Consider the following 72,089-nt stretch of genomic DNA (forward strand, 5'->3'; position numbering starts at 1 on the left):
ATACCCTAATGAATATGATCGTTATCTCTCTGAATCAGTTACAATGAGAATAAAGTTCAAGCATTGTCTGTCACCATCCTCATCCTCCCCTCCATTATAATAGTTTTCATGGCTCTTTAGGTGAAATAATGTACTCCATTACATTTCTCCCTTCCCTTTTCTCTCAGTGATATCCTCTTTTTTCACCCCTTGATTTTTTTTGCATATCATATCCTCCTAATCAGCTTATTTCCCCACCCTCTGTCTAAGTATACTCTATCTGCTTTATTATTAAGAATAATGTTTTAAAATTACAGATATCACTTTTTCAGTTAGTAATACATACAGTTTGACCTTATAAAGTCTCTTAAATTTCCTCTTTCTTATTTACCTTTTTAGGTTTCTCTTGGGTCTTGTGTTTGTACTTCAATTTTTCCATTTCATTCTGGTCTTTTCCTTAGGGATGCTTGGGCATCCTCTATTTTATTGAATGGCCATTTTCCCCCCTGAAAGAATATACTCAGTTTTTCTGGATAGTGATTCTGAGTTGTAAGCCTAGATCTTTCACCTTACAGAACATCATATTTCACCTCTTCTAATTCTTTAATGTGAAGGTTGCTAAATCCAGTGTAATCCTGATGGTAGTTCCATGGTATTTGAATAATTTCTTTCTGGATGCTTACAATATTTTCTCCTTAGCTTGGGGGCTTTTGAATTCAGCTATTATGTTCCTGGGAGTTGTCATTTGGGGATTTTTTTTCTGCAGGTGATCTGTGGATTCTTTGAATTTCTATTTTACTCTCCTATTTAAAGAATATCAGGACAATTTTCTTTGATAATTTCCTGTATTATGATGTCCAAGCTTTTTTTTTTTTGGAGAGGGGATAATTTCTTTCAGATAGTCCAATAATTCTTAAATTGTCTCTTCTGGTCCTATTTTCCAGATAAATTGTTTTTTTTTTCAGTTAAATATTTCATGTTTTCTTCCATTTTTTCATTCTTTTGATTTTGTTTTTATTGTTTCTTGATGTCTCATGAAATCATTAGCTTCTAGTTGCCCAAATCTAGTTTTTAAGAAATAATTTTCTTCCAGGAGCTTTTGAAGATCTTGTTTCATTTGGCCCATTTCTTCTTGCATTGTATTTCTCTTCTCCATTCCCCTGCCTCTGTAAGAGATTAATGTTACAGAAAACCTGGAAAAGTAGATTCAATGAATGGAAGCTTGAAGATCTGTCCATTAAAGAAAATTCCAGAGAAGAATGTGACCTAGGAAAGGCAGTTGAACAAGGAGACACAAACTGCTTCTTACTCAGTCTTTTTCCTGGGACTTTAGGAGAAAGAGCTAAAGGAGATTTTCTCTGCCTTTCTGGTTACTGATTTCTCTCTGATAGACCTGGATCTTGGCTCTGAACACCTTTGAAAGCTGTTAATAATATCCCTCTTAAAGGCTATACAACTTTTCTTATTCATCATAAGATTTATGATAGATTAGGGAAATCCTGAACTCCCTCTCTCCTATCCAAATTCCCTTTACCCCTCCTTTCTTAAAATAAATCCCTCTGATATTTTAGAGAGTGAGTTATCTGTTAAAATTTCAGTCAACTTACCCATTCTGATCCCAGATAGATTCCAACTGAAAAAGACACCAGAAATGGGTGGGGGAGGATGAGGGAAAGAATTCTGTCTTCCTATTACCTTATTTCTCAGTGTGTTTTCCTAGCTCCTCTAATTACTATAAACAACCCAGAAAAGAAACAATCTAATACACCTCTCTTAATTGAATTTGAAGTATGTCTGAGCTCTTCCAGAAACTGATGCCAATTCATATTTTCTTTGAAGCTTTGCATGTGTTTGCTTTGTTTTCTTTGTCCCCTTCTGTGTCTGTGCCTTACTCTTTGTCACAATTAAAATTTTCAGTGGTTGGGTGTTTTTTTGATGTTTTCTTATTTTCCTTGCATTTTTCTTGACTTACACTTTTATTTTAAAAGTAGGCACTGTTCTCAGGGAGGACAGAGCACTCTCTTAAGTTTAAATTCTTCCTAAGCTACTCTTAGCTTTATTTCTGAGTTTCTGTAAGTTTCAGTCCTTCTAAGGTGGTATGATGGCTTGTGGGCTGGGAGCTCTGAGAGACATCTCCTACTGCTGGTTCAAATGCCCTTGAGACAGCTGATGGCTCAAATTCTAGCCTCAGGTTTGGGTAGAGGCTTTTGGTCTCACACTGGATTTGATCAGGTCAGGTACACCGTGGACTTCCCTGCTCCATGGCTCTACTTTGAACTTTAGCAAGGGTCAGTTAGTCCCAGGCTCTCATAGGCTAACATCCTTGCTGGAGATTCAGGGGGATAGTTCTGGCTCTATATTGACCTGGAGTGCCACATTGACCACCTCAAACTGGGATTCAGGTCTTTACCTCAAGACTGGACTGGGAATCCTGGCCTCTGGGCCCACATAGATCAGGTGTGCAAACATAGACTGCTCCAGCCTGGGATTCCGGCCCTGTGTGCAGATTTGTGTGAAACTTTATGGAAGGTGGTTTGCAGTGCACTGCTGTTGGCTTAGGCAGGATCTCAGGGTCTGGATGTTGGCTTGGACCCAGGTTCAGAACCTAGAATAGGAGATGTGGGGTGGGCAGAGTTGCTTTTGGCTTGCACCTTACTCCTTGCTATAGTCTCCTACTGACTGAATTCCCCCTCTCACCCCAGTGACCCAGAAACTGTCTGCCTACCTACCTTTCAAGTTGTTCTCTGCATGGAAGTTGCTTTACTCTGTTTCCTTGTTGGTTCTTTCACTACTATACTCATTTTGTGGCATTATTTTAAGATTGATTGGAGATTATTCTTATGGTGGTTTCTTGAGCTTCCCTGCTTCTACTATTTTGGCTCCCCCTCCTTTGTACTTGATCCTCTTATAAAACATAGAATGAGTAACAATTTTACTTCCCATTAATTCATATTTTTCTGTGGTTGACATCTTTCTGTAGTTGACACAGGTCTTTCTGTAACTATTCTCTAAATCGTATTTAATAGTACATTCCATCATATTCATATATCATAACTTATTCAGGCATTTATCAACAGTTGTGTCATCAGTTTCCCTTCTTCTCACTACAAAAAGAGCTAGTATAAATACTTTTGTACAAATGTATTTTTCCTTTTTTCTTTGATCTCATATTTCTGGGTTAAGGGATATTCACAGCCTTCTTGACATAATTCTAAATTGCTCTGCAGAATTGTTGGATTCACAACTTTACCAAGAGTATACTTATTTTTCCACATTCCATTCAGTATTTATAATTTTCTTTTTCTGTAATCCTAGTCAATTTGATAGTCATGAGGTGATATCTCAGAGGTATTTTAATTTTATATTACTCTGGTTATTAGTGACTTTGAGCATTCTTATATTATAATATTCTTATATTATTATATAAATAGCTTGCATTTCCACTGACAATTACCCATTTATATTTATACTATGAACTCTGCCTCATATCTTTTGGTCATTTATTAATTGAGGAATGTATTTTATTTTAATACATTTGGCTCAGTTCCTCATATGTTTAAGAAATGAGGCTTTTATCAGAAAATTTTGTTTTAAATTTTTTTTATCCACCTTCCTATTTTTCTTTTAATTTTGACTACATTGGTTTTGTTTGTGCAAAAACTTTTAAATTCCATTCCCCAATCAACAAATGGTCAAGGGATATGAATAGGCAGTTCTCAGATGAAGAAATCAAAACTATCATTAATCACATGAAAAAGTGTTCTAAATCCCTCCTGATTAGAGAAATGCAACTCTGAGGTACCACCTTACACTTAGCAGATTGGCTAATATGGCAGCAAAAGAAAGTAATAAATGTTGGAGAGGATGTGGCAAAAGTGGGACACTACTACATTGCTGGTGGAGTTGTGAATTAATCCAACCATTCTGGAAGGCAATTTGGAATGCCTGCTCTTTGATCCAGCCATACCACTGTTGGGTTTGCACCTCAAAGTGATAATAAGGAAAAAAGACTTGTACAAAAATATTTATAGCCATGCTCTTTGTGGTAGCAAAAAAAAAAAAAATTGGAAAATGCATGTGCTAAAAGGAATGATGAACTGAAGGATTTCTATGAGAACTGGAAAGACTTCCAAGAATTGATACAGAGCAAAAGGAGCAGGACCAGGAGAACATTGTACTTAGGGACTGATTCATCATGGCACAATCGAATGTAATAGACTTTTCTACTAGTGGCAAGGCAATGATTCAGGACAATCTAGAGGAACCTAAGAGAAAGAACACTATCCACATCCAAAGAAAGAACTGTGGGAACAGAAACACCGAAGAAAAATATATGACTGATCATGAGGTTTGATGGGGATTTGTATGATTGAGGTCTGGGCATTACAAATTACAAATATGAATAATATGGAAATGGGTTTTGAGCATAACTCAGTAGAATTGCTTGTCAGCTCTGGGAGGGGGAAAGGAATAGGGGTGGGAAAAATTAATCAAGTAACCATGGAAAAATATTCTAAATAAATAAATAAATTATTAAAAAACAAAAAACTTCTAAATTTAATTTAATCAAAATTATCTCTGCTACTTCCTGTTATCCTCTCTATATTTTATTTGTCATAAACTGTTTCCTTATCCATAATTAGGGCTTGATGTAACTACATGAGACATCCTACTGTATAGCTCAAATCCCAGGAGTTTTTATGGAGACTTCTGGGAGCACTTCATCCCTAGACTTCAATTAATTTGAGTATCCAAAATCAGTCCTGAACTTCCCCCAAAGGATCCAAAGAAAATCTATTCTCTCAGGAAACCTCAAGGTTCCTCCTTAGACAGCTTTCCCTGGGGTTTCAGTTCCACTTAATTTCTCATCCAGTTGAAATTCAGTTCTTCAGTGCAAATGACAACCAAAATAAACAAATAATTTCCTATTTTTTGTGATAAAATTATAAGGATGATGGATTTGTAATCAGGAGACTAGTTTAGATCCAGGTCTAGACACTTAGTTTTGTGAGGATGGGCAAGTTATTTAGTCTGAGGATCTGGGTTATTATTATTTGTTGCATGCACTGAAACTATATTTAAAACAAATAAAAAAAACTGAGAAATACAGGAAGAGTGATAAACTAAGAAGGAAGGGTTATATAGTAAAAATAATACTGAACTGAAATCAGGAGCATATGTATGTGTTTCAATTTTGGCTAAACTACTCTGTGCTCTTGTATATGACACAGAATATTAAAGCTAGAGGGGCTGTTATATTTACCAGCAGTTACAGGAGAAATTTGGGTAAGATAAGCCTGTGTATTCAGTTCTTAGGTCAGCATTTTGATTTTAGAGAAAATTAAAATGAAGGAGCTAAATGAGTTACCCAAGGTCATTTAGCTCCTCAGTGGAACAGTCCCGTATTAGAACCCATGGATTAACTCAGTGTATCCCAATACTCTATGCTGTGCATTTTTCTTTTGGTACACATTGTCTCTCTTGGTGATCTAGAGACCTTGTTTTAATTGTCATCTCTTAAGAGAAGACACAGATTTCTATATCTAGCCTTAGTCTCCTTCCTAAGCTTCAGTTCCACTTCAGGAGCAATTGGGTGTCTCATAGATATTTCAAACTCAGCATATTCAAGCTTTCCTCAAAACACATTTCTCTACCAAACTTTTCTATTTCTGTTGAGTACATCATCATTTTTTCAGTTAACTAAGTTTGTAAATGTCAGTCTGACTGATGGTGGTTTGACCTGAGAGACAGATGAGACCAGAGTAAGGTAATGGAGCAAAGCTTTAATGTAATGGAGGAGAAGGGGGAACCCTATCAGGGTGGGATAATGGAGGAAATAGGCAGCAAAGGGGAACCTGTTGGAGAGTTCTATGTGGGGGATTGTGAAGGAGCAGCAAGGGGGAGCCTGAAGTCAGTAGAGGAGGCGACCATATGAGTGGTGGAATCATGAAATCTTATCTGTTTGTTTCCTACTACCTAGTTAAATTCTGCTTGTTTCCTATTGCTTAGCTGGGTCTCCAGGTTTTTCAGTAAACTCAGTATTATTTTTGTGTTCTCCATATCTCTTATTCCACTATCCAAATAGTTACCAAATTTTGCCATTTTATCTTATGTCTTGAATATGCAACTCCTTTCACATACACCTACCACATTAGTATAATTTTTGATTTCCTCTGGTCTGATGGTATCCTAATTGATGTCTCCCCATTCTAATCTATCTTCCACTAGTTTTCAAAATTAGTTTCCTTGTGTGTAAACTTAATATAAATTCTAGTGATTCCACATTGTTCCCAGAATAAAAACAATATCTCCTCTGATCTGCCTTTTAAAGTTAATTATGGTCTGTATTTCCAGTGCTATTACATTTTATTTCCCTTCCCATTTTGTACCATAAAACTGGATCCTTACTGTTCCTTAAATGATATTGTATCTCCTTAAGATGAGTCATTGTTTCATTCTTTGTCTTTGTGTGCTGATCACCTACTACAGAAGCTGGTATGTAATAGGCACCATTATTGTTCAATTATGTACGACTCTGATCCATGTGTAATTTGGGGGAGGAGGGGAATCATACTCCTTAGATGGAAAAATGAGGGTTGAAGGCAATGAGGAAATGGTTGATGAAAATGGCTTTCCTCACACTCCCTCCTTGAGTTCCTGAATTACTTGAGGGAGACAAAATGGAGATCTCCCCTCAGTGAAGACTTGCCCCTTGGTGACCATGCTGGCCCTGAAGGGCAGCAGGGAAGTCTTCTCTACAAGGAGAGATATATGGGACCTCAATCCAGATGTGCACTGCTTTGGGATGCTCACAAGCCTCCCCCTTGTGTCTTCTTGAAAACTGGCAACAAGATGGAGTCTGCCAGTGGGCTTTCTTTCTGGATGTAAATAAAAGAGATTGAATTTGCTATCTGACTGTTTGATTTAATTGTTGACTGGGGCAAAGGGTTGAGGTTAGAAGGGTTCTGGCTGCCCTAAATCTCTTTCTAAATAAAACTAATTACTGAAGTACAAGGTTTCTAGTACCCAAGGGAGAGGTAGAAAAAAAAGGAGAGAATACTGCTCACCAATTAGAGTCCAGTATCTCAATAGTTCATGGAAATGAATGTCTTTGAAGAAATTAGATTTCTTGACAGGAACCAGTGATGTTTAAACTGGAACCCTCAATATTAGGATTTCTGTCTGTGATAGAAATTTCCACAGGTGTCTTGAATGGCCCTGAGAAACAGCTCCTCCTTTCACACTCCCTTCAGTGTCTCAGCCCTCAAGACCCTGCTCCTCAGGAGAATTTCCCAGAAGTCCTTGTTCTGTTTCCAACTGTCATCCTTGCCTCATGCAACTGTAGATCCCCAACATTCCATTCACCTCAACGGTTCTCTTTCCTACTCTCCATCATCACACATGGCATGTCAGATCCTTATTTTTCCACTATTTCTTCAAGTCTGCCCAAGTTCATGTTCACTGTTTCCATGACACTATCTATCCATCTCAATTTATGTCATCTCTTTTTCTTTTTGTCTTCCATCTTTCCCTACAACAAGGTCTTTTCCAACGAGTCTTCTCATTATGTGGCCAAAGGTCTTCCAATGAATAGTCTGCACTAATTCTTTTAGGTATTGACTTATTTGATCCCCTTGTTGTCCAAGGGACTCTCAAAAGTCTTCTCAAGCACTACAGTTTGAAAACATTTATTCTGAGATGCTCAGCTTTCCTTGTAGCCCAACTCTTGGTACTGGAAAAACTATAGCTTTGACTTTATGGACCTTTGTCACCAAGGTGTTATTTCTATTTTTCGATATGCTGTCCAGATTTGTAATAGTTTTTCTTCCAAGGAGCAAGTATTTAATTTCATGGCTGCAACTACCATCTGTTGTGATTTTTGACCCTAAGAATATGAAATCTGATATTGATTCCACTTCTCCTTCTGTTTGCCAAGATCTTAGATTTTTTTAATGTTACAATTTAAGCTTTTACTCTCATCAAGAAGCTCCTCAATTCTTAATCACTTTCTGCCATCAGAGTGGCATCACCTGCATATCTGAGATTATTGATATTTTAATGCTTTTGACTGATTGATCTCTTAACAGAAAAATGTTATTTTTTCTGATATTCATCTGAATTTTCTAATCTATCATAATTTTCTATGTCCTGAAACTGTGACCCAATGTGTCAATAATCCTTTATAGCTTGTCATTTGTTAATTTTATTATCATCATATTGATACTTTTATTAAAGACATTGATATGTCATAGAGACAAAGTAGAGATTCCTGGGACATTTCACTGAAGACTTTCTGCTAAGTTAACATTCAATAAGTGATTTTTTGACTCTGGTACTTCAACTACCAATCTATCTAATTGAACTAATGCATATTTGCATATCAAATGGAATAGTATCTAAATTCTTGAAGGAAAAGATGGGTTATAGGGGGAAATAGTTAGAAAAACTATTTTTAATCAGAGAATCATTAAAACCAGGCAGAGCCAAAATTGAGAAAGAAAACTATAGACAAATTTCTCTAATGAATATTGATACACATATAATTAAAAAGTTTTGGCACAAACCAAAAGAGAAAAACTCAATGTGCCCCCATCTAAAATAGATAAATATAATCATAAAATAAATAAGAAAGAAGTTTATGAGATGAATGGAATTTTAGAAAATTTAGGTACTAAATTTCGTTCCTTGTCTTTTAAAAGTAGATCAATTTTTAATTTTGCCTTTGTTTTTTGTTTTTGTTTTTACTTTAATAGATTCTGCTCTAGTCCTTTATTTTTATTCTGTGTGTGTCTCTCTCTTCTTTGAATGTGTTTTTTTTTAATAGACAGCATACTGTGGGATTTTGGTTTTTGATCCTATTTGCTATCCTTTTTTGTTTTATGGATGAGTTCATTCTATTCACATTCACACCTATAATTATACATTTCTCTCCATCTTATTTTCTCCCTGCTTACCCTTCTCTATACGTTAGGCCTTTCTCTGTTCACAAATGTTTTGCTTCTAATCACCATCTCTCCCAATTTGCCATTCTTTTCATCCACTCCCCCATCTCTTACTACCCCTTTCCTCCTACTTCCCTAAAAGGTAAGGTAGATTTATGTCACTGGCTGGGTGAGGGCTTTATTCCTACTTTGAACTAATTTTGATAAGAGTAAGATTCAAGCATTGCCTGCAGCTCTCTTCATCCTTTTCCTACATTTTATTGATTCTTATTCACCTCTTCATGTGAGATAAAATTAACCTTCTGTATCTCTCCTTTTCTTTTCTCCTTATGTGTTCCTCTTTCCCATCCCTTGATTATTATTGCTTTTTTTTCAATCCAGCCTACTCAGCTTACCCTCTTCCTTCTTTCTATGAATACTCCTGCTTACATTAGAGATAAAATTCTTAAATATCTTAAGTAGTTTAGGTATCTTGAGTACTTTAAATATCTTAAGTATCTCATTTATCATAGCTATCTTATGTATCTCAATTATCACCTTCCCAGTTATGAATGTACTCAATTCAACCTTATTGAAACCCTTACATTTTTATTCCTCTGTTAATCTTTTTATGCTTCTCTTGAAGGGTGAATTTGTCCATTGACTTTTCTTTTCAGTTAAGGTCTTTTTGTAAGTAATGCCTTCAAGTCCTCTTTTTCATTAAATATCACTTCTCCCCCTGGAAGATTATGCTCAGTATCATTGGGTATGTGATTCCTGATTATAGACCTATATAATTTGCCTTTTGGAATATTATATGTCATGTCTTCTGGTCCTTTATTGAAGAAGCTTGTGTAATCCTAACTGCGGCTCCATGATATTTGAATTGTTTCCTTGTGGCTACTTGTACTTTTTCCTTGACCTAGGAGTTTTTAAATTTTGCTATAATATTTATTCCTGGGGAGTCTTCCAGGTAAGTATGGCAGCAATCTAAATGCAGGACACTTCCTCTCTCCAGCACACACTGACAAAGACTACCCCAAAAGATCTTTAAAATCATTTGTAGAAGAACAGAGGAACTTTACAGTAGGGCATAGAATTGAAGGTATGTGGGATTGGGGCATTTCCAAACTATAAGAGGGTGAAAAAGCTTCCACCCAAACGCGAGCCAATCCACCCTCCCCCACCCCACCTAGGGAGGAGGAGCCAGAGCCAGTGCACAACAGAACAAGCAAGCGAGCAAGGGGCACCTCTAGAGTGAGCAAGGGGGTACCTCTAGGTCCTTGGGAGCTGATTAGGACTCCCAGGGACCTACCCCCTGAAAGCAGCTAAGCAGGAAACCCTAAGGCACAAGGGAGTGCAGACCTTAGGTGCTCTTGAGCCAGCATAACCGCCAGGACCAGGGAGTGAAGAAGGAGCACCTTTAGAGTAAGAAGGGGGCACTTCTAGGTCCTTGGGAGCTGGCAAGGACCACCAGGGACCTACCCCTGAAAGCAGCTATACTGGAAACCCAGGTGGGCAGGAGAGCACATATCTTGAGCGCCCCTGGGAAGGTAGCACAGAGAAGAGCTGCAAAGGACTAAGGAGATTCGAGAGCTTGCCTCAGGCAAAATCCTTGCTCCTTAACTCCATACACAGAGAACCTGCCCAGTTCACTCAGATTTCTGACTAAAATGGGAAGGAAAAACATCCATGGAAATGGCTAATTGTGCACAGGAGCCTCAAAATCCTTCCAAAAACAAAAACAAAAACAAAAACAAAAAATGTCAGTAACCCTCAAGAATTTTTATGGAGGAAAACCCCAGGCTACAGAGGAAATACTGGACAAAATTCAAACAAAGGCAAAACCTTCTAACCTCCCCACACCCCAAAATTGTACACAAGTCCTGGAAGAATTTCAATTGGAGCTTATCAAAAAGATGGAAACCTTCTGGAATGAGAAGTGGGAAATGGTTAAAAAAAAATGAAGAACTCATGGCTGAATACCAAAAAGTTAAAGCAGAAAACCAGGTCTTAAGGACCAGAATTGAGCAACTAGAAACCAATGATCTTGTAAAACAGCAAGAATTAATAAAGCAAAGTCAAAAGAATGACAAAATAGAAGAAAACATAAATTATCTCACTGACAAGGTGACAGATCAGGAAAACAGAGGAAGGAGAAACAATTTGAGAATTATTGGTCTACCTGAAAAGTCAGAAATAAACAGAAATCTTGACACCATACTACAAGAGATCATCCACAAAAACTGCCCTGAAGTTCTTGAACAAGGGGGCAAAATAGACATTGAAAGAGTTCATAGAACACTCTCTACACTAAACCCCCCCAAAACAACTCCCAGAAATGTAATTGCCAAATTCCAGAGCTTTCAAGCTAAGGAGAAAATTCTACAAGAAGTTAAAAAGAGGTCATTCAGACACCAAGGAGCATCAGTTAGGATCACACAAGACCTGTCAGCTTTCACACTAAAGGACTGCAAGGCCTGGAACATGATATTCAGAAAGGTAAGAGAATTGGGTCTTCAACCAAGAATCACCTATCCATCAAAACTGACTTCTAGGGGAAAGTATGGGCATTCAACAGAAAAGAAGATTTCCAAGTATTTGTAAGGAAAAGACCAGAACTAAATGGAAAGTTTGATATCCAAACACAAAAATCAAGAGAAACATGAAAAGGTAAATATGAAAGAGAGGTAAAAGGAGAAAAATGGTTTTTTTTTTTATTCAAACTCTCTTCTTTAAGGGCTATAATTAGATTAAATTATATATTAATATATGAGGAAAATGTTATTTGTAACTCTCAAAAATGTTTTCATTATTATACTAAATAGAAGAACCATTAATAGGAAAAGATTTGGGCATTCAGGGCTATAAAATAATATACAAAAAAGGGGGGGGGAATCAATGATGGTACCAAGAGATACTTGAAGAAATAAAATAAATAGAATAATCTTTGTTACAAAGATACACATGGGAAGAGGAGGGGAAGAATACTCTTATAAGAGGGAGAGGAAGACAGTGCTAATAGGTAATACTCGATTATCACTCTCAGTGAAATCAATTCTGAGAGGGAAGAGCATCTAGATCCATTGGGATCTTGAAGTCTATCTTATTCTACAGGGTAAGGAAGAAGGAAAAACTAAGGGGGGGTAGGAGGGAGAGAGTTCAAAAAAAGGGAGGGAAGGAGAGGGGGGAGGGAACTTAAAAGACCCTAAAAAAAACAAGAAGGGAACAAAAAGGGAGGGGCCAGAAAGGGAAGCATATCAAGGGAGGGGAATAGGGGAATTGGCTAAAAGTAAATCACTGGGTTAAAAGGATATAGCAAAAGAAGAAAGGACAAAACTAGGAGAGGATATCAAAATGCTAGGGAATTCAAAAGTGACAATCATAACTTTGAATGTGAATGGGGCAAACTCACCCATAAAATGTAGATGAATAGGAGAGTGGATTAGAATCCAGAATCCTACTATATGTTGTCTACAAGAAATACACCTAAGGAGAGTAGATACCCACAAGGTCAGAATTAAAGGTTGGAGTAAGACCTATTGGGCCTCAAATGACAGAAAGAAGGCAGGAGTTGCGATCATGATATCAGACAAAGCCAAAGTAAAAATAGACCTGATTAAAAGGGATAGGGAAGGTAAATACATCCTGATAAAAGGGAGTATAGATAATGAGAAAATATCACTAATCAACATGTATGCACCAAATGGTATAGCACCCAAATTTCTAATGGAGAAACTGGGAGAATTGAAGGAGGAAATAGATAGTAAAACTATACTATTGGGAGACCTGAACCTACCACTATCAAATTTAGATAAATCAAATAAAAAAATAAATAATAAAGAGGTAAGGGATGTGAATGAAATCTTAGAAAAAAAATTAGAGTTAATAGATATATGGAGAAAAAAATAGGGGCAAAAAGGAATACACCTTTTCAGCAGCACATGGTACATTCACAAAGATTTCCCATATACTAGGTCATAAAAACATGGCATACAAATGCAGAAAAGCAGAAATAATAAATGCAACCTTTTTCAGATCATAAGGCAATAAAATAATGATCAGTAAGGGTACATGGAGAGCCAAATAAAAAATTAATTGGAAATTAAATAATATGATTCTCCAAAATCGGCTAGTTATAGAACAAATCATAGAAACAATAATCTTTTCAAACTCTATGGGATGCAGCCAAAGCAGTACTCAGGGGAAAGTTTATATCCTTTTGTTCATATATTAACAAATTAGGGAGGGCAGAGGTCAATGAATTGGACATGCAAATCAAAAAACTTGAAAGTGAAGAAATTAAGCCCTCCCAGAAGAAAACCAAATTAGAGATCCTAAAAATTAAGGGAGAAATTAATAAAACCAAAAGTGATAGAACTATAGATTTAATAAATAAGGCTAGAAGCTGTAGTGAACTTTCCATGAACCCATGAGAAAGAGTTCCTCTTCCCAGGTGTTTATGACATACTATTCCTGTTGAGTACGCAAAAACATAGAATTCTCAGTTCAAGGCTGCATAAACAATTCCAAGAACTCCTGAGAACTGGTCAACTCCCCTGTTCACATTCTGGAGAGGATTGGGGAGGATAGGTTGTTTCTCTCGAGGAGAGATTTAAAACCCGTGTAGCTGCACACCATAAATGTTCATTATCCCTGCTTTGATAATGTTCCAGTCTTTCTTTACTGTGTCTCTGTAGCAGCCCCTGGCAAGTGGCTCCCAAACAGGGACACCCCCCCAGGTCTTTTATTGGAACCCTCCTGGTTCTTCCATGAACCCCCCTTGGTTCTTTTTGGAGAACCCCCAACTTCTCTGGTTCTTCCATAAACCCCTAACTTGTCCAGTTCTTCTGTGAACCCCCAAACCTGTGTGCTGGTCATGCAGAGTTCCAACGGTAGGGAGATTCCCTCGGTGGTGAGTATATGAGATACTCTAAGGGTGAAAGGGAATATCAGTTCTTTTAATTTGTGTTTTAGTAGGAATAGGTCTGGGTCTTTTGCTAGTATTATTTTTTGTTGCTGCTATTCCCCCCACCCCGATAATTTCATTTGTTTGATATAAATAAAATGGGTAATATTCCGGTATTCATCTTAGATGAATATCAGGTTGCAGGAAAGCAACTCAGAACAGTCCTAGGGTTACATGGAGTTAAAGTAAAAAGGAAGCAATTAAAAGATTTTGTCTGGTATGTCCAGAGATTAGCCCCGTGGTTTCTGGATCAAAATGGAGTGACTCCAGAAGATTGGGAACGGATCAGATCCAAATTTAATGGCAATAGAGAACCACAGCCTGAATTTGCGCTAATTTACAATGTTGTTAAGTTATGTTTGGAGGATAAAGAGGCAGAAAAGAAAATTCTGTTGAGTCTTTGCTGTTTTTGTATGACTAGATTAAAGAAAGGAAGAGGCAGAAAGAGTTTAAGATGCATTTTCACAAAAGGGATTTTTTTGTGTGTGTGGTGGCTGTTCCCTGCTCCCTCCACTTACATTCCAACCAGGCAGGCTAGGAAAGAGAGGCTGTGCCTGCTCCAGCAGCAAGCTTCCAAGCAGGAGAGAGAATCTGAATAGGAGAGGATTTAAAAGTTCCTTTCTTGAGAAACCCAGTCAGCCTCATGAACAGCTCACCTCTAACCCCAATTGGGAGCAGAGAGTAGTTTTGTCCAGATACTACAAGAGCATTTTGTTAGAAATCAGTCAAAAGAGAGAAAGTTTAGATAGATCAGCATATAGAGTTCAGGGAAGCTAGGGAAACAGAAAGTCAGCTCAGCCAATCAGATGACTGATCTCAGTAGCTTAGTTCAGCACAGCTTCCTCAGTTAAAGGGGCAGTACATTGAAACTGTTTTAATGATTTTTCTCCCTGCAAATATTTCTTCTTAGGAATGGATCCTAGAACACTGATTTTTTTTTTCTTTCAAAGCATGCTTGTCACAATATTGTATGTTTCTGTTTATTATTGTCTTTGTCACAGTCTCATCTCTATGTATTCTTAAATTGGACACTCACAAAAAGAAAAAAAATTGGGGTAGCTGCAAGATTGAACTTCCCACTGTCCTCAGCAGAGGACAAAAGCAAATACCTGTTCAATGATTTTTTCCCTCTTTCTTCCTTTGGATGGGCCCCAGAAGCAGCGAAAAAGAGAAAAATTCAGAGCAGAAAGGGGAAATTTTTACTCTACATTTAGAGTCTACTTTTCACTTAAGATTAATTCTAAGGTTTGATGTATGCAATTTTGGGAGGATTGCTAATGATTTTGCTATGGTACAAATGTCATTTCCTGTATTGTGGTAACTGTCAGTTAAATGTGAAATGTTAACCAGATTTTATTGAGCACAACAAAACTTATGGTTAGAAGTTTGTTTTGTTAGATCTTGCTATGCATAATGGTTTCAGTGAATTTGAGAATTGTCTAAATGTGATTGATAGCCAGCCTGACACAGAGAGGGAATGTTTTATTCTATAAGGTCAGAAATCATACTGACTACTTTATAGATATAAAAGTCATCCAGAAAAAGTTATGTTGTTGAGAAGAACTTATTCTAGAATTTAAATTTGGGATTTTTTCAAATCAGATGTTATTTTAATGCATGTGCTGTCAAAACTAGTAACAAGAAATCATATGACACACAAGAAGTTTTTAAAGTGGTTAATCTGTGAATGGGATTTAATAATACAAGTACTAGGAATTTGGTATTTTGCAAAGGAGGGAATTTCTAAATGGTGTTGTCTTTGACTAAGGTTATATGAATTGCTTTTAAAAATGTGTACAATGTATAGGAAGGAATATAAGGGCATATGATATGCAAACTGTATATCCTTAACAAGACAAATTTGGCTGGCCCTGAAATCAAGAAGGGCTTGTCATGAGGATTAAATACAATTCAGTATAGTACCTTTCCTCTACTTACAATAATGGTAAAGAGGAGAAGCCAGAAGAAATAAGAGTAATGGATAGAGATACTAACTGATACTATGAATTCTAGTGTGAAATAGATATAACAATTTATAACTTGGAAAACTGTTGATGGAATTAATCAGGTATGTAGCAATGTTTTGAACTAAAAGAAAACTAAACTGGAGGTTCTATTCTGCTTTAGACAGAGGTTTGAGAGGAGTGCAGGTCAATGATTTGAACTTCACTTTAGTTACATACTGAAAAATTGCTAAAGGACTTAAAGTTATTTGAGTGTTGTGGAGTTCAAACTACAATCCACTGAGAGTAAAATTATTATGAAGGGGCTTTGATACATTCAAAATTTTAAATTGTAGTAAGATCACTTCTTAAAGGATGGGACAAGGTTGTCAAGTAATAAAACATAAATTGAGCCAAGGAGCCTTAGGATAAATTGCTCAGAAGCTATTAACCCCTTCCTTGTGCACAGGAAGGAGAAAGAAGTGCTTATAATTGTTCCACACTGATCATTAGGGACTGAAATAGGGACCTCAAAGGGTTGACAACCACTGTGTGATAGAACTTAACGATGAGGACTTCCGGTCAAGATGGCGGTGTAGAAGCAGCGAAAGTTCAGACCTCCGAAACCCTTCCCTACCGATCGCAAACAAAGTGCTCCTAGGCCACCAAAATTCAAGCTGAACAACAGGATAGACCTGGGGAAACCTCCTCCTGGACCTGGATCAAAAGGTACCGCACCCCAAAAGCCAGAACCCTAGATCACTCAGATCTAAGGGGTAGACAGAAAGAAGGTCCCAGGACCCATCCCCCCCCAACCCAGAGTGCTGAGCCCAAGGCAGCAGCGGGAACCTCAGGGCTCTGAGGACTCACCTTGAAAGCAACCCGAGCCAGTCTCCGGAGCGCCCAACACAGACGGCAGGGAAGCATAGAGAGAAGGGGGAAGCCTGTGGCCTCCTGGCTGGGTTCTTCCCTCTGGGTCTCGGGGGAGGTCCCAGCTTCGGGGCACCAGCTGAGCCCAATCCCATCGGGAGCCCTCAGAGCTACTGAAAGGACAGAGGGCTCAGGGCTGGCAAAGGGGTGGCTCCGAAGAGCCTACCTTGAAAGTAAGCCGGGCCAGTTTCTGGGCACTCAACACAGACTGAGGAAGAGGAGGTTGCTGCTTTTCTCTTTCTTCTTTTTTGGCTCTGGGATCATTCGGCCCACACTACCTGAACCTAATCCCATCAGGAGCCATCAGAGTCCAGGCAAGCCACAACCCCTCCCCCCTTAGAGAGCAGGGTCTTCTGAAAGAACCAGTTGAACCTAATCCCATCAGGAGCCCTTAGAGCTGCTGAGAGTATGGAGAACTCAGGGCTGGCAAGGGGGGTGCTCCGGGGAGCTTGCCTTGAAAGTAACCCGGGCCAGTTTCCGGGCATTCAACACAGACTGTGGAAGAGGAGGTTGCTGCTTTTCTCTTTCTTCTTTTTTTTTGGCTCCGGGATCATTTGGCCCACACTACCTGAACCTAATCCCATCAGGAGCCATTAGAGTCCAGGCAAGCCACGACCCCTCCCCCCTTAGAGAGCAGGGTCTTCTGAAAGAACCAGCTGAACCTAATCCCATCAGGAGCCCTCAGAGCTACTGAAAGGACAGAAAACTCAGGGCTGGCAAAGGGGTTGCTCCAAAGAGCTTTCCTTGAAAGTAACTCGGCCAGTCTCTGGGCACTCAACACAGGCTGTGGAAGAGGAGGTGGCTGCTTTTTTTTTTCCCTTCCCTTTTTTGGCTCTGGGATCTTTTGGCCCACACCACCTGAACCTAATCTCATCAGGAGCCCTCAGAGTCCAGGCAAGCCACAACCCCTCCCCCCTTAGAGAGCTGGGTCTTCTGAAAAAACAGAAACCTAGAGGCGAAGTCAAGATGGCAGCCTAGAAGGAGCATAGACCTGGCAGCCTGGCTAGAGCTTTAGAGATCCTCCATATCTGCTCCAGCCATCCAGGAAGTTTAAAACTCAGAATAAACCCATCCCAAATAAGCTGAACTCAATCCCATCAAAAGTCTCCAGAACACAGGGAAGCCCAGGCTCCCCATCCATCCTCACTGACTGCTGAACTTTAAGCCAATAAAAAGCCTCCAGAGGATAGGAAAGCTCAAACCCCCAACAACCCTCCCTCAGAGATTACACCAAGAGACCCTCTGTTAAAGCTCCAAGAGGGGAGACTGATAGAAGTCCCTAAAAAACAAAAAAATGAGAGGAACAAGAGCACAGACAAATACAGGGAGGAAAGAAGGGGTGAATTTGAACAAACAACAGAAACAGAAGAAAGAAACTACAATAGACAGCTACTACTCACCAAATGGAACAGAGGGGGAGAGATCAGCAAACGATAAACCAGAAATCCCAGCGAATTGGATACAGGCTGTGGAAGAACTCAAAACACAGCTAAGAGAGGCTGAAGACAATTGGGAAAAGAACTTAAAAATTAAGATAAGTCATCTGGAAACAGAGGCACTTGAACTAAAACAAGAAAATAGTGTCCTGAAAGCCAAAATCATCCAGCTGGAAAATGAGGCAAAGGAGATGAAAGATGAAGCAAAGGAGATGAAAGACGAGATAAAGAGGATGAAAGACAATCTTCAAAGAAACTCATACCAGAAGGAAAAAGACGACCAAAAAGCCAAAGATGAAATCCAATCTTTAAGAACCCGAGTAAAACAACTAGAATCAAGTGACCTCACAAGGCACCATCCATAAGCAGAGGACAAACTGAGGGAATAGAAACACCGAGGAAAAGCAACTGCCTGACTACAATGGCTGAGGGGACATGACAGAGGAAAGACTTGGAGCGAACACTCTGATGCAAATACTAACAACATGGCAATGGGTTCAAGTCAAGAACACATATGATACCAGTGGAATCACACGTCGGCCACGGGGGGTGGGAGGGAGGAAAAGAAAATGATCTTTGTCTTTAATGAAAAATGCATGGAAATGATCAAATAAAATACTATAAAATTAAAAAAAAATAAATAAAAATAAAATAAAAAAAAGAACTTAACGATGAGTATATTTTAATTGTAAATTTGGAGGTTTTAAGATGCTCAAACAAACGAACTTTGCCAGCCTTATCTGACCAAGTAGCTTGTTTGAAGCTGTGGAATCTTAATGCAAACATTCCATGTCCAGAATGATAATATTATTCAGGGTTTTTATGGGCTTCCTACTTGACGGGAAAAAGACTTCTCATGTTATTAATCACTGCTTAATGACTTTTCAGATGGCTCCCCCCACCCCCAGATATTTAAAACAGATAATGGACCTGCTTACACTTCCAAACAATTTTTTCTTTTTTGTCAAACTTGGGGTATTCAACATCTCACAGGTATCCTGTACAATCCACAAGGATATTGCTGAGCATAGTAACCAAACATTAAAAATGTTTTTTTTTAAACAAAAAGGGGAAGAAAGCACCCTGCATTGACGATTGGCAATAGCTGTATATACTATAAATAATTTGATCTTTACTTCCAATAATATATCCAGAGCTGAAAAATTTTTCTCTGCATTCTCTTATGAATGAAATTCAGGTACCACTACTCCTGTGCTCCCTGCCTCAGAACAAAAATTTGTGATGCGGAAAGATGATAATCAATCTTGGCAAGGACCTCACCCAGTGGTCCTGCAAGGCCAAGGTTTTGTTTGTGTCTCCACAGGTAAAGACAGAGTATGACTCCCTTCCCGCCGAGTTCAAGAAATTGGCCATAAAGAGGACAAGGAGAGGACCCAGGAAGGCTCGCAAGGAGACTTGGCAATGTCTCCATAAGATGCTGAGTCTTTTGCTTCTATTCCAGAATTTAAGTACAGCTACCTTAATAAAGAGATGTTTTTTTAGGGAACAACCACCTTGGGTAGAGTACGTCAGCATGGAACACTTTCTTCCGGAAGTCATCTTATGTACTAAAAACAACTCTGGTATTCCAGGCATTTGTCATTTTGAAGGACCATCTAGGGACAGGAATCAGGCCAATAATTTGTTGGTGTCTTTAAATTGGACTGGACTAGTTGAGATACCCCCAGTGTGCCTCACACAAGACCATCCTGAATGCCTGCCCCTCAAATCTCTGCAGGCACATTATAATGGTCATCCTGACCTGTCAAATTCTTTCTGGATAGGACCTTATTGGGTAGACAAAGGGGTAAAATATGAAGGTTACGGCCAACTGCAATATTTAGGTTGGCTAGGGGAATTGTGTGATAGTACTTGGAGACAAGAAAGATGTATTTTTCCATATGTGATGGAATATGAACAAGGAGACACTGTTAAAATGTTTCCGCCTTTGCTATCATGTAGATATAAAAGGGCATCATGTATTCATTGGAAAAACATGACTTGGGTGTCTTGGCATAACGACACAAGGTGTATAGGATCAAAAATGGATTCATATAAATTTCATGATTGTTTTATTGGAGGATACAGTTTGCCTTTGTGGGTGATGGCCTCCAGGAAAAATTGTTTGCATTCTGCTAATTTCACACAGATTTTGACTGATTAAGGAAAGATAGCCCTGGCATTGAATAAAGTAAATATGTCTCATTATGTTAATGTTACTAATAATGGGAAAGTCCAAAAGCCAGTAAATAGAAGTATTACATTAGACATTTGAGCTTGCCTAACAGGGTAGAATGCTTTCATAACTAAAGTAAAAAATCATCCTGTAGCCTTGAACATTACTGAAATAACAAACAAAAGAGTTATATATTGGAATGTAACCTGTAGCAATTGTAGGGTCAGTTATTGTGTAGGTTCACAAGCAGATGGGCCGGTCTTAATCATGAAGCGACCATGCATGGCCCTTTTTGTCACTGAACATAAAGATTCATGGTATGGTAGGAAAAAATTAAATTACAATTACAGGGATTATGAGACCATGAAAACATCACCAAAGATATTAATGATCTCAGTATATTGATTAAGAATATTGATTCATCCTTACAGGAGGATCTCGAACCACAACATATTGCAGATTCTAGGTTGGATTGAAACAGGAAAAGGATTGTTTTCCTCCTTATTTTATGATATTACTCTTCATGTAGTTGGCACACTTGTGATTTTGTTTATCTGCTTATGCTTGCCTTGTTTACTAAAAGCTTTAATTACTAGTTTTGCTGTATTGCAAAAAACTATTAATGGGATCCTGTACCAAAGGGAATTGGATGTCTTAAACAAAAAGGGGGAATTGTAGTGAACCTTCCATGAATCCATGAGAAAGAGTTCCTCTTCCCAGGTGTTTGTGACATACTATTCCTGCTGCTTTGTCTATTTTGTTTGTTTGTTTGTTTTTTTCAAAATACCAGCTTCTTGCCAGGGACTGCTATGGAGTTGCAGTAAAGAAAGAGTGGAACATTATCAAAGCAGGGATAATGAATGTTTATTGTGTGCAGCTACACAGGTTTTAAAGCTCTCCTCGAGAGAAACAACCTATCCTCCCCAATCCTCCCCAGAATGTGAACAGGGCAGTTGACCAGTTCTCAGGAGTTCTTGGAATTGTTTATTCAAGGCTGCATAAACAATTCCAAGAACTCCTGAGAACTGGTCAACTGCCCTGTTCACATTCTGGGGAGGATTGGGGAGGATAGGTTGTTTCTCTCGAGGAGAGCTTTAAAACCTGTGTAGCTGCACACAATAAACATTCATTATCCCTGCTTTGATAATGTTCCACTCTTTCTTTACTGCAACTCCATAGCAGTCCCTGGCAAGAAGCTGGTATTTTGAAAAAAACAAACAAACAAACAAAATAGACAAAGTATTGGTAAATCTAAAAAAAAGAGGAAAGAATAAAACCAAATTAACAGTATCATGGATGGAAAGAGAGAACTCACCTCCAATGAAGAGAAAATTAAGGCAATCATTAAAAACTATTTTGCCCAATTGTATGGCAATAAATATGACAATCTAGGTGATATGGATGAATACTTACAAAAATATAAATTGCCTAGATTAACAGAAGAAGAAATAGAATTCTTAAATAATTCCATATCAGTAAAAGAAATTGAACAGGCCATCAAAGAACTTCCTAAGAAAAAATCCCCAAGGCCTGATGGATTCACAAGTGAATTCTATCAAACATTCAAAGTACAGCTAATCCCAATACCATAAAAACTATTTGAAATAATAAGCAAAGAGGGAGTTATTCCAAAATCATTTTACAACACAAATATGGTACTGATCTCAAATCCAGGCAGGACAAAAACGGAGAAAGAAAACTACAGACCAATCTCCTTAATGAACATAGATGCAAAAATCTTAAACAGGATACTAGCAAAAAGACTCTAGCAAGTCATCATGAGGGTTATTCATTATGATCAGGTGGGATTTATACCAGCAATGCAAGAATGGTTCAATATCAGGAAAAACATCCACATAATTGACCATATAAACAAGCAAACTAACAAAAATCACATGATTATCTCAATAGATACAGAAAAAGCCTTTGACAAAATACAACACCCATTCCTATTGAAAATACTAGAAAGTATAGGAATAGAAGGGTCTTTCCTAAAAATAATAAACATCTATCTAAAATCTATCTAAAACCATCAGCCAACATCATCTGCAGTGGGGATAAACTAGAAGCCTTCCCAATAAGATCAGGAGTGAAACAAGTGTGCTAATTATCACCACTATTATTTAACATTGTACTAGAAACACTAGCAGTAGCAATTAAAGAAGCAAAAGAAATTGAAGGTATTAAAATTGGCAATGAGGAGACCAAACTATCACTCTTTGTGGATGACATGATGGTCTACTTAAAGAATCCTAGAGAATCAGCTAAAAAGCTAGTGGAAATAATCAACAACTTTAGCAAAGTTGCAGGATACAAAATAAACCCACATAAGTCATCAGCATTTCTATATATCTCCAACACGTTTCAGCAGCAGGAATTAGGAAGAGAACCATTCAAAATCACCTTGGACAATATAAAATACTTAGGAATCTATCTGCCAAGACAAACCCAGGAACTATATGAACACAACTACAAAACACTTTCCACACAAGTAAAACTAGATCTGAGCAATTGGAAAAATATTAACTACTCATGGGTAGGATGAGCTAACATAATAAAAATGACCATCCTACTCAAACTTATCTATCTATTTAGTGCCATACCCATTGAATTTCCAAAATACTTTTTTACTGAATTAGAAAAAAACATTACAAAGTTAATTTGGAAGATCAAAAGATCAAGGGTATACAGGGAAATAATGGAAAAAAAACACAAAGGAAGGTGGCCTTGCAGTCCCAGATCTCAAACTATATTATAAAGTAGTGGTCATCAAAACAATTTGGTACTGCCTAAGAGACAGAAAGGAGGATCAGTGGAATAGACTTGGGGTAAGTGACCTCAGCAAAACAGTCTATGACAAGCCCAAAGATCCCAGCTTTGGGCTCAAAAATCCACTATTTGATAAAAACTGCTGGGAAAATTGGAAGACAGTGTGGGAGAGATTAGGTTTGGATCAACACCTCACACCCTACACCAAGATAAACTCAGAATTGGTAAACGACTTGAACATAAAGAAAGAAACAATAAGTAAATTATGTGAACACAGAATAGTATACATGTCAGACTTTTGGGAAGGGAAAGATTTTAAAACCAAGCAAGCCTTAGAAAGAGTCACAAAATGTAAAATAAATAATTTTGACATCAAATTAAAATGTTTTTGTACAAACAAAACCAATGTAACCAAAGGGAAATAATGAACTGGGAAATAATCTTCATAACAAAAACCTCTGACAAAGGTTTAATTACTCAAATTTATAAAGAGCTAAATCAATTGTACAAAAAATCAAGCCATTCTCCAATTGATAAATGGGAAAGGGACATGAATAGGCAATATTCAATTAAAGAAATCAAAACTATTAATTAGCCCATGAAAAAGTGTTCTAAATCTCTGATAATCAGAGAGATGCAAATCAAAACAACTCTGAGTTATCACTTCACACATAGCAGATTGGCTAACATGATAGCAATGGAAAGTAATGAATGCTGGAGGGGATGTGGCAAAGTAGGGACACTAATTCATTGCTGGTGGAGTTGTGAATTGATCCAACCATACTACAGGGCAATTTGGAACTATGCCCAAAGGGAACTAAAAGACTGCCTGCCTTTTGATCCAGCCATAGCACTGCTGGGTTTGTATCCCAAAGAGATAATAAGGAAAAAGACATGTACATGAATATTCATAGCTACGCTCTTTGTGGTGGCAAAAAATTGGAAAATGAAGGGATGCCCTTCAATTGGGGAATGGCTGAAGAAATTGTGTTATATATTGGCAATGGGATACTATTGTGCTAAAAGGAATAATAAAGTGGAGAAATTCCATGGGGACTGGAACAACCTCCATGAAGTGATGCAGAGAGAAAGGAGCAGAACCAGGAGAACATTGTACACAGAGACTGATACACTGTGGTACAATTGAATGTAATGGACTTCTCCAGTAGTGGCAATGCAGTGTCCCTGAACAATCTGGAGGGATCTATGGGAAAGAACACTATCCACTTTCAGAGGAAAAACTGTGGGAGTAAAAACCCCAAAGAAAAGCAACTGCTTGACTACAGGGGCCAAGGGGATATGATTGGGGATGTAGACTCTAAATGAACATCCTAGTGCAAATACCAACAACATGGAAATGGGTTCAGATCAAGGATACATGTGGAATTGTGTGTCAGCTATGGGAGGGATGCTGGGAGAGGAGAGGGGAAAAGTAAATGATTTTTATATCTAAGGAATAATGTTTGAAATTGACCAAATAAGATAATGTTTAAAAAATATTTATTCCTGGGATGCTTTATTTTAGGATATCTTTAAGGAGGGGATTATGGATTCTTTCAATTTCTACTTTCTCCCCTTGCTTAAGGATATCAGAGCAGCTTTCCTTGATGATTTCTTATAATTTGGTGTCCAGGTAAATCTCCTACTAGCACCAGGAGGGGAGAAGGAAGGGAGGAAAAGAGATAAGTTCAATCATATAACTTAGGAAAACTTGTATGGAAATTTGTTATTATAAGTAATTGGTAAAAATAAAATAAAAACATTTCTTGAAACATAGCTTGTAGGTATTTTGATAATTCTTAGATTATTACTCTTGTATCTATTTTCCAGGTTAGTTGTTTTTCCAGCAAGGCATTTCAGAATTTTTTTTATTTTATTTTTTTTTTCATTCCTTTGTCTTGTTTTTGGAAGCCTTTGGAGTCATTTGCTTAACATTAATTTTAGTGAGTTATTTCCTTTCTTGAGTTTTTGTGTTTCCTTTTGCATTTGGACAATGCTACTTCTTAAGAAGTTTTCTTCTGTTTTGTCTTTCTTTTGGCCATTGTTGTTTTTTCCTGCATTGGGCCTTTTCTTGTCTTTAGGAAGTTGTTTTTTTTTTCAGTGAGATTTTTTCTATGTTGTTGAATCTTTCAATCATTTCTTTTGTTATTTAATTTTTAGCTTCTTTTTAAGGTATATCAAGAGATCTTTAGGGGGGCCTGACATCATTTCTCAATTTTCTTTGGGGCTTCACATATTTCCCTTTTTTCATTATTGTTCTCTTCGAAGTTTGAATTTTGATCTTCCTTCTTACTCAAGTAACTTTCTAAGTTTAGGTTTTTTCTTTATCTTTTGCTCATTTTGGGGGGGTTATTGTTTTCCTCCCTTCCCCCTTATTTTCAGTTGCAAGATGAATGAGAACAGCATTGATTTTTGTAAGGTCACAAAAAGTATATCTTGAGATAGAATCATCCCTAGGAACAGGCTGCATTAGACTGGACTTGGAAAAGTTCTACTCTTCATAACTACAAAGTCTTCATGTACTATTTAGAGAACAGGAACCTCTCCAGGACCTTCCTTAGAGATCCTACCATGTCTTTGTTTCTCAGGCTATAGATGAGGGGATTCAGCATAGGAGTAAGGGTGGCATATAAAATAGAAAGTACCTGATTTATTTTGAGAATTTGAGCGGAACGAGGCATCATATAGATGAAGATTCCTGGTCCAAAGTAGAGACTTATCACAGTCAAGTGGAATGAGCAAGTTACTAAGGCTTTATTCCTCCCCTCAGGGAAGTTCATATGCAAGACAGAAAGGAAGATAAGTATGTAAGAGGTCATAATGAATCCTAATGGGATAAGGAAAACAGAATGCCAGCCATTAATATCCCATCTCGCAGGCTGAAGTGTCCTCACAAGAGAGCTTTAGAACTGCCATGACTTCACATAAGAAGTAATTTATCTCTTTAGAGTTACAGAAACGGTAATACATTGAATAGATTGTTTGAACTAGTGAATTTAATGTACCTCCAATCCAGGATCCAACAACCATCTGCACATAGATGTTATGATTCATAATGACCACATAGTGTAATGGGTTACAGACAGCCACATAGCGATCATAAGCCATAAGTGTGATAAGGGTACCCTCAGCACCTCCTAGCATTAAGGAGAAAAACATCTGACTTCCACATCCAAGATGTGAGATGTCTTTCTTTCCTGAGAAAAAGTCAATAACCATCTTTGGAACAACACTGGAGATGAAGGCCATATCAACGACAGAAAGTTGACTGAGTAGGATATACATTGGAGTGTGTAGATGGGAATCTGCCCAGATCAAAAATATGAGGATAACATTTCCAGTAATAGCAAATATGTAAATTAGGAAGATGACGGAGATAATAAAATCTATATGTTTCATTCCAGGGAAAAGGCCAAGAAGAATGAAATCTGTTGTTGATGTTGCATTCCCTCTTTCCATGTTTTTGCTTCATTGATGTGAACTGAAGTCTAGTGGGAGAAAATATGAAAAAAATATGAGTTTTACCATAATAAATTTGAATCTATATATGACTATATGCAAGAAACCATCTGGGATAATATATAAAATATTTGCCCTTGAGTCAAGAAGACATAGAATTAGTGATTTGCATTGATCTGCACTAATGGAGAGATTTTCAACACTAGAACTTCCTCATATGGATGAAATTTCAGGTTGAGTATATCAAACATACATGTACCCCTTCCCCATTTCTGCTGAAGTTTACCTGCACCACAAGAGAACCAACAAAAATATTTTGTATTTTAGGGCCTCAGACAACCTAAGCCTACACCTAGTGCCTAAGACAGTCTAAGTAAATTAATATTTTTAGATTTGTTTGAAGAAAAGTTTAATATTGTTACTGTTTTGGGATGATATATTACTTAATCAATGTTGGGAATTTAAGCATCTTTTTCTGAAACTTTTAGTTTTAGGGAGTAGCTTGGATTGTTGAGAGGTTAAGTGACCTCCAAGGTCACACAATCAATATGTCCGAGTCAGAACTTGAATATAGGTCTTTCTAAATTCTAGGCTCCTTCTATACTCTATGCTCACTTTCTGAAGATAAGTTATTTTCATAGAATCTTGGGGCTAGAAAGATCCTTTAGAGATCAGATAGTTCAAATTTATTTTATAGTTGAAGAAACTGAGTCCAGGAGAGGTGAAGGGACTTGAAAAGTTTATAGTGAGTATTAAAATGGTACACAAACAATCTTATTGGGCAAATTGTATAAATATAGTTTTAAAATTATTGTACAGATATATTTGTTATTTTTAAAAATCAAGTTCATGAAGAGATGATAGAATGGAACAGGTTAAATTATTGTTTTTTATGGTTTTCTGACCTCCTGACTCTAAAAGTAGTGGGGACTTGAAAATCATTTCTGTACCCTTTCTTCTCCCCCATTATTCTAACAAAATATATATTGGAAGAAATAAATCTGTTGGTTTTCTTCAAATGACTAAATATCTATTTAAATATATATGTATATGCATGCATTTATATGTAGCATATGGAAATAAACTTTAGCTCATAAAAGCAAGAAGATTCTCATATTAGGTCAGTATCCTATCCATCCCAGGATTATCTCCATTGTGGAGAACACAACAGAAATTGTGTTGTAGAAGAGTATACTGTCATTCTGAAAATCCATCTCAAAAGTTAGGGGCTTTGGGAACTTTCTAGTCATGTGCTGAGGCCAATTAGAATGATTTTGGGAAAGCTAATTATTAAATTCTCTTTGTGAGCATTTATACCTTGGAAATTAGGGCTTCATTTATTGTTTTATCAATTGTCTAGAAATAAGAAAGTAGAGAAAAACAATGTCATATTTAAGTTTAAAATATATAATGCATTTTCAGCAAGTGAGTTGTATATTTTCCAAGCACATCCTTCCATTAATAATTTTTTCCCCTTTCATTCTATCGTAGTATCAATTCTAAGACAGAAGAGTAGCAAAGGCTAGGCAATTGGGGATAAGTGACTTGTCAGAGTGGCAAAACTAGTGAGTGCCTGAGGTAAAATTTGATTATTTAGTAATCACTAGAAAAAGGAGGAGGGAATGGAAAAATTTGTTTTGAAGAGCACTGGAGCTCAAGATGCTGTCCTAGGTTGACATCTGCAAGTCTGAACTCAGCCATACAGGACAAAATACAGGAATTCAATAATAGTTTGAAGCAGTTTTAGAAAGAAAGTCAGAATTTAGATTAATTGCTTCTCAAATACCAGAAACAACAGAAATGCAAGTATGAATAAATGCAGCATGTAAGGACAGCAATAATAACAATGACTAGTAAATAGTAAAGAGTGACAACAGAAGACCAATGAGGCTTTTTTTTTTCCTAACCATATATAAGAAGATGGAATTCTTGAAGAGGTAACAGTGAAGAGTTGGACAGGGGGAATTGTGGACATAATCTGATAATAACCTGCCTTCAGGTTAAATGATGATTATTCAGAAGGTCTACATTAGAATATGGGAGGATACTTGAAAGAGGGGGAGGGGAACAGAAAAAGAGAAGTGTGTAATGCGCCAGAGTCAATTAGGGTTTCAGAGTCAATGAGGTGGTCTCAGGAAAACAAAAACCTATAGGAAGAGGGGGAGGAAGGAAAGAGATTAAAAAGAGGGGGAAGGGAGAAAGCCAAGTCAACATAATAAAAATTACATGCTACCAAAATTAATCTGTACTTTTAATGCTATGCCAGTCAAATTAGCAAGAGGATACAATAATATAAAATAATGTAAAATTCTTTGGATAAACAAAATATCTAGATATCAAGAGAAAGAAGTATAGATAAAGGGTCAATAGTAGTTCTAGACCTCAAACTATATCATAAAACAGCTGTCATCAAAACCATCTGATTTGAGTAGAGAGATAGATCAATGGAGAAAATTAAACAAAAGATTTAGAAACAAAAGAACTTAATAACCTGCTTTATGATAAAGTGGAAAACAGATTACATAGGGAGAATCTCCTTATTGGATTTAAAAATTCAGCATCTGTGGAAATTGGAAAGTGGCTTGGCAGAAATACACAATATATCCTAAATGGATATGTAATCTTAATATTAAAGCTGATACTATAAAAAAATTAGAAGAGAAACAGAAAATTTAGGATATATATTCTTAATCAAGCAAGAAATAATGGCAATTATAAAAGACAACAGATAACTTTACTTGAAATTGAAAAACTTTTGCAAGACCATCAATATTAATGCATCAAGGATAAGAAGGAAAATATTGAGTGGGAAAAATCTAAATATCAAATATCTCTGATCAGGTCTTGATATCCAAGATATGTAAACAATAAATAAATAAATACATATATTATATATTTAATAGACATTCTCCAATAGATAAATGATTAAAAGATATGAACAGTTTTCATAAGACCTATAAATTTCACAACTATTAAAAGTACTCCAAATCACTAATAAAATAATAAAAGAAACGCAAATCAAAACAACCATTAAGTTTCACCTTGTACATTGAAAATTGGCAAAATTAACAAAAATTGCAACAGTCAATGTTGGAGGAATTGGGAAAAGTGAGGCACACCAAATGTAATGTATTATTGATGGAACTGTGAAATGTTACAACTGATTCAGAAACAAATTTGTAATTATGTAAATAAAATAACAAAAACATCTATATCTTTGAACCAGACTCCAATACTAGACTTATACATACATACATACATGCATATACATAATATATACCAAGGAATTCATCAAAAAGAAAAATCTTCATATATTCCAAAATATTTGTAGTAGTTCTTTTTGTGATAGATAAAAATTGGAAACAAAATATATGCTTATCAACTGGGTAGTGGATAGACAAACTGCTATACATGAATGTAATAGAATATTATTGTCCTGTGAGAAATATGTGATGAGTAGAGAGAAGCATAGAAAGATGTATACGAACTAAGTGAAATAAGCAGACCCAAAAACACAATAAACAGTAACACTCATAATGTAAATGGAAAGAGCAATCATGCTTTCCTGTGCACTTCTATTTTCAAATATAATTGTTTATTCAGAGGATACAGAAAGTCTGGCATCCAAGAACAAAATAGAAGATTTGTGCAATGTAACATTCCCACAAAAAAAAATTGTTTTAATAATTAGGCCTATACCCAAGGCAAATACTTTTATTGTAACCAATAAGCTTTTAATAAATAGTAAGTAGAAGGCATTCATAATGCCAGAATGCATTACAGTAACTTAACTAGAATACCTATTATGTTTTCAGGAATTCAAATTTTCTGGTTTCTATTCATACCCCACCCCACCTCAAACAACTCCTTATTCTAGCATTTGTGGTTTTCCATAATAAAGGGCCCATTAAATTCTTGTAGTGATGAGCACCTAAAAGTTTCTCTGTACTTTGCCAAGAGAGAAAACTCATCTTCCTCTTAGAACATTTACCAATTACTGGTTTCCTTTTGATTATACCATCCGAACATCTTATCCATGGGTTAGACTAAAGGGTATTTAAGTTTCCTAACTTGAATCAGAAACCACTATGTGTGCAGTTCCTTAATTTTGTTACATAATTAATTATGCTCAAATTCACTTGATAATCTACCCCAATTCAATCCAATAAGTAAAGAATGATTCTAGGGCTTGGGGATACAAAGAAAATTGTTAAACAGTGTATGTATAATCTCAAGTATCTTAAATTCTACTGGGGGTATGCAACATGTGGGTAGCAAAGTGTATACATGATAATTTGAAAGAGTAAAAAGCATTAACTGATCCTTAATTATTGTTTGAGAGGAATCAAGAAAGCGCTGAACCTTAAAGTAATCTAAAGATTTTTAAGAGATAAAGAGGAGAGAATTCCAGGCATAAGGTAAAGCCCCAGAAAAAGCTTAGAGGCAGGATATAAAATGCAAGTTCAGAGAGCAGCAAGGAGACCAGTCTGAATGAAGTATAGAAATTATGAAGTGACATAGGGAAAGCACACTTCCTTTAGGACAAAGAATTGGGAAATATTCATAGTTAAGGGGTCAGGTTTGAATTCTGATCTGGTAAAAGAATGATATTAGAAGTCAGACAAGAGGGGAAAAAATCTGGAAAGAGCAGTAATCACAAAAATCCAGGAAGAAGACATGCAGAAAATGAGGATAGTCTAGAGACCAATATAGATGAGACCTGAAAACAGGACCATTTGATTTTATAATTAAGAAATTATTGATAAACTTGGAGAGAAGTGTTGTAGCTGTGTATTAAGATCTGAAGTCAGACAGCAAGGAATTAAGAATTAAGAAGGGATTGAGAGAAAAGTGAGAAGTAGAGATAATAAATAAGAAAAGAATATTCACTTTAAAAGAGACTAGGGCAAAAGAAAAAAATAAATAATGATATAGAGCAGTTTTGAGGTGTGTCCCATTTCATCCATACCTGTCAATATGATACCTGGCCATAGTAAATTACTATTGGCCTGTTGGCAAATACTCTTAGTTCATCTATGCCAGTCAATTAGGTTTATTAAATGCCAAAATCTTCACATGGGCCATATATCTGGGTCTAGCCATCAGCATGTAGTTTATTGCCAAAAGAAGATTGGTTTCTTGGAGCTTGAATAATATTCTTTTCTTTAATAGACTTCTCAAAGGAGGGAAGTAGAATTTAAAATTCTCAAGTTCTTATAGAAGTAAGTTCTGTGGCTTGAGACTACATGGGGCACAGGGATTTGTGAAAACATAGAGATCACTATAAAACCCTTTGGATCTAACCTGAATCTAGCCTTCAAAGATTGTAAAATTTCAGAATGAAAATCCTGATTCTAAATTTATTTAATTTTAAAAATAGATTTAATTTAAATATGTAGGATTGTTTGGGATTAAGATTTTGTGAATGGGTAAACAAGCTCTAGATTTAGCAGAAAATTTAGAAATTATCAAAATTCTTTCCCTTTACAGATAAGGAAACTGAAGTCCAGTGAGATTAAATAGGTTATGCAAGACCACACAGATAATAGAGTCATAATTCAAACCTCAATCTTTTGATTCCAAATCCAGTGTTACTACATCTTTAATCCAGAGTAGGATGTAAACCTTAAAATTTCACAGACTTATGAATGTTAAAAATTTTACTCCACATTGAGGAATCCTCCAATTCCCTACTTGAAATAATTCCCTACCAGATAGTGAGAACTCTACTTGAATGTGAAAACTCCTTGCTATGGGAATATCCCTACTTCACCCGTACTTAAGACTGCTTTAGGGCAGAAAACTCCTTGCTAAACAATGAAAGTACTTGAAAACCATACTTACAAAGGAAAGGAGTTCTTTGAGCCATGCCTGTTTTTGGAATTGATACAATGGGATGCTAGGTGCCTATAAAGGTGGGGCAACTTGTAAACTACTTAGACCTAAAAGATGAAAAGTTACTCAGAGGTTTTCTCTTAATGAAATTAGTCAACACAGCAGCATTTTTTTTCTGACTTACTAAAGAGATTAATCTACTCAGCTGTGAATTCAAAATGGGCTGTCTTTTGGAAACATCTACAGTGACTGGTAGATGGAAAAACTTAGGGTAGGTGACATAGGAGATTTTTCCCTTAAAAATAACAGCTCAGAGAAGAGCTGGAAATCATTCTGAAACATTCAGATTGAGGAGGACTCATTCTGAAACATTCAGATTGAGGAAGGACTGATTCTGAAACATTCAGATGGAGGAGGGAGCTGGTGAAAGCAGCTGAGATGATGCTGGCCTGGTGTCACTAGAATCCTTGCTTAGGCAGACCTTGTGGTGAGTGTTAAAAGACTGACTGACTGATCTCTCTCTCTTAAGACTCAGGTCTAGGCCATGTTGGCTTAAGGCCCTTCATACTTACTTCCTTTTTCTCTCTTTCTCTCTTTTCTTTAATTCCACATTTGTATTAATTAAAATCTCTATAAAACCCAGTTGACTTGGGTATTTGAATAATTGGGAATATTTCCCTGGTGACCACCTTATATTTGATTTAAAACCCAAGACACTGTAGTGAAACATATTTTCTGCGGTCAAATTTACTCACCCTCTCTTATATCTATCATAATTTATACCTTCCACCATTTTAACTCACTACAGTTTATGGGCTTCACTGTTTTAATTCTTACAATGATTAATACTTCTTCCTTACATTATTTGATGGACTTGACCTCTCATGATTTAACATATAGAAAATAACTTTGTTCCATATTAAATTAGATTCAATAAGGATTTCTTAAGCATGACCATAAACAGACAAGGCACTAGTAAATTGGCTATCTTATATTTGTGCTCAGTCATTGCTGCTTTTCAGAAATATGGAAATCTAGATTCATCTCAGTACCTTAGAGCTCTTGGAAACATTTATTCTTCTTTCATTCTCTTTGGGAAAAAAAAGAACTTCAGACAATTGAAATGCATTTTCCTACTTTCACAGCACAAAACTGGATTAGTTTTGGACTCAAAGAGTCAGTGATTCCATAATGTTATGGAAATTAAATACAATTTAGAACTTACAGGATAGGAAACCTAAATAGAGGATTGGAATTGTCCCATATCCCTAGACTTTAATTAACTTAGGTTTCTGACATCAATTTTCAACATATATATATATATATACATATGTAAAAAAATTACTCCTATGGACTTTTCTGAGACATTCTCTCCCTTCCAGTCTTCTGTGGTACCAGTCACATTTCCAGGATCTACCTCAATTGAATGTTGATTCTCTGATACTTCCCTATTCTTTCTGCTAATGGAGATCCTTCCTGGGCCATTTAGTAAGTCACTGGAACACATATGTAAATTCATGAAATAATAGATTTATAACCAGAAGATATCTTAGAAGCCAGTTAGTCCAAACACCTCATCTTGTGAATGAAGAAACTGAAGTCCAGAGAATTTATAGCTTTCACAAAGTCACAAATATAGAAAAAAGCAGAGCCAGGAGTCAGTGGTAAGAAATGAGAAATGGTGCACCCAGAATAGGACTTATCAGCTCTTAGTATGTATTAAGTTGGTTTATGAAGTTATGATTACATGACTTAGAACCTTGAGACTTCTATCACCTGCAGGGTTTAGCATGCTCCCTGAGGAAAGGCTGTGAGAGGTCAGACCAGGTGTCTTCCCTCTGCACAGAGAGTCTACTATTTCCTGGTGCTCCTCAGGTGAGAAGATCTGAGACTCAATGGATGAGGACTTTGAATCTTTCATTTTCTGATTGGTCTCTATGTTCTCTGAAGGAAAAGCTACTAGGGGCTAAGCTAGGCATCTTCCATCTTCTTCAAAGCAACCACTTCCATCTATGCCTGCACAAGACAACTTCTACTTCCTGTTGTCAGTCCAATCTCCCAGCTCAGATATGGAGACTATCAAGTGCAAAGAAGATCAATGTTCCTTTTAACTTCAGGTTTCCCATGTACTGTTATATTTGTCCTTTGAGGGTAGAGGGGTGGCATTCTTGACTCAAAAATGAACAGTCTCATATCTGGTCATTCCTTTCATGTCCCAAAGATCCTGAATTTCTGTTCATCATCCAAACCCTTGCCATCTAGTTTTTCATTCTTATCCCACTCAATACTCCCACTCCAAAATCTCAGACTGACTTCTCCAAGTCCTTCTCCTATGCCTTCTGGAATGCCAGTTCATATCCTCTAAAAATTAAGAGACAGAAAAGAGGAAGAGATGGTGAAAAGAGAAAAAAGGAAATATAGAATAGAGCAAATTATCTCATCTGAAGAGTTTTATGAGTCAATACAGTGGAAAGGAAGATGGTGCTGATGGAGGGGCTGCAGGCAATGCTTAGAACTTACTCTCATCAGAATTAGCTCAAACTAGGAATAACATCCATACTCAGCCTATGGACAACCACCTTGCTTTATAAAGAAGTTGGAGAGAAAGGGGAGTAAGAAAAAAAACAAATACCAGCAGATTTTAATTTTTTTTTTGGAATTAAATTGAAACCAAGTATTTGCTTGTTGATATTTTTTTCTATTTATTTTCTAAATAATAATATTAATACGAGCTAACATTTAATCAGTGCCTTAAAGTTTACAACACTTTACAAATAGTTCATTTGATTTCACAAAAACCTTGGGAGCTAGGTATTATTGTCATCCTCATTTTGCAGATGAGGAATTTGAGGCAAATAGTTATTAAGTGACTTGTGTAGGATCAGATAAGTAACAAGTCTCTGAGACTCACGTCGTCCTGACTCCAGACATAACATTTTATGTACTGTGTCACTTAAATTAAAGGTATATGAAGAGAGAGAAATGCTTTCTTTTTCTAAATTTCTGAAACTTTATGTTTGAGAGTGTATATCATTTGTAAGAAACCCAGTTGCTTCTCCTTTATTGAGGTATGCAGTGGGAATAGTTTTAGGAATTTGCATTATTTTATTAAAAACAAAAAGCATCCTTTAAATTTTTCTTATTTGGATTATTTGGGCTAGTTGAATATTCTGGTTAATTAGTAATTCCTATCTCTTAATTTTAGTGTTTTCCTTCTATTGGTTATTTCCTATTTATTTGGTGTATAATTTATTAATATATTTGTATATAGTTGCTGGTTTGTTGTCTTTCCTATTAGATTGTGAGGTCCTTGAGGGCAGTGACTGCCTTTTTGCCTCTCTTTGTATTTTCATTACTTGCAAATAGTAGATGTTTAATAAATACTTATCGATTTACTATTTTTAAAAAATGGTAGATAAATTGAGGAAAGAAAGGTTCAGAGGAGCATTTGTGAACAGACAAAAACCAAAAGGAGAGAGGGAGGAAAAGGCAAAAAGTAGGAAAATAAGATGGAGGGAAACACAATTAGTAACCATAACTGTGAATGTGAATGGGATAAACTCACCCAAAGAACAGAAACAACTAGCAGAGTGGATTAAAAACCAAAATCCTATGATGTGCTGTCTCAAAAAAAAAAACATTTAAAGCAGGTAGAAACACAGAAAGTAAAAGTAAGGGACTGGAGTAGAATCTATTATACTTTAATTAAAGTGAGAAAAAAAACAGGGGTAGGAATCATGTTTTCAGATAAAGCAAAAGTAAAAACTGATTTAATCAAAAGAATCTAATCAAAAGAGCTAAGGAAAGAAATTACATCTGGAAAAAGGCATCATAGACAATTAAATGATATCAATGCTAAATATATATGCACTAAATGACATAACATTCAAATTCCTGAAGAAGAAGCTACATGAGTTATAGGAGGAAACTTTATTAGTGGGGAATGTGCTCTCAGAAGCAGATAAATCTTACAAAAAATAAAGAAGAGAACTTCCGGTCAAGATGGCAGCTTAGAGGCAGCAAAAGTTCAGACCTCTGAAAACCCTTCCTTACCCATCAAAAACTGAATGCTCCTAGGGGACTGAAATTCAAACTTAACAACAGGACAGAACTGGAGAACCCTCCTCCTGGACTCGAATCAAATGGTACACCCCCCAAAAGCCGGGATCCTAGATCACTCGGGTCTAAGAGGAAGGCAGAAGGAAGGTCCCAGGACCCCTTGTCCTCAACCCAGAGTGCTGAGCCCACGGCAGAAGCTGAAACATCAGGGCCGGCAAAAGGGCCTCAGGGCCAGCTGTTTGTAAGGGCCCACCTTGAAAGCAACCTGAGCCAGTCTCGGGGGCATCCAACACAGATGGCAGGGAAACAGAGAGAGACTGGGGCTCCATATGAGTCTCACCGGAGGTTTTTGCTTCGGGGAACATCCAGTCCAACCCAGCTGAACCTAATCACATCAGGAGCCCTCAGAGCTCAGGGAGGCCAGGACCCCTCCCCCCCCAAGAGTCAAGGTCTTCTGAAAGGACAGAAACCTGGGGCCTACAAAGGGGTTGCTCCAAAGGGCATACCTTAAAAGTAACTTGGGCCAGTCTCCTGGCATCCAACACAGACAGCAGCAGAGGTTTTTGTGTCGGGGCACATCCAGACCAACCCAGCTGAACCTAATCCCATCAGAAGCCCTCAGAGCTCAGGGAAGCCAGGACCCATCCCCACTTAAAGTGCAGGGTCTTCTGAAAGGACAGAAACCTCGGGTCCTGCAAAGGGGTTGCTCCAAAGGGCGTACCTTAAAAGTAACCTGGGCCAACCTCGGGGTATCCAACACAGAAGGTAGCTGGTACCTTGCGGACAGTGCTGTGCCAGGCTCAGAGCGTGGAAGTAAGGCAGCTGAAAAGCAACTGGAGGGAACTAAGAGTAGTAACACCTGAAACACCGGCAGGCAGGGGAGGACAGACCCTGGGCTTCCCCGGAAAGACAGCACAGCTGTGGAGAATGGACAATCTGCCTAGGGCTAAAGCCCCAGACCATCAGACAGATACACTAAGAGCCAGTCCTCCTCACTCAGATAGAGATGGCAAACAGTACAGAAGTGCAAAAGCTTCCAAACACCAAGAAAAGCAAGAAGAAGGGGGTAACTTTGGACACATTTTATGGAGCAAAAATAGAAAATACAGAGTAGATAGAAGAGGAAACACAAACAAATGCTCCAAAACCTTCCAAAGGAAATGGAAATTCTCCACAAACTCTTGAAGAATTTAAATCAGAAATTATCAAAAAGATGGAAGCCTTCTGGCAGGAAAAATGGGAAACAATGCAAAAGGAACTCAGTAATATGAGAGACCAAAATATGCAAATGCAGAAACAGCTTGAAGCCTCAAAAAACAGGTCAGACCAAACTGAAAGGGAAAACCAGTATTTAAAGGTCAGAATCAGGCAACTGGAAGACAATAATCTTGTAAACAAGTAAGAATTAATAAAGAAAAGTCAAAAGACTAAAGAATTAGAAGACAATATAAAATATCTCACTGACAACGTGACAGATCTGGAAAACAGAGGAAGGAGAGACAACTTGAGAATCATTGGTCTGCCCGAAAACCCAGAGATAAACAGTAATCTTGATATCATAATACATGATATCACCAAAGAAAACTGCCCAGAGATTCTAGAAAAGGGGTACAAAATATGCATTGAAAGAGTTCACAGAACAACCTCTACACTAAATCCCCAAAAGACAACTCCCAGGAATGTAATTGCCAAATTCCAAAGCTTCCAAGCAAAAGAAAAAATTTACAAGAAGCCAGAAAAAGACAATTTAAATATAAAGGAAGACCAATCAGGGTCACACAGGATGTAGCAATTTCCACTCAACGACCATAAGACATGGAACATGATATTTATTTATTTTTTTTCATGCAACACATTTTATCATATTCCCCATTTAGTGACAGAAGACATATCAAACATATAATTTAAAAAATTCATGAAGGAAATAAAGTGAAAGATGACATTCTTGACTGACTGACTGACTGACAATTCCTTCTTTAGCTGTGGATAGCATTCCTTGGGTTTATCTTGGGACATTGTTTTGCTGATAATAGTTGAGTCCTTCACAATTGATTACTATATAATATTTCTGTTACTGTATACATTGTTCTTTTAGTTCTGCTCACTGCACTTTGTATCAGATCATATAAACCTTTCCAGGTTTTTTGGAACTCATCCTTTTCATCATTTTTTTAATATTTTATTTGATCATTTCCAAGCATTATTCATTAAAGACATAGATCATTTTCTTTTCCTCCCCACCCCCACCCCCCATAGCCGACGCATAAATCCACTGGGCATTACATGTTTTCTTGATTTGAACCCATTGCTTTGTTGATAATATTTGCATTAGAGTGTTCATTTAGAGTCTCTCCTCTGTCATGTCCCTTCAACCGCTGTATTCAGGCAGTTGCTTTTCCTCGGTGTTTCCACTCCCATAGTTTATCCTTTGCTTATGAATAGTGTTTTTTTCTCCTAGATCCCTGCAAATTGTTCAGGGACATTACACCGCCACAAGTGGAGAAGTCCATTACATTCGATTATACCAGTGTATTAGTCTCTGTGTACAATGTTCTCTTGCTTCTGCTCCTCTCACTCTGCATCTCTTCCTGGAGGTTGTTCCAGTCTCCATGGAACTCCTCCACTTTATTATTCCTTTTAGCACAATAGTATTCCATCACCAACATATACCACAATTTGCTCAGCCATTCCCCAATTGATGGATATCTCCTCATTTTCCAGTTTTTGGCCACCACAAAGAGCACAGCTATGAATATTTTTGTACAAGTCTTTTTGTCTATTATCTCTTTGGGGTACAGACCCAGCAGTGCTATGGCTGGATCAAAGGGTAGATATTCTTTTGTCGCCCTTTGAGCATAGTTCCAAATTGCCCTCCAGAATGGTTGGATCAATTCACAACTCCACCAGCAATTAATTAATGTCCCTACTTTGCAACATCCCCTCTAGCATTCATTACTTTCCTTTGCTGTCATGTTAGCCAATCTGCTAGGTGTGAGGTGATACCTCAGAGTTGTTTTTATTTGCATCTCTCTGATTATAAGAGATTTAGAACACTTCTTCATGTGCTTATTAATGGTTTTAATTTCTTTATCTGAGAACTGCTTATCCATGTCCCTTGCCCATTTATCAATTGGAGAGTGGCTTGATTTTTTGTACAGTTGATTTAGCTCTTTATAAATTTGAGTAATTAAACCTTTGTCAGAGGTTTCTATGAAGATTTTTTTTCCCAGTTTGTTGTTTCCCTTCTGATTTTAGTTACATTGGTTTTGTTTGTGCAAAAGCTTTTTAATTTGATGTAGTCAAAATTATTTATTTTACATTTTGTGATTCTTTCTATGTCTTGCTTGGTTTTAAAGTCTTTGCCCTCCCAAAGGTCTGACATGTATACTATTCTGTGTTTACCCAGTTTACTTATGGTTTCCTTCTTTATGTTTAGGTCACTCACCCATTTTGAATTTATCTTGGTGTAGGGTATGAGGTGTTGATCTATTCCTAGTCTCTCCCACACTGTCTTCCAATTTTCCCAACAGTTTTTATCGAATAGTGGATTTTTGTCCCAAAAGATGGGATCTTTGGGTTTATCGTATACTGTCTTGCTGAGGTCGCTTTCCCCCAGTCTATTCCACTGATCTTCCTTTCTGTTTCTTATCCAGTACCAAATTGTTTTGATGACTGCTGCTTTGTAATATAGTTTAAGGTCAGGGACTGCAAGGCCCCCGTCATATGTGTTTTTTTTTTCATTATTTCCCTGGATATCCTTGATCTTCTGTTCTTCCAAATGAACTTTGTTATGGTTTTTTCTAAATCAGTGAAGAAGTATTTTGGGAGTTCAATGGGTATGGCACTAAATAGATAAACAAGTTTGGGTAGGATGGTCATTTTTATTATATTGGCTCGTCCTATCCATGAGCAGTTAATGTTTTTCCAATTGCTCAAGTCTCATTTTAGTTGTGTGGAGAGTGTTTTGTAGTTGTGTTCATATAGTTCCTGTGTTTGTCTCGGGAGGTAGATTCCTAGGTATTTTATTTTGTCTAAGGTGATTTTGAATGAGATTTCTCTTTCTAGTTCTTGCTGCTGAGCTGTGTTGGAGATATATAGAAAAGTTGATGATTTATATGGGTTTATTTTGTATCCTGCAACTTTGCTAAAGTTGTTGATTATTTCAATAAGCTTTTTGGTTGAATCTCTAGGATTCTTTAAGTAGACCATCATGTCATCCGCAAAGAGTGATAACTTGGTCTCCTCCTTGCCTATTTTGATGCCTTCAATTCCTTTATCTTCTCTAATTGCTACTGCTAATGTTTCTAGTACAATGTCAAACAGTAGAGGTGATAATGGGCATCCTTGTTTCACTCCTGATCTTATTGGGAATGAATCTAGTTTATCCCCATTGCAGATGATATTAGCTGATGGTTTTAGATATATACTATTTATTATTTTTAGGAATGACCCTTCTATTCCTATGCTTTCTAGTGTTTTTAATAGGAATGGGTGTTGTATTTTATCAAATGCTTTTTCTGCGTCTATTGAGATAATCATGTGGTTCTTGTTGGTTTGCTTATTGATGTGGTCAATTATGTGGATGGTTTTCCTAATATTGAACCAACCCTGCATCCCTGGTATAAATCCTACTTGATCATGGTGAATGATCCTTCTGATCACTTGCTGGAGTCTTTTTGCTGGTATCCTATTTAAGATTTTTGCATCTATATTCATTAGGGAGATTGGTCTATAGTTTTCTTTCTCTTTTTTTGACCTGCCTGGTTTTGGAATCAGTACCATGTTTGTGTTGTAAAAGGAGTTTGGTAGAACTCCCTCTTTGCTTATTATGTCAAATAGTTTGTATAGTATTGGGATTAACTGTTCTCTGAATGTTTGATAGAATTCACTGGCCCTGGGGATTTTTTCTTAGGAAGTTCTTTGATGGCTTGTTGGATTTCATTTTCTGATATGGGATTATTTAAGAATTCTATTTCCTCTTCTGTTAGTCTAGGCAGTTTGTATTTTTGTATATATTCATCCATATCCCCTAAATTGGTGTATTTATTGCCATATAATTGGGCAAAGTAATTTCTAATGATTGCCTTAATTTCCTCTTCATCAGAGGTGCTGTCCCCCTTTTCATCTTTAATGCTCTTCATTTGCTTTTCTTCCTTCCTTTTTTTAATTAGATTGACCAGTACTTTGTCTATTTTGTTTGTTTTTTCAAAGTACCAGCTTCTTGTCTTATTTATTAAATCAATAGTTCTATCACTTTTGATTTTATTAATTTCTCCCTTAATTTTTAGGATTTCTAGTTTGGTTTTCTGCTGGGGTTTTTTAATTTGATCGCTTTCGAGTTTTTTTATTTGCATTTCCAATTGATTGATCTCTGCTCTCCCTAGTTTGTTAATATAAGCATTCAGGGATATGAATTTACCTCTGATTACTGCTTTGGCTGCATCCCAAAAGGTTTGAAAGGATGTCTCGCCATTGTCATTTTCCTTGATGAAATTATTAATTGTTTCTATGATTTCTTCTCTAACTAAATGATTTTGGAGTATCATATTGTTTAATTTCCAATTAGTTTTGGATTTGGTTTTCCATGTACCATTACTAATCATTATTTTTATTGCCTTGTGATCTGAGAAGGCTGCATTCATTATTTCTGCTTTTCTGCATTTGGGTGCTATGTTTCTGTGACCTAATGTATGGTCAATTTTTGTGAATGTGCCATGTGGTGCTGAGAAGAAGGTGTATTCCTTTTTATCCCTATTTATTTTTCTCCATATGTCTATTAATTCTAATTTTTCTAAGATTTCATTCACTTTTTTACCTCTTTCTTATTTATTTTTTTATTTGATTTATCTAAATTTGATAATGGTTGGTTTAAGTCTCCCACTAATATGGTTTTACTGTCTATTTCTTCCTTCAATTCTCCTAGTTTCTCCATTAGAAATTTGGGTGTTATATTATTTGGTGCATACATGTTGATTAATGATATTTCCTCATTGTCTAAAGTCCCTTTTAACAAAATATAATTACTTTCCCTGTCCCTTTTGATCAGGTCTATTTTTGCTTTGGCTTTATCAGATATCATGATTACCACTCCTGCCTTCTTTCTGTCAGTTGAGGCCCAGAAGGTCTTAATCCATCCTTTAATTCTGACCTTGTGGGTGTCAACCCGCCTCATGTGTGTTTCTTGAAGACAACATATGGTAGGGTTTTGGATTCTAATCCATTCTGCTATTTGTCTACGTTTTATGGGTGAGTTCATCCCATTCACCTTCAAAGTATGATTGTCACTTGTGGACTCCCTGGCATTTTGATATCCTTCCCTAATTCTAACCTTTTCTTCTTTGGCTCTACCTTTTAGTTCAGTGATTTACTTTGAATCAGTCCCCCTTGTCCCCTCCCTTGATGTTTCCCTTTTTAGTCCCTCCTTTTTTGTTCCCCCCCTCCCCCCTCTCTTTCCCTCCCTTTTTGTTTTCCCTCTCCCCCTCCCCCCCCTTGGTTTTCCCTTCTCCCTACCCTTGTTGGGTAAGATAGAATTCAAGATCCCAATGGATCTGGTTGTTTTTCCCTCTCAGAGTTGATTTCACTGAGATTAAGGTTAAAGTAAACCCCCTCCCTTCCTCTCCTTCTTATAGGAGTTTTCTTCCCCTCCCCTTCCCATGTGAATCTTTGTGTGAGAAAGATTATTCTATTTGGTCTTTCTTTACCCCCTATTTATACATTACATTTTTCCCACATGTTAGTATACATATATTGATAGAAATGTAGTCCTTATAGAAGAGAGTTTGAGTAAAAGAAGATAGCATTTTTCTCCTTTCCCCTTTCCTTAATATTTACCTTTTTAGGTATTCCATGCTCTTTGTCTTTCGATATCGAACTTTCCACAGAGCTCTGGTCTTTTCTTTGCAAAAAGTTGGAAATCTTCTATTTTGTTGAATGTCCATACTTTCCCTTGGAAGTATATAGTCAGTTTTGCTGGGTAGCTGATTCTTGGTTGAAGACCCAGCTCTCTTGCCTTTATGAAGATCATGTTCCATGCCTTACGATCATTCAGAGCAGAACTTGCAAGGTCTTGTGTGACCCTGATTGGCATTCCTTTATATCTAAATTGTCTTTTTCTGGATTCCTGTAGGATTTTTTCTTTTGTTTGAGAGCTTTGGAATTTGGCAATTACATTCTTGGGAGTTGTCTTTTGGGGGTTTAGTGTAGAAGGTGTTCTGTGAGCTCTGTCAGTGGCTGTATTACCCCCTTGTTCTAGAATCTCTGGGCAATTTTCTTTAATTATATCTTGTATCACAATGTCAAGTTTGGTGTTTATTTCTGGCTTTTCTGGAAGTCCAATTATTCTTAAATTATCTCTTCTCCCTCTATTTTCCAGATCTGTCACCTTGTCGGTGAGATATTTTATGTTCTCTTCTAATTTCTTGGTATTTTGGCTTTGCTTTATTAATTCTTGGTCTTTTACATGATTGTTGTCTTCCAGCTGCCTGATTCTGGCCTTTAAAGCCTGGTTTTCCTTTTCAGTTTCATCACACCGGTTTTGTAGATGCATGAATTTCTTTTGCATTATTTCCAACTTTTCCTCCCAGAAGGCTTCCATCTTTTTGGTCATTTCTAATTCAAATTCTTCATAGGTTTGTGGAGAGTTTCCATTTCCTTTGGAAGGTTTCGGAGTATTTTCTTGTGTATCGTCTTCTATCTCCTCTGTATTTTGTATTTTTGCTCCATAGAATGTGTCCAAAGTCACCCCTTTCTTCTTATTTTTCTTGGGATTTTGGGGCTTCTGTGCTTCTGTGGAGTTTGCCATCTCTGAATGGGGAGGATTAGCTTTTCTTATCTCTGTCTGGTGTTCAGAGGCTTTAGTCCTGGGCAGATTGTCGGTTCTATGAGTTTTCCCTGGGTTAAACTGAGTATGCCTTAAGGCAATGACTTTCACTGGAACTGGAATGGAAGGGTAGGACCAGGGGGCCACACTCTCCCCCGGCTCTCTGGGTCGGGTTGATTTCCAGAAGTTGCCTTCAGAATAGCTGGCCGTGAGGCTGTTTTGTCGGCCCTGAGGGTTGCTGTTGTTTCAGAAGACCCTGCTCTCTGCGGGGGAAGGGGCCGCGGCTTCCTGGAGCTCCGAAGGCAGTGACTTTCACTGAGACTTGGAAAGCAGGATCCAGCTGGTGAGGCTGTCTTGCCTGCCCTGAGGGTTGCTGTTGTTTCAGTTGACCCTGCTGTCTGAGGGGGGCGGGGCTGCAGCTTCCCGGAGCCTTGGACTCTGTGCTCCTACCCATTAGGTCCCAGTGATCTCGGGTTCTGGCTTTTGAGGGGAGCCATACCTTTTGATCCAGGTCCAGGTCCAGGAGGATGATTCCCAGAGTCTATGCTGTTGATCGTTTTGAATTTCGGGGCCTTAGGAGCTTATAGTTTGAGATCGGTTGGGAAGGGTTTTCCGGAGATCTGAACTTTAGCATTCTCTAAGCAGCCATCTTGACCGGAAGTGGAACATGATATTTAAATATAAAGGAAGACCAATCAGGGTCACACAGGATGTAGCAATTTCCACTCAATGACCATAAGACATGGAACATGATATTCAGAAAAGCAAGAGAGCTGGGTCTTCAACCAAGAATCAGCTATCCATCAAAACTGTCTATATACTTCCAGGGGAAAGTATGGACATTCAACAAAATACACGATTTCCAAGTATTTGTAAATAAAAGACCAGATCTCTGTGGAAAGTTTCATATCCAAACACAAAGAGCAAGAGAAAAATGAAAAGGTAAATATGAAGGAAAGGGAAAAGGAGAAAAATGTTATCTTTATCTTTTATTCACACTCTCTTCTATAAGGACTACATTTATATCAATTTATATATATATTAATATGTGGGGAAAATGTAATGTGTAACCCTCAAAAATTGTATGCATCATTAGAGTAGTAAGAAGAATCAGGCATAGGGAAAGTTTGGGGCATCAAGAAGATATGGAGAAAGGGGGAATAGAAAGAAAAAGGGAGGGGGGAATAGTTGATGGTACTAAGATATACTCCAAGAAATAGGAAATAAAACTAAGTAGAATAATCATTCTCACACAAAGATACACATGGTAAGGGGAGGGGAAGAATTCTCCTATAAGAAGGAGAGGAAGAGAGTTTTTACTTAAACCTTACTCTCAGTGAAATCAACTCTGAGAGGGAAGAGCATCCAGATCCATTGGGATCTTGAATTTTATCTTATCCAACAGGGTAAGGGAGAAGGGAAAACCAAGGTGGGTAGGAGGGGAGTGAACACAAAAAAGGAGGGAAGGAGAGGGGGGGTGGAGGGAATAAAAAGGGAGTTGCCAGAAAGGGAAACATATCAAGGGAGGGGACCAGGGGGACTGATTTAAAGTAAATCACTGGCTTAAAAGGTTATAGCTAAAGAAGAAAGGTCAGAATTAGGGGAGGATATCAAAATGCCAGGGAGTCCACAAGTGACAATCATAACTTTAAACATGAATGGGATGAACTCACCCATAAAATGTAGACAAATAGTAGAATGGATTAGAATCCAAAACCCTACCATATGTTGTCTTCAAGAAACACACATGAGGTGGGTAGATACTCACAAGGTCAGAATTAAAGGATGGATTAAGACCTTCTGGGCCTCAACTGTGACCTTTTGACTTTCTAGTAATGAACTGTTATAGGGAATTTCAGAAGGGGAAAAGATTTATACAAAGGGGAAAAACAAATAAATGAGTTTATTAACAAAGAAAGGGATAATGGGGATGGAAAAAGGAAAAGATTTGCATCTATTTGTCCCAAGATATTTAACCCACTATAGTTAATTTCCTAAGCTTAACCTGTCTAATTAACTCAACTAAAGATTTCTAAGGATAAGTCCAACAGGGAACTCAGAATCTCATACACAGAGTTCTTGGTGGGTCAGGTAGCAAGAATCCAGCTGTTGAGTCCTCAGATGTTCCAGGAGAGAGAGAGAAAGGCTCCTCCGAAATCACTTTGTCCACCAGAATGTATGGGTATCTTCTACTCAATCCTTTTGATCTTATTCTAAGGCAGACAACTTACAAGATGAGGTTGTCCAGGAAGAGTCCAGATCCACACTTGACCTTCTGCTTGACCTTCTGCTCCAGATATACAGTTGGAAATCTGTCCAGAGCTTAGAACTCTGACCCAGCCAAATCTTGGAGAATTCTTAGGCTTGAGAACTGTCAATCAATTCTTTGCAGCTTCTTTGCACTTTGTAACTTCCCTCACTACAGAACTATGGTGAACTCTGTGCTGGGGTATGGCATATTGTACCCACAGAGAGGTCTCTGAGTGCCCCTTCTGGCCCACATGTCATAGGTTCACTACCACAGCATTAAGGGAAAGAGTATGAGGAGAATAGATTGTCAACAGTGTTGAGTGACGAACCCCCTTGGGGGAAAAAGAGAAGTGTGGAAACTAAAGGCAAATTCCGCCTACTTTAGAGATTTCATTTGTAATTGTCATTGCAGGATGTAATGACAATCATCAAACTTTATAAAGAAAGAAGTTTTCCTGTTATTTTCTGAGGCTCATAAACATACAATCTGGTAAAACATAGAGACAATGAGAGGGTAAATGAATTACACAGGACTATATAGTCAATATATATCAGATGTGAGAACTTTATTATTTTTATTATTATTACTTATATTATTGTATTTTAGGATTACAAAAATGTTTCTACATACAATATTACAGCAACCCTATGTAGTTCCATCCCTGTGAGGTAGAAAATATAAATATTTTTGTTCCAATTTTATAAATAAACTGTGGCTCAAAATGTGAAATGACTTGCTTAATATAATTTTAATAATTTATAATGATTTTAATAAAAATAAAAGATAATAGATAGAATCATTACGAGGACCAAAATTCAAATTCAGATGTTCTGATTCCATTTTTTTTTACCATGCTACAATGTCTCTCTCTTGGGTTTGAATTTATGTAACCTGATTTAAAGGTGATTAAAGAATTGGATTATAAAAGCTTAATGCACAAATAAGAACCCTAGTGTAGCAAATTGTTGGTTCTGGATTTCTTTTAATTAATTTTTATTATTTGGGGAGATCAGAGCTCTTTCTCCTAGTTAGGAGATTATTGAGCTGGCTGAAACCTGTCTCATGGGATGATCTTTCTCCTTTAATCAATCCTTTGTGAACCCTCTAAATGTAATTTAATCTTTAACCAGACTTAGTTTATCTATAGAGTTTGTTTAACTAGATTTATTTAATTGGAGGATGTATGAGATCATGATTCCATTTGATTAGGTTCATTCAACTTTTATGACATTGAGGGAAGCATTAGATTATGAATTTATCTTTTCTTCAACTTTTTTATAGGCTAAGAGAAATATACAAGTTTGCAGTATGTAAAATAATTCTTTCATTGTCACTCTGATGTAATTTTGTATGAAAAGCCTTGTTAGAATCCTAATTTTGGTTCAGGCTTATTTAGTCATTTATTTATATTTGTGATCCAAACCTGTGCTTAAGCATAATAAAAAAAAACAATCTTTTTTTACCCTGATAATTTTTACATTTTGGTGGATCAATTTTGGCAGCAATTACCTGCCATATTAGCTGAAAAAGAAGATTTTCCTCCCAAAATAGATTTGCATAGTTGCCAGAAGTACTGCTAGGGTAGGTTTTTAAAAGAACTTTTACATATAGTATCTTATTTTAATTGAGCAAAATCCCTCTTATGTAGGCAAGGCAAATATTTCTGTACCGGTTTCATAGACAAAACTTTGGGCAATAAACGTTTGCTAAGTACCTAAAGTCACACAATGAATGAGAACTGTTATAGGTAAAGTTAAGTGTGTGCAGAGAGCTGAGGCAGACTGACAGAAATAAGAAATTTTAGAATTCTACTGGGGAAGAGTCAGTTAGCTTATACTGGGATTATTTTCTCTTTACCTGGAGAGGGACTGGATACCTTCCTTTGCTAAATGTGATATATCTGGACTTCCCATCCTACTTGCTTCCCTGTAACTGATTTAATCATCTGTTGAGTTTCTTGAGTGATCCTGTTCAACTGAGTCATCTGTCTGTGAGATTCTGGATGAGATCCTCATGGATCCAAACTATCTCCTTGGACCCTGCCCTGCCTGGCTGCTTAACTACCTCCATTACCACCAAAAGTGGGATTTGTTTTGGGTTAGTGTAGGATATTCATATTGGGTCACTAGATAGATAGATAGGTGAGCTTAGTGTAGCTGATTCCAAGAAGAGTCCTGGTGACAGGACATTTAGATCTGGTGGAGTTTAGATAGATACTTTTAGCTCAACCTTTCACTAGTTAAAATTAAATAACTTTTATATATCATCTTAGTGGGTGTGTGTATTCTCAGGGTCTGGCTCTGCCAGCTCTGTGATTGAGTGACCTTCCCAGAACCAAGGTTATACTTCTGATACTGGCATAAATACCATCATATCCCATCCCTAAGCCCCCCTCTATTTATTTTAGAATGAAAGTTAGAATTCAGCTCTCCAAATCCAAATCTGATACATTTCCCTCCAAAATCTAGAATGAAAGCAAACACAAAATTTTATAAAGCAAATTCTTCTCAGAGAAGTTTATATCTGGTCTTAGAATTAAAGGAGGATATTGAAATTTACTTGAATAAGATAGGGGAATTACAATTCTAGACTTTTGGAAACACAATTGTGTATATATCAACTGTCTAGTTTTACCTCACACTGAAGTAGAGAATGTCCTCAAGGATAAAGACACTGAAGTTCAGAGTTGAACCCATATCTGAAACAGGATTTCTTCAGTATATGCACTATCTGATCCTACAGTCAGTGGAGAGGAACCTATGACTTCCAGAGTTCTAACCTGCTCCACTTTTGACTGTTTTCATGATGAGGGATTTTACTTTCACATTTCAGTTAAACTTATTTTTTCCAACCTTCACTAGTATCTTTTAGATCTTCTATTTTTAAATTTTTTTCATTGATATATTTTCCTTTTACATTATAAACATTTATAAATTACTCCTACTTTGTAAGAGTTTTTAACATGGCAAAGCAGATAAATAAAACTAATAGTAACCTCATCTGAAAATATATGCAGCATTTCATATTGTAGCACTCCATTTCTAATTTTAAATAGTGGGAATCTATTTTTTCACATACATTACCTACCCCATTAAAAAAAGAAAAGAAACAATTTTTTCTCTCTCTTTTTAAAAATTTAGAATATTTTTCCAAGTGTTCTAAATGTCTTATAATCAGAGAGATGCAAATCAAAACAACTCTGAGGTATCACCTCACACCTAGCAGACTGGCTAACATGACAGCAAAGGAAAATAATGAATGCTAGAGGGGATGTGGCAAAGTAGGGACATTAATTTACTCCTGGTGGGGTTGTGAACTGATCCAACCATTCCGGAGGGCAATTTGGAACTATGCCCAAAGGGTGATAAAAGACTGTCTGCCCTTTGATCCAACCATAGCACTGCTGGGTTTGTACCCCAAAGAGATAATAAGGAAAAAGACTTGCACAAGAATATTCATAGCTGCGCTCTTTGTGGTGGCAAAAAAATTGGAAAATTAGGGGATCCCCTTCAATTGGAAAATGGCTGAACAAATTGTGGTATATGTTGGTGATGGAATACTATTGTGCTCAAAGGAATAATAAAGTTGAAGAATTCCATGGAGACTGGAACAATCTCCAGGAAGTGATGCAGAGTGAAAGGACCAGAACCAGGAAAACATTGTACACAGAGACTGATACACTGTAGTACAATCGAACGTAATGGAATTCTCCATTAGTGTCAATGCAATGTCCCTGAACAATCTGCAGGGATCTAGGAGAAAAAACACTATCCACAAGCAGAGGACAAACTGTGGGAGTAAAAACACCAAGGAAAAGCAACTGTTTGACTACAGGGGTTGAGGGACATGTCTGAGGACATGAGGAGAGACTCTAAATGAACACCCTAATGCAAATACCAACAACATGGAAATGGGTTCGAATCAAGAACACATGTGATATCCAGTGGAATCGCACGTCGGTTATGGGATAGGTGATGGGGGTTGGGGGGGAGGAAAAGAAAATGATCCTTGTCTCCAATGAATAATATGCAGAAATGACCAAATAAAATAATGTTAAAATTTTTTTTAATATTTTTTCCATGGTTACATGGTTCATGATCCCCACCCCCCCCACACACACCCTGTTCCCTCCCCTCTCCATGAACTGACAAGCAATTCCACTGGGTTATACATGTATCATTGTTCAAAACCTATTTCCATGTTCTCTATTCCCTTTCTCTCTGTTCCTTGTCACCAGTGTTTTGCTTTTTGTTATCCCTTCCTTTAATGTAGAAGCTACTAGGTCCTATGTGATCCTGATTGTAGCTCCGTGGTATTAGAATGGTTTCTTTCTGGTTGCTTGAAGTATTTTCCCTTGGTTTGGTGGCTCTTGAATTTAGCTATTATATTCCTAGAAGTTTTCATTTGAGGATTTCTTTCTGGAAGTGATCTGAGAATTCTTTTAATTTCAATTTTATTTTCTTGTTATTTTTTATAATTTCTTGTAATATGATATGAAAGGTTTTGTCTTGATCATGTCATTCAGATAACCCAATAATTCTCAAATTATCTTTCCTAGATCTATTTTCTAGGTCAGTTGTTTTTTCAATAACATATTTCATGTTTTCCTCTATTTATTTGCTTTTTCATTCCTTTGATTCTGCTTTATTGTTTTTTTTTATTTCTCATGAAATAATTAGTGTCTAGGTGGTCAATTCTGATTTTTAAGACCCAATTTTCCTCTGTCAGGTTTTGGTTCTCCTTTTTCAATTGGCCCATTTCTTCTTGCATTACTTTCCTTTCTCTTTGCATCACTTTCATTTGTCTTTCCCATGTTCCCTCTGCTTCTCTTTTGAAGTCTTTTGAAGTCTTTTTTGAGTTCTTCCAAAATCTGTGTCCAATCCATATTTTTATTTTGGACTTTGCTGTTGGGGAATTGCCTTGGCCCTCCTTTCCTATTCCCTTCCTTGTTTATTGACAACATTAAATCTTTTATTAACTTAACATAGAAGTCAGATTGTGTTACTAAGAGATCCAGGTCTGAAGACAGCCATTTTGGTCTATCAGCCTGGTACAGACAGAGACACTAGACTTTCAATCTTATCATTTCTAGAAATATTTTATTCCACATCTTTCAATATGAATTTAAATTGTTCAGAGGGAGTCAGTCCAAGATTAATAGGAATCATTCAGTAATGAAATTCTGAAGATATCAAGAATAATGATTCCAATAAGAAAGAAAAAAGAAATTGTTTAAAGAGACTAGTGTGGAGATGCAGGGAGCTTACCAAACAGCTTATATATTAGTGAATGATATTTGGATAATTTGACAAGAATTCAGGCAACAAAAGATGAATACAAAAGTATGACAAAGGCTTGTAAGAATTGAGGTGAAGTTGAAAATGAGTACTAGGGAAAACAAAAAGTGGTATCTATAATTATATTGAGTACTAGAAGAGAGCTAAAATTTTCCTTTTTAAAAAAATAGACATGATTACTTAGTCAGAGTAATGATGCAGATGTAAACTATCTAGATTTTGACAAAGCATTTGGCAAAATCTCTTCTTGTGAAAGAGATGGAGAGGTTGTGCACTCAATCAACAACACAAATTAGATGTCTACAGTATTATATGCAGTATGTTAGGCAATCAGGAAGACCCATTACTATAAATTATCTCAACTCTAAAGACTTCTACAATTTAATGGAAACAATATCATATATATAAAAATGACATAAAGAAAATAAGTGTAAATAAATACAAAGTAGTTAAATAAAAGGTTGTTTGTGAAGGTATAAACATTAATAACTAATAATAAAAATATATTATTTTTTGAGGTTTATCAAGGATTATTAGAAATCAAGGAATAAAGAATATACAAATAAAAACCATGTGCCCATGGCTGATTAGCCCATTCAAAGTCCCCGCGCTTAGCTTAGCTTACTACATCATTGCAATGGCAGAGAAGAGATCGTAGGAGGCATTACTGCCAGTTAAATATCAATTGTGATGTCACCAATGTGGAGACTCAGGTGAGATTATAGGGAATTCTGGGAAATACCAAGGACTTCTGAGGATTGAAGTCTAGGGTTCAAAATCTCCATTTTTACAAGGGAAACACAAGCAAGTGGAATGATCAGAAAGATGTTCAGATAGAAAGTTATGCTATTGGAATATATATTTTTTAGACTCATGAAAAGTGTAAATGAGAGTAGTTTTAATGTCCTTTTATTATTGATCCCCACCTTTAGAGAAATTAGCTAATCACTGTTCTATTGAGGTCCTAAGGAGCATACTTGAATTAAGAGAATCACATAATTTGGGAATCATCAGGCTAGAAGAGAACTTCATAGCAATTATGTTTTTCTTCATTTTACAGAAAAGTAATAGAGCATTCATAGGATTTTCAAAGGCTACTTAAGAATTGTCAAACGAAAGAGGAATTCAACTAGTTCTACTTAGAGCTACAAAATAGAACTTGTAGCAATGGGATAAAATTACAGAAAGACAGATTCAAACCAGATGGCTAACCCTATGGTGGTAATGTTTAGTTTAAGATAACAATGAGCTAACTGGTAGAGATGGGAATTGAGGTAATTAGGTTGGAGATTAAAGATTGGATGCATAGATTTTGTATCATTCTCTGTAAAGATGAAAACTGAACCTTTGGAATCGATCAAAGAGTGTGTAGAGGGAGTGCAGGATCCATAACAGTCCTGATTTCCTTTGAATTTTGATGTATGTTTCCCACACTATATGGGAGACTTGAACATTTTCATTAACAGCAGAGGTGCAATCAGTAGGAAGTGAAAAATTTACGGTGAGATAGATGGACAACACGTCAAGGGGACAAACATCTTAAAATAGTCAGGAGAGACTGAGATCAGAGTTATAAGTAGAGAGGATGCTCTTGACTGGGAAAAGGAGCAAATGGGGCAAGAACTGCTCAAGATTTATAATATTATAACAGGGCATAATGGTTGACCTCAGTTTCTTCAAACAAGTAAGAGTCAAAGTCATAAATTGGGAAAGGGAAGTTTGGGTACAATAGACATGGAGAGATAGAAGGGTATGAAATAACCACTGAAGAAATGTACATGTATTTATAAATCAGTGAGTGCCTGGGAGTTCAGAAAACTAGAATAGTAGTCTCATAGCATTCAATAATGACTTCAAGTGCTCTCTGATTTTCTTCTATAGTTCTTTACCTAAAAGTTATAAAACTGAGCCATTTGCAGAGTGAACTAGACAACAGATTTTATCCTCCTGGGACTTTTTCCTGAGATCAAGCGTCTTGCTGTTCTTATCCCCATCATCTTCTTGATCTACATGATTGCTGTTACAGGAAATGCTGTGCTGGTCTTCCTCATCTTGGGTGATTCCTGGCTCCTGATGCCTATGTACTTCTTACTGAGTCAGCTCTCTCTCAATGACTTGGCTTTGATCTCCACAGTTGTCCCCAACATGGTCACCAGCTTTTTCACAGGAAAGAAAAATATTTTACAAACTGGAAGTTACAAGGATGATATTGGATACTTATTGTATTGTTTTATTAGCTTAGAGATAAGAAGTAGAGTGGCTGGCTTGAGAAAGAATTGGAGTTTGAAGCAGAGCTGAGAGAGCATGTTGATTTCAAATGTTGACAGTTATAATCATTTTTCTGTGTCAGTTACTCTCTCTGGAAATCTGGAGTTGGTCTCTGGCAGTTGGCAGAGACATCCTCTCAGAGACATTCTCTCAGAGCCAGAGGAGGTAGCATTTTGAGAAACGCTATTGACTATCTATTTCTGTCTTCATAAATTGGTTTATATCTGAGAAGACTAGATCTAGTCTTTGGTTTGGACTCTGAGTGATTCTTGTTGAGACTCAACCAGATAGCCTTTGTTATTTTATAACTGTAAAGTGAAGTTAAGAATTATAAGGAAAAATGTGGTAGTTTTATTTAGACTAGGATAAATTTGGATTAGTCACATCAGGGAAGATTAGTGTAGACTGTGAAACACAGGAGAAGAGGTTCCTTATAGAACCAGGGAGTTTATTTGGGCAGATTTAGAATCTCTTAGAATTACAAATCCTTATTATCCTTATATGTTTCAATAAATATTTTATTTTTATAAGAGTCTCTTTAGTGTCCTTCGATCTGGTTCTCACATTTGAGCTTCACTTCACTTTATCAGTGAATATACTTCTGATTATATAAAAGTATCCAAACAGTTTTGAACCTGTATTGGCAAGTTTTTCCATTTATTTTTATGTAACTTGCCATTATTATTTTTACAATGTAGAACCCAAATTTTCTTCATTTTAATCCTAGGGGTTTCTGAGTTTCTTCTGCTGACCTTTATGTCCTATGACCGCTATGTGGCCATCTGCAATCCCCTTCATTACTCAGTCATCATGAGTCACACTGTCGTATGCAGATGGTCATCGGGTCCTGGTTAGGGGTAACTCTAACTTCCTTAGTCCATACAGCCTATGCTATGCATTTCCCCATTTGTGGCTCCAGAGAGATTCTTCATTTCTTCTGTGAGGTTATGGCCCTACTAAAGCTTACTTGTGAGAACACCTCAGCGTATGAGAAATCAGTAGTAATCTCAAGCTTTCTGGTAGTTTTTATCCCTTTGAGTCTCGTTTCACTTTCCTATACATTCATCTTCCTTACTATTCTTTGTATGAATTACCCTGAAGGGAAGAACAAAGCCCTAGTTACCTGTTCTTCCCGCCTTAGTGTGGTTAAGTCTCTATTTTGCTCCAGCTATATTAATCTACATGAGGTCAGACTCTACCTAACTCCTAAATTGAACCAGGCTCTGTTTTTGTTTGATTCCATTCTTACTCCCATGCTGAATCTCATCATCTATGGCTTTAGGAACAATGATGTGTTGTCAGCTGTAAGGAAAATATTTAGAAATATATTTCCACCAGGAAGGATACAGAGACAATTAGGTTGAATTACATGGAGGCAATCTCAAATCATTACCTTTCTTCCTTCATTATGAGAACATAGTACATGGCCAGGAAGAAGGTGGAAATAAAAGAGGCTAGGTTTCCATCTAAATTCTACTACTTAATATTTGTATTAGCTTGAGTTTTACCTCTTTAGGATGCAGTTTATTGCCAAATAGAACTCTTACTTAGGTCCTGGTAAATTTCAGTATGAGAGTCATTACAAGGATATAAGTTTGCAGAATGGGTCCTTAGAGAAAATACATAAACTTAATGTTTTTATGAATGAAGAAACTAAGACTAAGAACAGAGGAATGACTTGCCTAACATTAGCAGCTAATTGACTATAGATAAAAGTCTAGGTTTCCTTCCTTGAAGGTCAATACTCATTCCACTACACTGGTGTGCCCTGCGACCAAAAAACATAGTACTCATTTTCGCTTTTGTATTCCAATTGCATACTTAATCTTCCATGCATAAGCTTCTGAAGGTTGTAACAGTTAAATTAGTTTCTCTACTAAAAGTATTATATTTTTAGAAGTTTATTAAGATTATTAGAAATCAAGGATACAAAATAATAAAACACGTGCCCATGGCTGAAAGCAAAATTCAGAACCCCCGAGCTTAGTCTACTCACTACATCCTTGCAATCTCTGAGTACAGAAAGAGAAGCAGTAGGCATTACAGTCAGTTTAAATACAAATTGTGATCTCGTACTCGAGTGAGGACTCAGGTGAGATTATAGGGAATTCTGGGAACTGCCAAGGACTTCTGAGGATTGAAGTCTGAGGTTCAAATCTCCATTTTTACAAGGTCTAACCTTTGGAAAAACTTTATGCCAATCATTGATGGTAGTTTTGAATCCATGATGTAAATCAAAATAGTGAATTGGTTAATGTAGCCAATTGTTATTGAAATTCTCTGAAAATCTCTGAATCTGAAAAAGATAAGTTTGGTAGGTTTTGCAGAGACAGGGACATGAGGCCAATAAGGAAAAGATTCTGGAATTCTGCAGGAAGGGTTAAGCTGTTACTCAGAGATTGTTGGGTCTGGTGGTCTCTTTATCTGGAGATATACGGGGAGTGTGGCTGCTTATCCTGAGTGATTAGTCCTGTTTCCTATCCTGCTGGCTGTCCTGTGTGCTGTATTTCCTTGGAGAAGAACTTGGTGATCCTAAATCATCTGTCTACAGTGATTGTAAGACCAGGTCTAGGTCCTTTTGGATCTAGGACCTTCCCTGGGCCCTGCTAATCTTGCCACAGACCATTTCCCTTCAATACTTACAAAAGAGGGTTTTAGAACAAGATTAGCTAGAACAGGGACTGGGAATTTTAGACCAGTGAGGCGAGGTGTAGTGTAGACCAACTCTGTGAAGACTATCTGTGAAGAGACATTTGATCCTGGGGACTTTAGTTAGAGGAAATTTAGTATTAGGGTTACCTTATTCCCCTTTCAACTTGTCCCTGTTTAATTAAAATATTTCCCTGTTACTAGACCATGTTCTTTCCTGGTTTGAGTTTCTGTTCTAGTTTGAGTTTCTGTTGGCCTTTCAAACACACAGTTAACAACCTGATACTGGCACATTACAATTCATCTTATAACATCCCTCAATCCCTGTAACACAATAAACCAGTTACCTTAATGAAAAATTCAACATAGTGACATTTTCAGTAGGTACTATCCATGTAGCAGGAAAGACTCACAAATCTAAGAAAGGAAGGAAGGAAGGGAGAAAGGGAGGGAGGGAGGGAGGAAGGAAGGAAGGAAGGAAGGGAGGAAGGGAGGGAGGAAGGAAGGGAGGGAGGAAGGAAGGGAGGAAGGGAGGGAGGAAGGAAGGGAGGGAGGAAGGGAGGGAGGAAGGAAGGAAGGAAGGAAGGGAGGAAGGAAGGGAGGGAGGAAGGGAGGGAGGAAGGGAGGGAGGAAGGGAGGGAGGGAGGAAGGAAGGGAGGAAGGAAGGAAGGAAGGAAGGGAGGAAGGAAGGAAGGGAGGAAGGAAGGAAGGAAGGAAGGAAGGAAGGAAGGAAGGAAGGAAGGAAGGAAGGAAGGAAGGAAGGAAGGAAGGAAGGGAGGGAGGAAGGAAGGAAGGAAGGAAGGAAGGAAGGGAGGGAGGAAGGAAGGAAGGAAGGAAGGAAGGAAGGAAGGAAGGAAGGAAGGAAGGAAGGAAGGAAGGAAGGAAGGAAGGGAGGGAAGAAGGAAGGAAGGAAGGAAGGAAGGAAGGAAGGAAGGAAGGAAGGAAGGAAGGAAGGAAGGAAGGAAGGAAGGAAGGAAGGAAGGAAGGAAGGAAGGAAGGAAGGAAGGAAGGAAGGAAGGAAGGAAGAAAATGAAATATAGTATGTTTCAGTCTACAATTGTACTCTACTAGTTCTTTCTCAGAGGGCAGATGGCATTTTTAATCATGCATCTCTAGAATTATTCTGGATCACTGTATTTATGAGAATAAGTAGGTCATTCACAATTATTCACCAAAAATTATTGGTGCTACTGTATACAATATTTTGTTGGTTATGCTCACTTCACTTTGTATTAGTTCATTTAAGTCTTTCTGGATCTTTCTGAAGCCATCCTGCTCATCATTTCTTATAGTACAATAATATTATTCTATCACAATTATATACTACATAATTATGTTACTTTTAACAAGTTAGTTTGCTTTTTTGAGTTTCAATTTCCTTTTATGTTAAATGAATATGATAACATTTCCATTGATTACAAGACACATACTGGCTACACATTCTCTAGACAGGTCACTTTATCTCTCAGTGATCCTCAGCAACTTCATTAAACTCTATATTCTAGGCTGTATTGGTCAAGTAGGTTTCCTCACTAGAAGTTCCCTACATGAAAGAAATTACATGAGCAGAGCAAAAAAAGTAATTAGTATTACCTTCATTATATTTTAATTTACCAAATCACATATTTAGAACTAGAAATCATGTAGTCCAACTCTTTCTTTTTAAAGATTTCAAAACTGATACCTAGAGGCTTGCTAAATTCATGCTAGTGGCATGTGACAGGATGGGAATTCAATCCCAGTGTTTTTATTTCAAATACAGTGAGACAACTAAATGATAATCCATATGAAAGGTCTTTTAAAAGTATTACATGAATGTCAACTCAAAGAAGTCATTATAAAAGTAAATATTTCCATTAAGAATGAAGATGACTGTGTAGATACAGACTTATTCCATGATACAGGGCCTCAAAGGAAAGTCAGTTGCCCAGACTTGTTCACAGAACAAATTAGAAAACAACTAAGTAATTATTTTTCTTTGTGCACTAAACTCAGGTGTAATTTATGAAATGTGCATTAATTAAAAACAAGGACTGGACTTTCTTATGTACATGTCCCCAAGAGAATTTTAGCCTCAAATTAAATTTTGGCATGTCCTTAAAATGTTTCATTTTATCCATCATCTTAAATGCAGACCCAATAATATTTTAGGAATCTGGATAGGCTGAGGACCAAGGTAAGTGTAAGTACAACCAACTCCACTGACCTCATATAGGGCTTAACAAAGAGGACCAACTTTATATTTCAATGTGTGAACTGTGACAGGTTGGTAAATGAGAATAATTCATATGCTTACAATATTTCTGAAAGTCAGCAATATCTAGACATGAACAATGTTTGAAGGTAGCTATACTGCCAGAAAATTACACTAAGTCCTCTCTGAATAATGGAAATATCAGAGGGAAGAATGGTTAGAGGGAAAGAGTTTTCAATCAGGAGATCTGGCTTTAGTACTAATTTCGTGAATTTTTATGTGACCATGTGCATGCCCCAGTTTCTCAGCTTTATTAGCTCTCAAATGAGGATACTAACATTTTCTCTAATCTATAGAATTGTTATGAGAATAAAATGAGCCAAAAAAAAAAACACATCACAGCTGTGAACCAAAAAATACAGGTTGTCCCCAAATTATTAGTGCAGGTTTGAGCTCTCTTAGTCTAAACTTTTAAGTGCTACAAATTTCTCAAAGTCTTTAGAGGCTTATAAAATAATACATTTATATTTAAAATATAATATATATATATATATATATATATATATATATATATACTTTGAATTTGTTTTGACAACTATAAAATGTAAAGAGCTTCCCCTATTGATTAAATCTCAGGCCCAAAGCCTTTCTGACCATTACTGCTAAAAAATATTCTCTGGGATAGAAACAAGTAGAGTTTCATTTGTTAGGACCAGAGTTGCAATTGAACTACTATCAAGAAATATAAATCATGATTTACATCATAGTTACTACTTATGGATAGCTCTGCCTATTAGAATGATTTTCTTTTATTCATTACTGCCTTCTAGAAAAAAGGAAAGAAAGCCTTTGCTCCCTTTTACTTGATAGGCTGCTTAGGCCTTGAAAATTGCTATCATTTCCTCATCCTTTAGGGAGAATATTTGAACATCTCTAGAGCCATCAATTCATCATCTTATAACATAGTCTTCAAGTCCTTCACAATCTTTGTTAACCAATTCTGGGCAGTATTCAGTCAATTTATGACTTCTAAAACCTGGCATCTAGAATTGAGCATATGTGGTTTAAGAAGGAATATTATCTCTTTACTTCTGAATACTATGCTTCTCTCTGTAAAACCTATGATCACATTAGTATAAATTTGTCTTTGATATAATACTGTTGAATCATACTGATCTTGGAGTTCCCTAATATTCTCAGATATGTGAGAGTATCATAATAGTATCAGTGAATGAGGGCCTAAAATAGTACATTTGGTGGCCAATAACTGATGTTTTCTCCTCTTAATTATTTACATTGAGAAATGCTCACATAGAAGAGAAGACAATTATAGAATTTGTTATTGAAATAATGAACTTCCGGAGGTCTTTAGAAATAAGGAATATTAGAAATAAGTAAATGAGAACAAGAACATCCTAATGTAAAGCCTTTAATTCTAGCTCTCATTGGATTTTCTAGAATGGATGGAATCATGCCACTGTACATACTCTATTTTTTTTTAACCTGGAAGATAATCAGCTGGGGAAGTGAGCAAGGAAGGAGCATAGACAACATTCACAACATCCAAAGGAGTACAAGAGGTAAACACATAGGACCAATCTCATATTGTACCTTGTGCTTAGGAAGTTTTTTCCCTCCAATTCAACAAACATTTATTAATTACTTGCTATGTACAGAAGTCATTATGTTGAACCTAGAGATACTAGATATAAAATTATTCTTCAAGGTTACTCTCATTTGGTGGGTGAGGAGTCAGAGTAAATAAGTAAGTAAATCAAAAGTATGGAGGAAGCTACACACACACAGAGAGAGAGAGAGAGAGAGAGAGAGAGAGAGAGAGAGACAAAGAGAGACAGAAAGAGACAGAGGCAGAGACAGAGACAGAGACAGAGACAGAGACAGAGAGACAGAGAGAGAGAGAGAGAGCAAGCACACTCATAGGATCAATATAGGAGATGACATCTGAGCAATGTTCTTAAAGTTTAAATTGATTCCAAGAATATGAAGTAAGAAGAGAGCACATTCAGTTATGTATATACCTGTCCAAAGATATGGTGATATGGATAGGATGTCACATATGGAGAAAAACCAGGACAACTTTTATAGTTTGACTAGAATAGTGAATACATGAAAGGAAGTAAAATGAAATAAGTATATATATACCCCCTTTACAGTATATAATGAGGAATTTCCTAAGATTTCCTTCTTTTAAATTTTATTTTTAGTTTCAAATCTTCTTTCTCTCATCTTCACTCCTCCATCCACTGAACAGGCAAGAAAAAATTACAAATACATATAGACTTTAAAAAAAACTTCTGATTAGTCATGTTCCGAGAGAAAAACAGCAAGTAATAGAAAAAAATGTGCTTCAATCTGTACTCTGAGTCTACTAGTGCTTTTTTTGGAGGTATATATCATGTTTCATCACAAGTTTTTTGGAATTGTGGTTGATCAGAGTTAATATGTCTTTCAGTCTTGATTCATTTACAGTACTGTGACTACTAGATAAATTGTTCTCCTGAATCAGCTCATTCAATTTACATCATGTCTTCCAAGATTTTTCTGAAACTAAATAGGGAGTTTCAATTGCCATGATGGGCATCTACATATTTTATTCTAGAGGCTACTAAGTGTTTTGAATAGAAAGGGAAATATTTGGTCAATTCTAGTCCTTCCAGAATTCTTAGTAATAGAATCAGACTTTAAAAAGACCTTAGACATCACTAAGCCAATACCTTCATATTTCACAGGATAAAACTGTGATCCAAAGTGTAAGTTGCAGAACATCATGAAAAGCATGGTCAAGACTAGATTTCTGAGTCTCTGATAGCTCCCATGAATGGTTTTTCCAAATGCCATTTTATTTACTCTCTTCCTCATATTTTAAATAGGTTCTTAATTTTTTCATTTATCTTACTGTTTTAGAACAAACAAACATAGACCATTAAAGTAAAAAAAAAACTTTACTGATACATGTTTATTATCACTCATTCCAAGATGTAAAGAAAAGAAAAACAAAACAAAAATTTGAACAACTAAATTTGCGTTGTTAATTGCAAGCCTTTAATAATTAAAATGTGCATTTTATGTGAAGATTTTTCTTATATTTTGTTGGGAAAGGTAGTAAGGTATTCTTTCTTTCTTTTACTTTTTCCTCTTCCTATTTTTTGAAAAGAAGATGCTTAATTTGAATGACTAATACTTCATATATTACAAGAAAGATATGACCACAACCACTGGATCTTTTCTTGGGTTGTGTTATTACTGAGCTTGATCTTTCTAGCATGACTTGGTCTTTGCCATAAATTTGTAATACATTTTTTCAATAGGTAATTCCCCAAATCTCCCATCTACTTCTGCTACCACACCTCTAGTCTTCTGGAGAACTTCTCTCTGTCTGTCTCTCTTTCTGTCTGTCTCTCCCTCCCTCTTCCCCTCACTCTCTGAAAACACCTACAGGGTTTGTGATATACAGATATAGGATTTCCTAGGTCTGCTGTTTTGTCTAAATTGGATGCACAATGTAGTCAATGCAATTTGTCCTTTCAATTAAATGAACATTAGTCACTCTGGCTGTTTGAATTGGATTGTCTATTCAGTCAAACAACCATTATAGACTATTTTATTTTTGTGAAATCAAAAAATTGTTTGACTCTTGGATTCGGAGCCATTAATTGATATTTGGAGAGTTGTACAATGGCATTATATGAGATCAAGTATCATCTTCTAGATACTAATTGATAATATGTATACATTTTAATATTTTTATTGCAAAATATATATGCATACAGATGGATGGTCCCAAGTAAAATTATGTAGTAGTCTCTGTTTTAGTTGTTCTTAAAATCAACTATTCCTATTTTGACACTTTTTATTTGTGCCCAAAGAGTGGATTGCCCAAATACACACATCTCATTAAGAATAAAGTCAGAACTAAAAGTAAAGTCTCTCACAGATATATTCAATAACCTGTCCACTATGTCATGTTATCTTTTTTCCTTCCTTTCTAAAACATACTACTTTTTATTTTGAACCCCAATCTTCCAGGGTTACAACCTGACTCCTGACTCCTTGGATATGTTCACACAGCTGTCATCAGTATCACACATTCTTCATTTCTCTTTTTTATATTAAAAACTTTTATTAACAGTGGTTTGCCTTAAGGAGTGATAACAAAGCTAGAGATTTCAGTTACCATGCTAGCAGAAAGTATAGATATTTTTGATTGAGAGGAACTTGCAGACATCTTTTTATTATACTGTGTAGAAAGTTGGCTCATGCCACCCTATAAAGCCCTCCAAAACAAGGCAAAGTTATATTTTTAAACCTCTCCAGTCTTGTATCTCAGAATCAAAGTATTTTAGATAGAAAGTATTAATTCCAAGACATAAGAGTGGTAAGAGCTAAGCAATTGAGGTAAGTGACTTGCCCAGGGTCATACTAACTAGGAAAAATATGAGACCAAGAGTAATACTTTACAAAGATATCTGTTTTTAACACAATAATCAGGGTCAGATTAATGCATAGAAAAAATAGGTGGTTACTTAAATGGTACTATTTTAGAAGACTTGGAATACTCTCTCCCATACTTGCTACACTGATGCATTTCCCTGGGACCAAGTCTGAGGAAATAATATGGTAAAATAAAGCACTGGAATGTCAGTAGAGAGTTTCATTCTCAGTCAGACAATCACTAAACATTCTTAAGCACCTACTATAGGCCAAGGCACTGGGGATACAAAAAAAGGCAAAAGATAAGCCCTGCCCTCAAGGAGCTCACAGTCTAATGGGGGAGACAACAAGAAAATAAATGTGTACAAACAAGCTAGCTGCAGGAAAAATTGAAAGAAGGAAGACACTAGAATTACAAGGGGTTGAGAAAGGCTTCCTGCAGAGTATGGGATTTTAGATGGGACTTGAAGGAAGCCAAGAGGCAAAGATGAGGACAGAGAACATTCCAGGATTGGACAACAGGCAGAGAAAATGCTTAGTGACAAAAGATAGGGGTGTCTTGTTCAAAGAATAGCAAGAAGGCCAGATTGATAGTAAGGTGGAAGATAGAGAGGGTCTAGGTCAGTGATGGTGAACTTTTTAGAGCAGTGGTTCTCAACCTTTCTAATGCTGCGACCCCGCAATATAGTTCCTCATGTTGCAGTGATCCCAAACCAAAAAATTATTTTGGTGGCTACTTCAAAACTTTAATTTTGCTACAGTTATGATTCGGAATGTAAATACCTGATATGCATTATGTATTCTCATTGCTACAAATTGAGAGGTTGAGAACCACTGTTTTAGATACTGTACTATTCCCAGAGAATATGTGCCATGCCCCCACCCTTACCCTAGACAGGGGAGGAAGGGCTCCCTTCGGACTGTTGGGCAAGGGGGCAAGTGAAGTGAAAAGGATATGAGAAGACTGGATACTTGGCTGGGCTAAATGAAGAAACAAATGTGAAAAAAGAGAAGTCTGGAGGCCAAACAAAAACTCCACCTAAATCAGAGGTTTAGCTAGTAATTGTCATCATTGCAGAATGCAATGACAACCTTTAAACTTCATAGAGAAGGAAGTTTTCCTTTAACCAGACTTAGTTTACTGATAGTTTGTTTAAATAGTTGTGTTTCATTGGTTGTTGTTTGAAATTATAATTCTATTTAATTTTGTTCAGCTTTTTTGAACTTGAAGGAAGCATTAGATTATGAATTTATCTTTCCTTAAGCTTTTTTTTTTATAGGCTAAGAGAAATATACAAGTTTGCACTTTGTAAAATAATTCTTTCATTGTCATTCTGATGTAATTTTGTACATAAAAGGCCTTGTTGGAATCCTGATCTTGGTTCAGGATTATTTATTCATTTATTTATATCTATGATCCAAAACTGTGTTTAAACATAATAAAATATAATCTTTTTTAACCCCGATAATTTCTACATTTTTGTGGATCAATTTTGAAACAATGACTTGCCATATTAGCTAAAAAGGGAGATTTTCCTCCCAAAATAGAACTGTACCATTGCCAGAAGTACTGCTAAGTGCATGTTTTAAAGAACTTTCACATATTGTATCTTACTTTAATTAAGCAAAATCTCTCTTAAGTAGGCAAGGCAAATGTTCCTTACCAAATTCATAGACAAAACTGTTATACGATGAATGAGAAACAGGGTTAGAATTCAGCTCTCCAAATCCAAACCTAATACATTTGACTCCAAAATCTAGAAGGGAAACAAACACAAAATTTTGTAACACAAATTCTTCTCAGAGAAGTTTATATTTGTTTTTAGAATTAAAAGAGGATATTGAAATTTACTGAATAAGACAGGGCCCGTGTATAGATCTAGACTTTAGGAAAATCACAATTGTGTATACATAAACTGTATAGGTTTACCTCATGCTGAAGTAGAGAATGTCCTCAAGGATAAAGACCCTCAAGTTCAGAGTTGGAAGAAATCTCAGTGGCAATCAAGACCAACCCATATCTGAAACAGAATTGCTTCAATATATGCATTATCTGGTCCTACAGCCAGTGGAGAGGAACCTATGACCTTCAGAAGTATAACCTGCTCCACTTTTGACTGTTTTCATGATAAGGGATTTTATTTTTATATCATAGTTAAATTTCTTTCTTTCCAACTTTCACTTATATCTCTTCTCTATTTAAAAAAGGTTCATTTATGTTTTGATTTAAAGTATAAGCATTTACAAACTATTCTTATTTTGTGGGGTTTTTTTTTAACAAGGCAAAGCAGGTAAGTAAAACTAATAAGAACCTCATCTGAGAGTACATGCATCATTTCACATTGTATCACCCCATCTCTAATTTTTTTTCCGTTCTGTGTTTTTAAAACTTTTAAAATTATTTTTTATTGTCAAGCAAAACACACTTCATATTGGTCATTATTGTAAGATCACATTCATACAAAAATAGAACCCCAAAATAAGACCAAAGATACACCTGATGTGAAAGAGAATTTCAACAATTCTTCCTCTGGAGGTAGATAGTATTCCCTTCATAAGTCTTTCAGGATTATCCCAGATCAATGCATTGCTGGCCATCTCTAATTTTTAATGATTGGAATCTATTTTTCCGACACATTACCCATCCTATTAAAAAAAAGAAAAGAAAAACAAATTTCTTGCAAGAAATATGCTTAGTCAATAAAATCAAATTTCCTCAGTGAATTTGTGGATATATCTGTATATATATAATTCCCCAAAGTCTGTAAAGTTTCATTTTTCATCATTTGTCCTCTGGAATAATTAATGGTCATTGTATAAATCATATTTTCTTACAGCATTCAGAGCTGCCTTTACAGTATTGTTATTATTGGATACATTCTTCTAGATCTGCTCATTTAATTCATTATCAGTTTGAAAAAGTCCTCAAACTATAATATTGATCTTAAAATATAAACCTTGTAGTTCTTGTAGTTCTCCTTATTTTACTCTGTATCAGTTCATATAAGTCTTCCAATGTCTGTGAAAAAAAAAATTTCTTTCCTCATTTCTTTTAGTAAAATTCAATACATAACAAAACCTGTCTTGGAAGCCAAATAGAGATTATTACTGGAACCACACGTGAAGCCTTTACAGCATGGTAAAATCTAGTGAAAATTTGATCTTAACTGGAATGACTTTTGAGAAAATGGTGTCAACACTTCATCAGGATTCATGGAGGACAGCTGGACATACACACTAGATTTCAGGTGAATGAATTTCTTTTTGTAAATGATTTAAAAAATTTTTCCCAATTACATGTAAAAACAATTTTATATTCATTTTTTATTTATATTCCAAATTTTCACCCTCTTTCCCCACCTACTCCTTGATTTAATAAACAATTTGACATATATATGGATCATTTAAAATTTATTTTTATATTAATAATGTGGAAGAAGACATATATGAAAACATATTTATCAGAAATAAGGTGAAAAATAGTATACTTTCATCTACTTTGATCTACATTTAGATTCCCTCAGCTCTCTCTCTGGTAGTGGATAGCATCTTTCATCATATGTCCTTTGAAATTGTTTTGAATCTATGGCTGAGAATAGCTAAGTTATCCAACATTGCTCATCATATTAGTGTTAGTCCTGTGTACACTGCACTCCTGATTCTGCTGGAGGTTAGCATATTTTCAAAGGGTTCAGAAAATATAGTGGAGCCTATTAATTTAAATTCTTCAGTCCAAGATAAATAGGAATCATTTAGTAATGAAATTCTGAAGATATGTGTGCTTATGTGTGGTTATTCAGGGAACTTACCAAACAACTTACACTGGTGAGAAAAAGTTAAGCAACGGAAGACAAATACAAAAGTATGACAAAGGCCTGTAAGATTGTGAAGTGAAGTTGACAATATTCATTGTCAACTAAGGGGGGGAAAGGTGGTATATATCATAATAGCGAGTAAAGGAAAAGAGCTAAAAAGGAAAGCATTTCCTTTTTAAAAAATAGATATGATTACTTGGTCAAAGTAATGTTGCAGATGCAATCTATCTAGATTTAGATAAAGCACTAGGCAAAATCTCTTCTTGTGAAAGAGATGGAGAGATTGTACACTCAATCAGCAGCATAAATTAGGTGCCTACTGTATACTATGCAGTGTATTAGGCTGTTAGGGAAGTTAAGGAAGACCCAGTACTATAAATGATCTCTATTCTAAAGGATCCTAAACTTTAATGGAGACAATAATCACATATATAAGAATGACATAAAGAAAATGAATGTGAACAAATACAAAGTAGTTAAATAAGGGGTTGTTTGTGAGGGAGACATGGAGAAGTGGAAGGATTAGAAAGATCTTCAGATAGAAAGTTATGCTATTGGAATAGTTGCTTTTATGTTTTTTAGACTCATTAAAAGTGCAAATGAGAGTAGTTTTTAATGTCCTTTTATTATTGATCCCCAAATTTAGAGAAGTTAGCTAAGCACTGTTCCATTGAGGTCCTAAGGAAGATACTTGAATTAAGAGAATCACAGAATTTGGGAATCCTCAGGCTAGAAGAGAACTTCAATACAATTTCATTTTTCTCCATTTTACAGAAAAGTAATAGTGTTCATAGGGTTTTCAAAGGTTATTTAAGAGTTGTCATATGAAAGAGGAGTTCAATTTGTTCTACTTAGAGCCAGAAAATACAACCAGGAACAATGGGAGAAAATTACAGAAAGACATATTTAAACAAGATGGTCAATCCAATAGTGGAAATGTTGAGTTTAAGATAACAATGAGCCAATTCACTAGAGATGTCCAAGAGATAAGTGATGATGTGAGATGTCCATTAGATTAAAGATTAAGTACATAGATTTTGGTAGCATCCTCTGTAAAGATGAAAACTGAACCTTTGGAATCTATCAGATGGAATGTAGAATAAGTAAAGGATCCATAACAGAGCCCTGACTTCCTTCAAATTTTGTTGTATGTTTTTTTCCCATTATAATGGGAGGTGTGAACATTTTTAATAGCAGGGATGTGATCAGTAGGAACTGAGAAATTTAAGGTGAGATAGGTGGAAAAACACATCAAGGAGACAAGCTCCTTAAAAAAAGACAGGTGCATCTGAGATCAGAGTTATAAGTAGAGAGGATGCTCTTGACCAGGAAAAGGAGCAAATGGGGCAAGAACTGCTCAAGATTTATAATATTATAACAGGGCATAATGGTTGACCTCAGTTTCTTCAAACAAGTAAGAGTCAAAGTCATAAATTGGGAAAGGGAAATCTAGATACAACATAGAAGACATGGAGAGATAGAAGGGTATGAAATAACCACTGAAGAAATCAATGTATATGTGTTTATAAATCAGTGAGTGCCTGGGAGTTCAGAAAACTAGAATAGTAGTCTCATAATATTCAATAATGACTTCAAATGCTCTCTGATTTTCTTCTATAGTTCTTTACCTAAAAGTGATAAAGCTGAGCCATGGGCAGAGTGAACCAGACAACAGATTTCATCCTCTTGGGACTTTTTCCTGAGATCAAGCATCTTGCTGTTCTTATCTCCATCATCTTCCTGATCTACATGATTGCTATTACAGGAAATGCTGTGCTGATCTTCCTCATCTTGGGTGATTCCCAGCTCCACACTCCTATGTACTTATTACTGAGCCAGCTCTCTCTCATTGACTTAGCTTTGATCTCCACAGTTGTCCCCAACATGGTCACCAGCTTTTTCACAGGAAGGAAAAATATTTCACAAACTGGATGTGGAACCCAAATTTTCTTCATTTTAACCCTAGGGATTTCTGAGTTTCTTTTGTTGACCTTTATGTCCTATGACCGCTATGTGGCCATCTGTAATCCCCTTCGTTATTCAGTCATCATGAGTCCCACTGTCTGTATGCAGATGGTCATTGGATCCTGGTTAGGGGGGACTCTAACATCCTTAGTTCATACAACCTATGTTATGCATTTTTCCATTTGTGGCTCCAGAGAGATTCTTCATTTCTTCTGTGAGGTTATGGCCCTACTAAAACTTACTTGTGAGAACACCTCAGCGTATGAGAAATCAGTAGTAATCTCAAGCTTTCTGGTAGTTTTTATCCCGTTGAGTCTCATTTTGCTTTCTTATACATTCATCTTCCTCACTATTCTTCGTATGAATTCCCCTGAAGGGAGGAGCAAAGCCCTAACCACTTGTTCTTCCCATCTTAGTGTAGTAAGTCTCTATTTTGGTCCAGCTATTTTAATTTACATGAGGCCAGGCTCTTCCCAGACTCCTAAATTGAACCAGGCTCTGTTTTTGTTTGATTCCATTCTTACTCCCATGCTCAATCCTATCATCTATGGCTTAAGGAATAAAGACGTGTTGGCAGCTATAAGGAAAATATTGAGAACTATATTCTCACGAGGAAAGATTCAGAGACACTTAGGTTGCATTACTTGAAAGCAGTCTCATATCATTACCTTTCTTCTTTAGCTGTGAGAGCATAGTGCATGGCCAGGAAGGAGGTGGGAGTAAGTGGAGGATGATACTATATATATGTGAAGCTAGAGAGCCTAGGTTTGAATCTAAGCTCCACTACTTAATATTTGTATGAGTTTGAGCCTTACCTCTCTAGAATCCAGTTTCCTGCCACATAGAACTTCTATTTAGGCCCTTCAAATTATACCATGTGAATCATAGCAAGGATATAAGTTTATAGAATGAGTCCTTAGAGAAAATATATAAACTTAAAGCTTTCATGAATGAAGAAACTGAGATCAAGAACATGGAAGTAACTTGTCCAATGTTAGCTGCTAATTATCTGCAGATAAAATTCCAGGTTTCCTTACTTGCAGTTCAGTACTCATTCCACTACACTGGGCTCCCCATGACCAAAATCTAGTACACATTTTGGCTCTTGTATTCCATTTGCATATATAATCTTCCATGCATAAGCATAACTGTAGAAGAATGAAACTAGCTCCTCACGATAGGGTGAGCATAAAGACTATCAGGATGATTTTTTAAGGTTTTGAACTTTTGGAAAGTGAGACTCCAGCTGAACATTATTAAGCTAACCTATTCTTTCCTATACTATTTGCTCCAGCTGAAATGAATTGCTAATGTGTAGCTGGGGTACCAGGTAACCTTTCCTTTGGTGTTAATATAACTTTGGTGTTAATAAATCAGACTTTTTCTAACTAACTGACTTTGTTCCCTTTTCCTATTCTCTTTACTGCCTTTCTATTTCCTATTTCCATCTTCACAATTGTCATGTACAGAATAAGAGTGAAGAAGCAGCAGTTTTATTCCTTTCATGAAAGGTGGCAGACAGGCTCTGTGCCTGGAATACAAACTGATTAAATTCAGATCAATATAAAGAATCCCTGATAGCAAAACCCCTCCCCCTACTTCCTCCCTTTCCTGTCACAGCTCTGGTTGGGTGAAGCTGTGACTTACAGTCTTGAACACAGAGGTTTCTAACTTAGAACAACAAAGTACACAAAGGGAAGTAAAGTAAAAGGGAAGTAAAGAAAGTAACTGAATTGCCAATTGCTCTTGAACCCTTTGTTCCTTGTTATCAATCAGTCTTCCTGGGCTCATCTTTGGAACTTCTAGATTAAACAGTAACCAAAAGCAACAAACTAGCCTCTACATCCCTTTCCCCAGTTGGGATACTAAGTAGATATCCTTGCCTTCCTGAATAAGGGGTGCAAGTCGAATGTCATTCTGAGAATAATACACTTAATTCTATCTCACTCAATCCTAATCAGTTAGTTAAATTATTCCTCAGAAAGAAGCTCTAACCTATGGAAAAACATTAAACCAATCATTGATGGTGGTTTTGAATCCATAATACAAGCCAAAATATTGAATTTGGCTAATGTAGCCAACTGACATTTTCAGTAGGTAAGATCCACATAAGAGGAAATATATCTCATCAGAAAGCATTCTGCTCTGTTAGCTGTGTTTAGATTTTGACACCCTTATTAGTAAGTCATTCCTTACCTCCTGATATCATTCTCCCTCTTTCCCACCTCTATATACCTACTCTAAACTGCTGATTGCCTAATCCTTTGTCTAGTTCTCATATCTAACTAATCCTAAATCAGATGTTAACTAATAAAGTATTACTACATAAGATATAAGGGTCTAATCTATTCCCATGTTTTCTAGATAAAAAAAAAGCATACTATTTAAAGCTTACCATGGATGAGGTTTAAAAAAGAGGCAGGGTATACTTTTGAATGTTGGAAAAAATATTCCATGTTGCTGCCTTTCCCTTCTTCACTATCACCAGGATTCTAAGCTTTGGGAAAATAAACATTATTACAGTGTATTCCCACTAAACTCAGTTGAGACTTCCAACAGACCCAGAGAAGGCTTTTTGGTGAGTGGCTAATGACTGGCAACAACATCTTTCCCATATACTTATAGAGAATGAAAAGAAAATAGCACGATGTAAGGAGGACAGTGTCTTGTACTATATAAAGAGCTCTAGATTTAGAATCCAAAGATTCAGATTTAAACCTAAATCTATTCCCTGCTAACCACGAGAATTGGGGATGATAGAATTTCTCTAGCCTCAGTATCCTTAAGTACCAAGTGCTGATTTTAAACAAGCTAATATTCTAGAATAAGGGACTTGAGGCCGGAAGACCTCTGAATCAGCCTGCCATTTAACACTGGTGTAACCCAGGGACAAAAAACTTTAC

At 36.6% G+C, this 72,089-nt stretch overlaps 1 protein-coding gene and 2 pseudogenes across 1 annotated transcript; 2 read left to right on the top strand and 1 right to left on the bottom strand.

Moving 5' to 3' along the window:
- Nucleotides 1-25,248: 25,248 nt before the first annotated feature.
- Nucleotides 25,249-30,620, bottom strand: LOC100009740 (olfactory receptor 2L2-like; annotated as a pseudogene).
- Nucleotides 30,621-53,500: 22,880 nt separating this feature from the next.
- On the top strand, nt 53,501-55,475 carry LOC100619993 (olfactory receptor 2AJ1-like; annotated as a pseudogene).
- A 13,396-nt stretch (nt 55,476-68,871) lies between these two features.
- On the top strand, nt 68,872-69,834 carry LOC100009814 (olfactory receptor 2L2-like). The gene has a single exon (XM_001362285.2). The coding sequence runs from the start codon at nt 68,872-68,874 to the stop codon at nt 69,832-69,834; it is 963 nt and encodes a 320-aa protein (XP_001362322.2).
- The last annotated feature ends 2,255 nt before the right edge of the window (nt 69,835-72,089 follow it).

Source organism: Monodelphis domestica, chromosome 2, assembly GCF_027887165.1.
Source record: "Monodelphis domestica isolate mMonDom1 chromosome 2, mMonDom1.pri, whole genome shotgun sequence".
In the NCBI taxonomy this organism is placed as follows: domain Eukaryota; kingdom Metazoa; phylum Chordata; class Mammalia; order Didelphimorphia; family Didelphidae; genus Monodelphis; species Monodelphis domestica.

What these genes read in the sequence shown, in the direction of transcription:
- LOC100009814 (XM_001362285.2), top strand. Translation starts at nt 68,872, where the DNA reads ATGGGCAGAGTGAACCAGACAACAGATTTCATCCTCTTGGGACTTTTT.